Source organism: Cibotium barometz, chromosome 4 (genome assembly GCF_041138505.1).
Source record: "Cibotium barometz isolate CiBa-2024 chromosome 4, ASM4113850v1, whole genome shotgun sequence".
In the NCBI taxonomy this organism is placed as follows: domain Eukaryota; kingdom Viridiplantae; phylum Streptophyta; class Polypodiopsida; order Cyatheales; family Cibotiaceae; genus Cibotium; species Cibotium barometz.
In genome coordinates this window covers 54,594,516-54,666,604 of record NC_141049.1, presented here as the reverse complement: position 1 = coordinate 54,666,604, position 72,089 = coordinate 54,594,516, and the positions used below count along the sequence as shown (strand labels likewise).

General features: G+C 41.7%; 1 protein-coding gene and 1 long non-coding RNA gene across 3 annotated transcripts; one reads left to right on the top strand and one right to left on the bottom strand.

Moving 5' to 3' along the window:
• The first annotated feature begins 5,517 nt into the window (after positions 1 to 5,517).
• Positions 5,518 to 7,177, top strand: LOC147639410 (uncharacterized). Its single transcript, XR_015263508.1, has 3 exons — positions 5,518 to 5,837; positions 6,636 to 6,876; positions 6,982 to 7,177. It is a non-coding gene; the product is annotated as an uncharacterized LOC147639410 (long non-coding RNA).
• Positions 7,178 to 25,282: 18,105 nt separating this feature from the next.
• On the bottom strand, positions 25,283 to 48,162 carry LOC147639409 (uncharacterized). Of its 2 annotated transcripts, none has more exons than XM_086783334.1 (6): positions 47,844 to 48,162; positions 47,522 to 47,556; positions 47,299 to 47,398; positions 25,892 to 26,035; positions 25,595 to 25,803; positions 25,283 to 25,510 (listed from the first exon to the last, which is right to left on the bottom strand). In XM_086783334.1, the coding sequence occupies exons 3-6, from the start codon at positions 47,374 to 47,376 to the stop codon at positions 25,333 to 25,335; spliced, it is 609 nt and encodes a 202-aa protein (XP_086639460.1). In that variant the 5' UTR covers positions 47,377 to 47,398; positions 47,522 to 47,556; positions 47,844 to 48,162; the 3' UTR covers positions 25,283 to 25,332. The 2 variants fall into 2 exon arrangements, with proteins under 2 accessions (XP_086639460.1, XP_086639468.1); XM_086783342.1 differs by lacking the exon at positions 47,844 to 48,162 and adding an exon at positions 47,715 to 47,786.
• Positions 48,163 to 72,089: the final 23,927 nt, after the last annotated feature.

Below are 72,089 nucleotides of genomic sequence, written 5' to 3'. Positions count from 1 at the left end.
AAGGCTTCTTATAGATTTGTTATAGGCATCTAGAATCTCCTCTCTATATGAAGGGCTCATGAAGGGTTTTAACCATCAGAAGCTAGGATAACTATGGCTTCATCAAGGACTCAAGTGAGCTCAGTCATCTTGTTTAAACGAAGAAGACCAAATGTCCTTATTTAGTTCACTCTTGACCCAAATGGTTGGGAAACAAGACATGGGTACTCCAAGACCTAGATAGGTGATACTAGATAGAACAAAGAACACATCAAAGGTGCCTATGGTAATGGATGGATAACACAAAGACACCTGGGTTTTTTTGGTACCATCAAAGGTGCCTATGGATGGTAATGGATGGACAACACAAAGACACTTGGGTTTTTCTGGTACCATGCACCTATTGCTACTCTATCCTCCAAGAGCCAAGGGTTATGGAAATGTTAAGTGCCACACAGGCTTGGCCATGGAAAACATGGCTACATCCATAGACCTTGAATATGATTCTATCACCACCATCATCATCATGTACTTGAGCACTTATGACCTTAACATTGATACAAGAATAGTGGAGATAAGTAATCTAGTAGTGGAAGTGACCTTGACCAAGGAATTGGTGTGGCTGAAGCATTGGGACTTCCTATAGCTTCAACTTATAATAAGAAGATAGTGCTAGAAAAAATTAATTTGAGCCCGCATGTGAACAACTAGCAAAAATCTCATATGAGCACGGTATTTGAAGATATTATAGAAATGGTGTTACAAAAGGAAAGCAGGGCCCAATGTATGCTCACACAGATCAAGTACACAAACATGCATAATAGGGTTGTTCATAGGAAAATGTACATGATGGAAAAAGGCCTCAAGGAAGATTGGGCATTCCACATTGTCAAATATCCAAAGGCTTACTACTACAAGGATAACAAGAAAGCACTTGTTTGCAAATCCACTTCTTTTGCACAAAATTATTAAATTTGGGGCAAGCAAAACTAATGTAGGGAAAGGGATACCCCGCTCACTCTCTTCTAGATATCCCAAGGTAAAGTATCACCCTCCTAGTCTAGTGCAAATAAGGAACAACTAAAGCATAAGGAAACACAAAAGCAGCTAGCCATGGAATAATAGAGGGATATACAAACCCATTAGGTTTTGCCAAGCAGGAAACACAAGAGTAGCCAGCCGTAGAATCCACAAACCCATTAGAAAAGAAGTGTTACCTTACCAGAATCATCAAAAAGATCGGCTAAAAGATTTAGGCTTATAGAGTAAGATGACGACCCTAAGATCTCCACACTTTTTTGGTCTGGAAGAGAAGAAGGAGACTCATACCACCAGGAAGAGAAAAAGGAGTCTCGAACTAGCAAGAAGGTGGATTAATAAAACTCACAAGGTCTCTTGCAACAAAAACTACCAAAGAGCTTTACAAACAGAGGTCTACTATAGTCAAAAATAGAACCAACAAGATAAGCACATTAAAAATTTAGAAGCTCATGTAAAAGTTTTAGAGAATCAGGTAGCTACCATTGAGACAAGTTCGTGGCTCACTTAAATGAGGAGGAATCAAGTGAGTAGGAATCTAAGTCAACTAGATGGGTTGTAGAGACACATAAGTTGTAGGCAAAAATGGGTAGGCTAAAAAAGAAAATCATTGAATGGACATAGGAATTGAGAACTACTAAAGAAGAAAGAGACAAACTTAGGAAGCCACCAAGAACCACTCAAAAACCCACCAAGAACCACTCAAAAACCCAAAGAGAATTAGAGAAGAAGAAAGTAGAGTTAGAAAAGGAAACGAAGAAGACTGCAAAACTCATATAACAATGTGATGAAGTAGATAAGTAACTAAGGGAAGCTAGATAAAGCTTTCTTCAACAGCTCCAAATATATCAGGAGGAAGAGAAGAATACACCTTAAAGAACTCTAGAAAAGTAGAAATAGCTATCTCAGCAATTAAAAGAAGCCACAGAGGAGTGCTAGAAGGACAAGGTTGAAGCTGAAGATAAGTTTAAGGAGCTCACAACAACAACACTTCAATGATAACTAGAGCTAACATAAACGATTCCCAAAAGAGCTGATAGGTGCTTTCATGGATGCACTCTGCTCTTTAGATGTTGCTTCTAGAACCCCTGAGCACATGCAAGCATTACACACATGTACACTCTCTGATCATGCCTCTCACTTAGCCACTTTAGATGTTGCTTCTAGAACCCTTGAGCACACACACGCAAACATTCCACACATCTACACTTCTACTATCTATGTTTGAAAAGGGCATAGACTTTTTAAAACCAATTATTCACAAAGATGTAGTTGCATGGATGAGTAGGAAGCTATCTAGGCATATTGATAGAGGTACTTTCATAGATACACTCTCCATTCATGCCTCTCAGTTAGTCACTTTAGATGTTGCTCCTAGAACCCCTAAGCACACACAAGCATTACACATATCTACACTTCTACTATCCATAATTGAAAAGGCCATAGACTTTAAAAAAACTAATTATTCACAAAGGTGTAGTAGTGTGGATGACTAGGAAGCTATCTAGGCACATGGCACTTAGCTGCCTAAGGGTTGTCTTCCATGGAGACCTAGTGCTGCAGGAACCTAATGACATCTTTGAGTTTCCAATTCATCATGTAGTAATAAATTTTAGAGACTAAGATTAGAGTCAATCTTGCAATCTGTCCTTAAGCGAAGAAAAAGAAAAATCAGCATGTACATGATAACATACAAGGCCATCTCAAGGCTGAAACTAGCCTCATCCAAGTGTCTGCAATGAGCAAACCGCTCTGGAGGTAAACTCTTTGTCAACAGATCAGCCGGGTTGTCATCCGTATGAATCTTGACAAGCTGAATCAGCTTGTCCTCTAGTGATACTTCACATCCACATGCTTCGTCTTTGCATGAAAGACAGGGTTCTTTGCCAACTGGATGGCACTCTGACTGTCACAATGCAACAATGGAATATCCCCTGTATAACCTAAATCAACCACTAACCGAGATAGCCATAATGCCTCCTTGCAAGCCTCTGTGGGCTGCAATATACTCGGCCTCTGTAGTGGATAAGGCAATGCACTTCTGCATCCTGGATATCCATGACACAACACAAGATTTTTCCCAAAGATTTTTCCCAAGATGATGAACCCTTTCTCCCTACTATATATGCCTTATCTAAGACGGTGGTCATTTGCATAAAATAAGGAGAAGAAACCACACTACACTTTTAATTTCCAAACTTGGCTATCCAAGGCATTCCTTACATGTACATCTTGGCTTACCTCTCCTTCATGACCCTCTTTGAGCTTTGCCAATTCTGCCCTGTACTATTCTTCGTTAGCTGTGCAAGACACCTCGTGCATGCAAATCCTCTAGGCATGGACCTCTTTCTGAAGTTCAACTAGGCATGGACCTCATGCATGCAAATCCTCTAGGCATGGACCTCTTTCTGAAGTTTAACTAACTTAGTGCATAGAGTGTCACTATCCTCTTGTATCTCTTTACTAGTGGGGGGCCTTAGCTCTATGGCCTTAGCTTTGCCTTTACCTATGGTTCTTCTTGTGTATTCCTCTCTAGTGTTTCCATAAGGCTAGCAATAGCCTCTCGTTGCATTGTTTGGTTGTGGTCTAGGATCATGCTTGCCAACTTGTTAAGAATAGCTACCCGGGTCTAGATGATGTCAAAGGGCTACAAGCTCTTATAAACATGTTCTTTGATGCCCAAAACTTGGTACTGTCAATTCTAACTCTCTTCCAACAACATCTGGAATGTTTTCCAACATCTCCAAAAGGCCATCACAGTAAGGTTTATGCAAGGGAAACCAATCATTGTTCAGATTTCCACACCTACCATTTTGGACAACCTAATGGACTCTAGTCCTAACATGCTTCTGTATAGATCTTATACTCGCTCACTAGGAGCGCACAACTCTTATTGTTTGTCACTAAGGACCACACATGTGTTAGGTTTTGCAAATATCTATCTGATGAAAGTGGTGTTACCACAAGGTAGCCGAAGTTCCAGACTTATTCACAAATTTGAAGGTTAAGCCCAAAGATCCCAGTTTTCTATGATGTGGGATGCACATGCCATTACATATGTAGCTTTTAGCAAGTGAGGAGAACATGTACAATAAATTTTGCTAAATTCTAACAAAAGCTAATATGTTTTTGAAGCTACTTAGTTGGTTTTCTAGACACTTGCAGCTATTATTTGACCTTAATGTGGAATCTGATGCAGACCAAACCAAGTAACATTATATTTTCACCATCTCAGGTTCCTACTAGGCTATATGCTCTATGACTTTGAAACAGTGGTGGTGGATAGAGAGTTTTGGCTTCCTTACAAAGCTTTCAGCAAATGCACCAATACTCCCTTGAACTTCAACATCTTTACTGGTGGGTCTCTTGTCTCAGAAGTTCCTATAATTAAATGAAGTTTGAGTCATTGTGCCTGAAAAAAGTGGCTAGCATAAGAGTCGAGAGCTAGTGCCAATAATTGTTTTTTGGCCACCATCGGCATAGTTCTACTCAAGTGCATAACTCCTTTGCACATGCATACTGGAGAACCGCCAATCTACACATTGGCATAAGAGTCAAAAGTTTTCCTAGACTTTCTGGTTAAAGGCATAGCCTTGTAATCAAGTCATGCATCTCATTATCGGTATATCTTTGCATAGCCTTAGCATTGAAAGTCATCCAGCTAAGTTTGCGATGGGGGGATCTTGCCACACGATCACCCTGGCCCAAGGTATGACCCATCACCTAGAATACCTTGCAAATGCTTCTCTTGCAGAGCATTTTGTTCTTAACTATGAAGTATATAAGTGCTTGCATCCTTCCTTATTTTTACATGTGCACATGTATCACACTTAACAAGCTAACTTAGACATCGACAACCAATTTACCTTGCAGCACCTATAAGTTGTCTGTGTTGTAACACATCTCAAGGCTATAACATATTGCTCACTTTTTTTAGCTTCCTATAAGGACAAAATCTTTTTAGCTTTGGAAGTGTGGCTCCCCCATCTGGTGGAGTTTGACTGATTCTTCATTGTCAACTCACAAAACATCTCCAACACACCAAGCCTCTTCAGTGATACCCTTGGACATGTATTTCTTTATATAGGTCCGAGAATGAACCTACATCAAGTAGTTCCTATGGTTAAATGGGGAATAGCTTCGACGAGCCCACCAATAAATTTTTTTATACAATTCAAGCATTTACAAGTGTCCACACCAACATAAATCTTTTATTTTAGGCCACTTTGTAATTTTGTCCATTTCGAGTGGTTTTTTGCACTATATTTTATGGATTTTTTTGGCTCAGATGAGCTCAACACGATGTAAACAAGGATGGCCAAGCTAAGTGTAATGTCGACATTGAATTCAGATACACTAATGGTCTAGGAGACACAAATGTACAAAATTGAATAATGGCCCCCGGCACCGTGCCGGGGTGCTCGGCCACATATAATTTTTGTATAAAGGACAATTCAACGAATGAGAATGGACATTTTCTTGTGTGAGAGTTGAGAAGTCTTGTTCACATACTAGTCTCCTTCTCTTATCCTTGCTCTAGAGTGTGAGAGAGTGAGAGTTTGAGTGTGTGAGCTTGCAGGTTACCATAGCCACAAGTGAGCCCATGAAGACAACGCTACATTTGCCGATGTAACAATGGTGGTGAGAGCCACTTCAATGATTGCTAGCTGCAAGGTTGGAGAGCCTCCCTTGGGAAGCTCTAAACAAGTAGTAGCAAGCAAGGTTGGAGAGAGGCTCTAAACAGACTTAGTAGTAGGTTGGAGAGCCTCCCTTGGGAAGCTCTAAACAAGTAGTAGCAACCGAAATCCCTATGATAAAAGGTAAGCATTCTACTCTACTTTTGGTTTGATAGACTATTGAGAGTGCGAGCTTAATATTTATCAACAACAAGAGCATCTAGAGAGACTATAAATAGGCACCAGAAACTTCAATGAACTCACTTAGCAAACTTGGCATAAACACCCACAATAATTGTCTCTCTCATACAAGACTTAAACAACACAAAAATAACTCTCAAATATGCATGAAAAGACCTGCAAATTGATGATTAAGAGACTAAACAAGAGGCCAAGATGTACCATAACGCAACAGCACTAAGCTTCCATTAATCCCATGCTAATACAAGTTTGCCTGGCTGCATAAATAGAGAAGTCTTACAAAAACATCCTCCCCTCATGCCAAATAAGTGGCTACGAGTGAAGTCCTCCTAAATTTACTCCATGCACTTACATACATCTATAAATATCATTCTTGAGCTTATCATATAACCCACTAATAAGGTATCAAACTACACTAAGGCTTGATCACACTTCTTTTTCAAAAAAAATGGCAATGGGAGTGCTACTCCAAGTGAGCCCAAGTGGGCTTCTTCTATTAAGGGAAAAGGGAATGATGTTTCTCAGAAGAAAGTAGGCAAGACCAGGTCGGATTCCCACTCCTCTTATTATGAACCTTCAATCCAAAGAGGTCTTGGGACACTGATGGAACACTACTTTTAGGACACTAATGGCACACTAAATTTGGTGGTTGCAAAGCAAGACATGGAAGAAAAGTTGGATTTTGGTGATATCTATGATGAGGTAAAGACCAAGACTCAAGGATGGCAATATGTTTTGCAGATTTGTGCTACACATGAATTGCCTGGACAGATAGAATAAAGTGTGGGGTGAGTTTAAATACATAAGGGATTATTGTCCCTTAGGCATGGAAAAATATTGGCAAATGAATTTGTACCAACAAAGGCTTGCAAAGCACTTGCTAAAGAACTATGATGAGAGAGTCTATTTTCAATCATTTTTGGCAACAAACAGAGTATCAATTTGGGCAACATCAAAGTGGGCACATGAGCAGCAGCAAGGGGTACATCTTGTTTGGATTTTTGTGAATCTCTGTTCATCTTAAACATATTCAGATTGGTTTTATTCTTATATTTTTTCCATTCCTTGTGTTTGTCTACTGATGTAGGCAGACTCTAAGTGAAGGTGGAGCTGGTAGGGAGGATGATGCAAACCAGCCACTGCCCAATCCATTGCACACAACAGATCATTCCAATTTGCATGAGGGTGCAATATGGCACTTCTTTCTTGATGTTTCAAATTCTCTAGTGGGACTTTTGTTCGGTAGCCACGATGGTTATATGGTTTTCAGAATTCCTTATGTCCTCAATGTTATTCATATCTTGCTTCATCACTATTGTGCAACGCCTCTACAGGCTACAAGTACATGTATGTCATGTATTTCTTGTTTCTTTTAATCAATTAAGTATTCACTTTAGTCTATATACTCAATTTTGTAGTATTGACAATGCATACCATTGTGTTTGTTCTCTTTGACATAATGAAGAATGTTGTTTTTAATGATTAACTCTAGAAAACCTATTTGAGATAATGGGTTGTGTTCTCTTTTGTGGTACAGTGGGCTTAGTACAATGGGCTCACATATCCATATGTAAATGCTCCCTGTGAGCTGTGTAGGAATGCTCCTAGTGAGTTCATTCTAAAATAACTGTGGAAGTATCATGGGTTGCAAGTGCTCATCGCCCGTGAGTCCTTTTATGCTCTGCAGATCTAGGTGAAGTGGGATCTCGTCTGGAAACCCATCATCATACAACGCAAATGTCTGCAAATTTCTCATGTTTCCAAGATGAGGTGGGACCCCCCTCCCCCCCCAATAGGCTATATGCACCCTCATTCTTTCCAAATTTGAGAAGGACAAGCTTCTTCAGGTTAAGGGAACATGAGCAATTCTGTTCATCAGCAAAGAACATTGATGTGAGTTGGTTGGATCACATGTGAACATGTGCATGTATGTTGGAGTGTAGTCTGCAAGCTACAAGCACCTTATAGGGGCAGGCAAGCTGGCACATACAAGACTCTTAAGCCTTGGCCACTCCCTTTTAAGACACTCAACATTCACTACAGTTTGGAGGGGAGAGGTTGATATATAACGAGAGAGATACTACCCATTGACACATGTAAGACTCTCAAATTACCTCTTAAGTAAGCCTTGGCCACTTCATCTGAAGACACTTATCATTCACTAGAGTTTGGAGGGGAGAGGTTGATATATAAAGAGAGAGACACTACCCATGTTGGATGGCAGGTTGCATGCTACAAGCAGCTTCTGGGGGCTGTAAGCTCCAAGTACCTTATGGGGGCAGGCTGCAAACTGCAAAAAGCTTATATCAATCAAGCTCTTATCACATCAGCTTGGTTACACATAGTATGTTGCTATGAAGAGATTTAAACAATGAAAGTGTTACCTAGCATGATGTTTCACCTTAAATGTGGATAATTTGTTTAATGCATTAAACAACATTAATCAAATACTGGAAATTTTATATCTTCTTATGGCTGTAGTATTACAAATATAGCTACATCTATGTAGCTTTCAAAGATACAGTTGCCATCAACGAGCATTAGTCGAGTAGCCAAGTAACTAAATCATCCCCAAGCCATTTAGCCCTGCCTCTACGTAGCCCTTTGACCACGACGTGTAGCGATGTGATCTACATTTGGGCTTCCATCATCAACATCTACCACATCCTCTTCTACCATCAAGAGGAGATGTGCAGTATGCAGCATGCTACTATTGCTTTAGCCACATACACTTGAGAGATCTTGCCATTAAGATAATGCCATCTTTGCTGGAGTCTTCCAAAATCCCTTTCTACAATGACATGGGTGGATGATAATTTGTAATTGAATTGTCCCTGCATTCTTATACTTGCCACCTCAAATGGCACCATCAACCAAGTGTGTAAGGGATACCCTCCATCACCAACAATGTACTTTGGCATGACTAGTCTTCCATCATAAAAATCCTGGTTGTTCAAGTAGCTTTGTGACTACGCACACTTCTAGAACAGAGAATTCATGAGGATTCTAGCATCATGAGTCAAACCCGGCCACCCAGATAATACATCCAAAAATTTCATCTTGCTATCCACAACGGCTTGAAGGCATATGGAGTAGTTTGCATTGTGGTCACATCAATCTAAAGCCAATTCACCAATGAGGAAACTCCATGTTGATGTGGGTCACATCAATTACTCCACAGCAGTTTGGGAGCCCTCGGCAATCTGCAAAAACTCTTTTCACTTCGGCCATCATTGCATCATTTGAGGGCCAAGCTGGGTACTACATTTGGCAAGACATTCACAGTCTTTGATGCAGTTGCTTTTCCAAGACTATTATGCTCACTCATTTCAATGAATCTACTTCCACTTGCCAAGCCTAGCAAGGAGATGATAACCTGCTTCTCCACAAAGATGATTAAACCACTGGCACTTGCTAGTGAAGCTGGAATGTCACCTTGTTACAACTACTTTAAAAGAACCTCACATAGTTTTTGCGACTATGGTAAAAGCAAGCAAAACAGCTCATGGAAGCAAGCCTTGTCACCATAGGTTACTCTCACATAATGGTTCCACTGGTCAACTGCTCGCAGATTCATGCGAGATTTTGTTCTGGGTCGAGCAAGAAACCCCAGCAGTAAGCATTCCATGTAGGCATGCATGTAGTAGACTAGCTGATATACCTCAAGTGATATAGTGGATGTGAATGCATTTGCTTCCAGAAGTCTATAGCTCCAATGAGATTCAATGCCAGTTGCCCATTGGCATGAGTGGTGAACATGCAAGATGCATTGAAGCACCACAAAGATTGCAATGAGAATGGTACATACCACACATTGGCACATTTGGGGCAGCCATACGTGGTGGAGAAAGAAAAAATAAAAAGGTAAAGTGTTTAGAGGGCATGCTTGTGGGGGCTTTTTTGAGCTGAAAATTGCCTTGCAGATTCAGAATACCAAGGCAAGTTGTGCAAGAGCAATGTGTAAAAATCAAGTCTACATACTTGGGGTGGCATTTGTGAGGTTGACACAGAGCAGGAAAGATTCCACAGTAGGTTGAATTCATGGGAGATTTGATGACAGCAGCTTGCAATTTTCTTCCCACCACAAGTAATGGAAATTCTAGCATAGACCTTAGGTACACATTCATCATTCAATCATGTGTATGAGTTAGGATAAAGTTGTGTGGTGTGCACATTCCAAGATTCATGCATGAAAAAACCTTCAGTTCTGTTGGTACTTTAAAAAGATGACAATACTTATTAAAAGGATGCAGAATGCCTATGGTAGATTTAATCAAGCATGGCAGGTTAGAGCTATTGAAGAGCGCAAACGAGCATTGGTTCCACTGGTCAACAAGCAGCTTTAGGGTTTCATGGAAGTTTAAGCACTGGCAATCTGTTTAGGATTTCATGCAAGCATGTAGGCACAAACAAGAGTTTGGTTCTATTGGTGCTTTAAAAAGATGATAATGATAATTCCCAAAAGGATGTAGCTTGCCTATGGTGGAGTTGATCAAGCCATGGCTGGTTCCTCCTATTGAAGAGCAAATTCAAGAACAAAACTGAGCAGGTTTAGGGTTTCATGGAAGTTCAAGTGCTGGCAATTTGTTAAGGGTTTCATGGAAGTATGTAGGCACAAACAGGAGTTTGTTCTGTTGATGCTTTAAAAAGATGATAATGTGTGTGTGCATCAGGATATGTCTCACTCTCTCACCACAATTATGATGATAGTACTTTAAAGGATGCAACTTGCTTGTGGTGGAGTTGATAAAGCCACAGCTGGTTCCACCTATTGAAGAGCACAAAGGAGTAGAAGTTCTATCTACTGAAGAGGAACCAGCCATGGCTTGATCAACTCCACCACCATAGGCAAGCTACATCCTTTTGGGAATTATCATTATCATCTTTTTAAAGCACCAATAGAACCAAACTCTTGTTTGTGCCTACATGCTTGCATGAAATCCTAAACAGATTGCCAGTGCTTAAACTTCCATGAAATCCTAAAGCTGCTTGTTGACCAGTGGAACCAATGCTCGTTTGCGCTCTTCAATAGCTCTAACCCACCATGCTTGATTAAATCCACCATAGGCATTCTGCATCCTTTTAATAAGTATTGTCATCCTTTTAAAGTACCAATAGAACTGAAGGTTTTTTCATACATGAATCTTGGAATGTGCACAGTCATGACCATAGGAGACTCAAAATCTCCTCTTTACAAAGGATCCAAAATCAATGATTGGGGATCAAAACAACTTTGGAAATCACAATCTTTAAGATTCTTAAGCAATATGCGACAACTCTTTTTGCAATTCAGGTCCTAACAAGCAATTCAGGTCCTAACCTCAATAGTTTTACTCAAGTTTTGCAAGTTTAATCATGACCATAGGAGACTCAAAATCTCCTCTTTACAAAGGATCCAAAATCAATGATTGGGGATCAAAAAAACATTGGAAATCACAATCTTTAAGATTCTTAAGAAATATGCGACGACTCTTTTTGCAAGTTGATCATAGTCTATTTCAAGTCCCTGGCATGCAACCCTCAAACAATTTTTGGAGAAGAAGACCCAATAATAGAGAATGTGCCATGAAAATAGTTCACACACTAGCCTGGCATAAGAAGAATGTTCCACCCCTATTGCACATGCCAACAACATAGGTGTCCAAGTGAATCTTCTCATCCACAAACAATCTTTGGTTCTCGTCATTAGCTCCCCCATGCATACATATCATTTGGCTCTCTCACTAGCTTAGCTCAACCAATGAACCCAATCTTTAATAGCATTCAGACTTACAGCTTGCAACAACTGATGGTGCGCATTGTGCATTCCTTTCATTTGCACTACTTGTACTAAAGCACTTTGCATTATCTCATCCTTGATCCACAGATGCTTACCCAAAGTATCAAATTACTCGCCTTCATCCACTTGATCCTTGCCTAATCATCAAGCAACTAATTGGCAACTAATTGGGGTTTCCATAGATATCTTACACTTGAACCATACCGAGATTCCTCGATCCATCGGCTTCTTAAATCATTTAAAATTTGGAAACTTATAATTTTCCAAACACACTTTAGGTTCCAAACCATGACTTAGCCATGATCATCTTCATCATTTGTCAACATTTTGAGCTCAAAACTCATCGTATTCAAGGTTAGTGATACATAATTCCAAGAGCTACTAGCCATTAACTATACCCACCTTGCATATATTTGTATCAAAGTGTCGAGTTGACATAAGTCCATCTAGTAATGATTGTTGAGATATCAAGCTCAACTCACACCGACACTGGTCAGTTGCCTGCGTGACCCCATTCCGCACTTACATTACTGGTGTGTTTAGTGATGACACAGTTAGCATCTTTGCCACAGTGGGATGATAAACTATATTTTAGCTACTAGAGTTATGGCATACTTATCTAGCTAGCTCACTTAGTCAAGTTCGCACTATGGACCGACATTGTATGGTTTGGGTTTTGTACATTATGCTCTAATCTCTTCTATGTTATGTAGAGAGAGCTTGTGTTGAATAGAGAGCCCTAAAAGACCTAAGTCAGAAATAATTGATGCAATTGTTGGTGCATGCATTGTTGAAAGCATATTCAATGTCAGAGGAGATACCTATGTTGTAGTTGATGCATGCTAGTAAATCGTGAGGATGTATGATATAACATCAACTAGACAACCTCACATTTAAGCAACACAATAAGAATCATAAAAAACCCATATAAAAGACCTTGAAATAATGCCACTTTGATCAAGCTTCTACATAAGAAGCCTACATGAGAAGAGCTCTTGACCGAGCTGTGAGAGATTATGTTGATGGGCCTCTACATTTGGTCTCTTTACTGGGTGGACTATGACATTATGTTGGACAATGATGACACCATGGATGTCCACCTTAGTGAGGTTGGCCTCACATTCCACGTCCTTAAAGATATGCTTGCCATCATCACCAAGAACATTGGATTCATCCTCAAAAGCTCAAAGTGTTCACTATGTAAAATACCCCATATAGCATGTGCATTCAAGAGGTATTTAACAAATGCATTACCTATATATAGCTCTTCACTCTTATGATACCATGGATGTTCACCTTAGTGAGGCCTCACATTCCACCTCCTTAAAGATGTGCTCATCAGTATATCCAAGAACATTGGATTCATCCTCAAAGCCCAAAGCGTATGTAGAAACCTTATATAGCACGTGTATCGAAGCAATATTTAAAAAATTCCTTACCTACAGATTTTTAAAGCCTATATAAACCTCTTCTATAAATTTTAATATGATAAAAGTACCTCTTATGTATGGAAATTTGCACTTTTTGAATTAAAAAGCCTTTTATGTACATATGTTTTCTCTATAAGCCTCTTCTATAAATTTTAATGTGATAAAAGTACTCTTATGTACAGAAATTTTCCCATTTTTGAATTAAAAAGCCTTTTATGTAGGTAATGTCTTCTATAAACAAAATATGTGAGTATGTTTTCTATAACTCTACAAGAAAATATGCGAGTATGTTTTCTATAACTCCACAACAAAATATGTTGAAGGGAGGTGCTTTCATGAGACCCTAAACAGATTGCCAGTCCTTGAACCTCCATGAAACCCTGCAGACACTACAAGGGATCGGGCTCATACCCGCGCTCCTAGCCGCTAAAAATGACTTGTGAAAAAAAGTAGCGGGCCCGTGTATCAGCGCGTGTATCATCGCGGCCACAGACATGCGTGTAAAAGCGCGTGTATAGCACCTCTCAGACGCGCTTATACACGGGTGTGTAGCCGCGTTTCTTTTACAGACGCGTTGATACATGCGGCTATACACGCTTTTTCTTATTTTAGACGCGCTTATACACGGGTGTGTAGCCGCGTTTCTTTTACAGACGCGTTGATACATGCGGCTATACACGCTTTTTCTTATTTTAGACGCGCTTATAAAAGGGTGTATAGCCGCATTCTGTTCAGTTCAGATGTCTCAGACGCGTTTATACCTGCGTTTATACACGCGTTTCTTTAATTTACATGCACTTATACACGCGTAATTACCAGTTTTGACGCATTAATACACGCGTATTTTACAGGGTATCCGCATAGATACACGCGACTTTTAGCAGTTTTGACGCGTTTATACACGCGAACAGAGAGCAAAAAAAAAAATCCAGAGAGTGCTATTTGGTGCCTGAATACTGTTCCAGCATTCCAGCACCCAATAGCACTCTCTGGATTTTTTTTTTTGTGCATTAGACCATCCCATTAGACCATCCACGAAGAACATATGCACGAGGGAGATTAAGACAAGAACGACATGAATGCATACATTGTCAATACACGATTCAAGACAGACATGAATGTAATACTATCGATCAATCAATTCAATATAAATATCAAAATTTCATACATGTATACAAGGGAGTCCATATCTCGAAGTAGCCCATGGCTTGAGTTTACAAAAAAATATACACAATCACATCCTCAATATGGAATGTGATACTATAAGTCTGAGTACTACTCAGACCCAGTCGGTGCTCCCTCCATGCTCAAATGATCTCACATCGGTCGGAATGTCCGATGAGTAGTGCTCACGTCCACCCTCTGCAGCGGCGGCGGACCGGTGGATCATCAGCAGCTTGTGCCTGTTCAAGTAATATATAGTATATAAGTATATATATATGTAATTCAATAAACCAAAACCATTCGTTTAGAATTTTCAAGTACCTGTCGACCGTATTGTCTCATGGCCATCTCAAACTGCGCGTCCGTAATACGTCCCTCGGCTCTGAAGATGGCCACATGTCACGTCTGCTATGCCGGCGAGCATACGCAGTATCGTGGGTTGTGGGCTTCCTCCCCGTAACCCATCGCTGTATCATAATCAACACAATTTGTAAGATTAAAACAATCATAGAATCAATGAATTAAGTAAACAATCAAATAAAGAGGCAAGATACTTATGAACTCTGCCTCCCATGACTCGACGCCGCCAGATCCGAAATGCGAAGATCCAATGGTCTCCATCTGGATCCATCGTGCCTCCACATGCTGCCTGCTCTTCACGCCACCCTCTGCTCGTTTCTTTGCCTCCTTCCACTCGCGTTTGTGCGCAGTGGCAGGTTTCTCGGCAGGATAGCCACCCGCAGCTACATTTAGCCGGTCATCGTACGGGAGTTTTTTAAGGTGAGATCTTTTATTACTTAAGATCTCCCTTATTCGCGTCCTTCCCCATACATCCGAGAATGTAGCATGTGGGGGATTGGGGTACCGACTATGTACAGCCTCTATCACTTCCCCAACTAATCGGCTATTTTGATCTTTAAATTTAATAAAACAATTTCTATATGAGTTTGATACTACCCCACGCATGTACTCCATTACCTCCCTCCCCCTCGCATCCATCACTATCTCGCCCCTATCCGTCACATCATAGCAGACCACTCTCTCCATCTCTCTCATCTCCTCCTCTTCCGAACTGTCTCCTCTAACTCTTCTCCCTCTATCTCCTCTCTCACCGCGTGCCCTACTACCTCCCCCACCTCCCCCACCAAAGCACCCGCCGCATCCTCCACTCCCACTCTTCCTACTGCTGTGGGTGGAGTCACGACTGGGGGATTGTCTACGTGACAGTGGCTGTGAGCCCTGACGTGACGGTGGCTCTGAGCACGTGATGGTGGCTGTGAGGGTGTACGTGAGTGTGTCTGGGACGAGGTATGTCTCCTCGGTGGACGTGGAAGAGGAGAAGCTGCATGCCGTCTCGTCGGACTCGGAGGAATAGACGGCACTGGAGTGCCCTGGACACTCGCGGTAGGGGTATAGACACCAGGCAGGGAAGGAGGGGGATGGGCATACATATACTCTGTAAGCTCAACCAGACCAGGATGGCGCCCAAAATGATTCAGCATCTCCATACGCAAATGGATCAGATGAAGAACCTGGAATATCCATAAAGAACCTGCAACAAACATCTTCATGTACATCATGGGCTATCTCTTGACTCACACAAATATCATCATTCAAGTCAGTTGTGTTGCCTGCAAATCATGAATTCTGAAACGTAGTCTCTGCAAAAACGCGTGTATACACCCGTCCAGAAACGCGTGTATACACCCGTCCAGAAACGCGTGTATATCCGCGTGAACAGACTCTGCAGAGACAGATTACACACGCTTTTACACGAGTTTCTACACGCGACCTGTGAAATTTTTTTTTCAAAAAGATCGACCCCCGACAAAGACAAAGTGTCCTTATAAAAGGACTATTGTCGCCCCTGTCAGGATCATTCACCCAATCGTGTGCAAATAGCATAAACAAAAGGACGGAGACAAACCCAAAGAGCAAAGAGCAAATAGCATAAACAAATCTGAGGAAAGAGACAAGGCACAGGACAAAGTGACTCACCTCTGAAAAAGTGAGTCTTCTCTGCTCCTTCTCTGCTCCCTCCTTCTCCCGTGTGTGTGCTCCTTTCTCTGCTCCCTCCTTGCTGTTGGAAGAGGCGAAAACAGGCGAAAACGCAAGCAGTGTTGATTTGTTTGTTCAAAATCTATATTTGGGGAAGGCGGGCTATTTTTAGTTTAAACATACCGCCGCGTTTATATTCGCGTTTATAAACGCGTGTATATTCGCGTGTATGGATTTTAGCTGCGTTTATACACGCGTTTTGCAGAAATTACCCGCGTTAATACACGCGATTTTTAGGAAGTAGCCGCGTTAATACACGCAATTTTTAGGAAATAGCCGCGTCAATACACGCGATTTTTGTGCTTTCATTAGAAACATATTATGATTTTGTGTTTTCTGATTTGTACACAGGATGTCATCAACGTCTTCAAGCAGTTCTGGGGAAGATGAGACAATGCGTCATCGTAATCGGTTGGGACAACGGATCAAATGTATGTGTAATCGATGTCAAGGATGCATTGTACGAGCACGTCGAATTACCTTGAATCACATCTCCATGTATGGAGAATGGAATCAAACAGGTTTAGAGGTGAGTAGATGTAAATTGATGGTATTCAAATGACTCATGGTATCCAAATTAAATTAATAGAGTTGTAATATATAAACTCTAATTGAAGCAGGATGCAGTACCACACCCTAACATGGTACCCTACGCGCGACGAGAGCACGTAAAGCGTCGAGACGAGATGATGCTGGAGCTTCGGGATCTATTGTCAGAGATGAGTGGGAAAGGGATGACAATAGCCCTGCACCCCACGAAGTTGTGGAAGAGGAGGTGCTTGATGATATGGTGCGGAATCTTTTTAAGAATGATCCCAAAGGTATGGACGACGATGATATGGAACAAGAGCATCTTTATAAGGCTTCATCGACACCGGTGTTTGAAGGGTGCACATTCTCAGTTTTACGTGCTTCACTTGAACTACTTAATATACAAATAGTTTATGGATGGAGCAATGCAAGTCTTGACGCATTGTTGAAGTAAGCATTCTAACTTACAAATTTGAATTAGTGGTTTAAGGTTTAGGATTTAAGACTAATTATAATTGATGATATTGGATGCAGGCTATTATCAAACATGCTTCCAAAGGAAAATAGGCTACCCACCTCAAGAGACATAGCGAGGCGCTATGTGACATCTCTTGGAGGACTGGATTATGATAAAATACATGCATGCGTCAATGATTGCATTCTCTTTCGTGGGACGCATAAGGAGGCTCTACATTGTCCCACTTGTGGTGAAGCAAGGTACAGAACAGATATGAAGAGTTTTGATGTACCTCGTAAAGTCTTGCGACACTTTCCTATAATTCCTCGCATCAAACACATGTTCAAGTGCAAATCCATAGCAGTGCTCATGTCATGGCATTCCTCACATCGATCGGATGATGGCATGTGGAGAATTCCCGCAGACACTCCTGCTTGGAAGCATATTGAAGATGAGTGGCCCAGCTTTAAAACAGAGCCCAGAAACTTGAGACTTGGCCTGGGTATGGATGGAGTGAATCCATTTGGTTTCAAAAGCACCGCATACAGCGTGTGGCCAGTTGTGTTGGTGAATTACAACCTTCCACCATCAATGGCGATCAAGAAGGGACATCTTATGTTATCCCTTCTAATTCCAGGGAAACATAAAGTCAAGCATATGGATGTTTATCTTGAACCACTGATTGATGAGTTGGAGGAACTATGGAGAGGTGTTGCGGTGGTGGACATTAGTAGGCCTCCCTCCTCTCGACACTTCGACTTAAAAGCAGTGTTGATGTGGACAATGCATGACTTTCCAGGATACAGCGATTGTTCTGGTAAGAATTCTAATTACCTCCCTGCTCTATTACTATTGGCTATATATATTAATTAGACGGTTTGACTTTATTATTCTAACTTTTATTTATATTTTAACAGGTTTGAAAACATCGGGTAAACATGCATGTCCTGTTTGTGGCCCTTCGTTAGTACATGAGTATGCTGACGGTTTGTGTAAGACTATATTCGATAATCATCATCGATTTCTCCCCTCAGATCATCCTAAATATATTGCTAGTAAGAGTAACATTCCTCCACAAACACTTCGTGCAAAAGATTGGAAGCGTATTTGGGAGTCTACAACTATTCTTCCTCCAGATGGCATGAACAGGTATAGTGATGTTTTTTCAATCTTGTTTTGTGTAGTCTCTAATTGGATTAAAGGTCACATAGAGCAATCCCTTGTGTAGGTACTCCATTTTTTTTCGGCTGCCATATTGGATCCATCTTAAGATCAACCATCTTCTTGATCCCATGCACATCTTCAAGAATGTGGGATCTGGTATTTGGGAACATATTATTGGTAAACGAGACAATGTTAGCGTACGTGAGGACTTGCGGGTCGCAGGACGTATGCGTCAAGCTTGGCCACGAGAGGTGGGTGGGCACGTTCGTCTTCCGCCTGCACCATGGATTATATCAAAGAAAGAGGAGAAGCAAGTAAAGCAGGACATCACCACTTTGCGTACTCCCACTGGATGCATGAGATCATTGAAGGGAGCCTTTACAACCACTAAGAAAAGAGGCGTTGAGCAACTATATGGGTTGAAGTCCCACGATTGGCACAAGATGCTTCAAGTAAGTGTTTTCCAAGTCTTGTACGTACGTTGAAATTAAATTTTGTAATGCCATAAACCATAAATGTGCTCTTATGTGCGCAGTTCATACTACCTACTAGCATCGACCATTGTGCAAATAAGAGTTTGAAAAAATGTATTTATAAGATGGGCGAGCTTGTGAGGTATGTAAAACCCATGCTCAGATCACCCTTCATTATACCTTGCAAAATGAACGTGCATGAGGTATAACGTACTATTTATTTATTTTTCAGATATGTTAGTTCCAAAGCAATTGATCCAGCCACGTGGGATGATGCGCGTGTTATGGCAGTGGAGGTGGTTTGTTTGGTAGAGGAGACTTTTCCGCGAACCATTCTCACAAGTCAACTACATCTCATTGTGCATTTAGTGGACGAAATTGCTTTATGTGGTACTGTGCATGCACGCTGGATGTTCTTCCTAGAGCGCTTCATGAAGACCTTAAAAGACTTTGTGAGGCAAAGTGCAAGGCCTGAAGGAAGCATGGCCGAGGGTTGGTTGATACAAGAGTCTCTTGTATATATTTCAGAATTTCTTGGTCAGGTGGACAGCTCTTTGCCACGACTATGGAGCAATGAAGAGGACTTGAGGATGACCTCTATTGTGCCTCAAGGAAAAGGACAGAGTAAAGTAATTGACAGAACATTGATTGATGATCTCAATTTCACTTGTATCCTTAATAGTGACGTGATGAGCAGATGGGTTACAAGATATGAGGATGCAAAGACAAAAAGGCAAGCTGAAAGAGCTCTCTTTCGGAGGCAACATGGCTCTCGGAAGGCGTACCCTAACCATCTAGCAACACTTCCGAATGATATCCATGTTGATTGGTTGCATGAGGAAATGGAGAGAGCAGAGAGCGACGCATATCACGGCGGAAGAATGGGAGTATGCACGAGGATGCATGTCAAAGGTACATGAACTAATGTTTTGCATTAGTTGTAAGTGATTTGCTTTTAATATTTATTCACATTGCTTACACAAATATTGCTTCTATTTTGGTCCAGTGCACTATGTTCAATGCTATATGGTGTGAAGGCAAGCATTTTCGAACACAAAGAATTGATGAAAAGAGAAATACACAAGATTGCGGTGTCATTAGTAGCTTTGAGGGAGCTAATGGAAAAATGGATGATTATTGTGGCATAATCCAAGACATATTTAAGCTTGACTTTCGTCGCTTCTTTGTGTATGTTTTGGATGTCAAATGGCAAATGAACGTGGTGGAAAAAGGGCCTGATGCAACGATAAAACGCCATGCAAGTGGATATGTAACTATTGACTCTACAAAGTTCTGGCAAACAAAGAAAGATAGGCTCGTATTGCCACAACAATGTGATCAGGTATGCATTTTTTTACTAATGTGTTTCATGTACATATATATCTAAGCTCGCGTACCCCTTGACTTTTGATATGCTAATTAATTACTGTACTGTGTGTATTTGAGTAGGTTATCTATCTACCAATGGTGCATGACATCAAATGGTGGTACGTCATCCCTATTGCACCACGTTCCAAAGTGATGTATAATACATTCACTGATATGGAGCATATGGAGGATGTAACAAGCCGCAATGAAGATGACGTCGAACATGCCATTGAAGATGTTGTGATCGATAATCAAGAAATAAGAGATGATCATGATAATGAGGATGAGCATGCCATTTCTCATGATCATGAGAATGACCCTACCATTGAGGATGATGGTGATGTTGATGAGGATGATCAGGACATCGATACCATTATCAATGGAGTACAGAATATCGATAGTGGAATAAATTTAATTGTAGCCTTACCAATTGATCAAATGGATATCGATGTTGATCGTTTGGCAAGGATGGATCTTATTGAAGATGAGATCGAACCCTAACCAATCCGTCACTGTATGTTCTAAATTGATGACATTTCTATCATCTCATATGCATGATTTATTTTTGAATATATTTCATTGTTGTAAATGCATGTAGTGGGATTGTGTAATGATGTATACTGTAATGTACTATGAGATGGTTTAAGGAAAATAGTTTTTAATTTTGTAAAGGAATTCAGTTTTTCTTCAGTTTTTCTCTGCCATGCGTGTATTAATCCGTGTATAGTAGCGTGTATTTATCCGTGTATAATAGCGAGTATTAATCCGTGAATATTACCGTGTATAGATGCGTGTATTACTGCGTGTATATAAACGCGTTTATACACGTGTTGATAAATGCAAACATACACGCGAACTTAAATGCTAAAATACACGCGTTTATACACGTGTTGATAAATGCAAACATACACGCGTCCGATTCTATTCAAATACAGGCGTCCGATTCTATTCAAATACAGGCGTCCGATTCTATTCAAATACAGGCGCGACCATACACGCGTTCGTAATTTATCGCGTGTATGAAACGCGTGTATGGCAGCATTGTGTTGTAGTGAGAGCAAAATCAAGCAGAAGTTCCACCTGTTCAAGAACAAAACTGAGCAGGTTTAGGGTTTCATGGAAGTTCAAGTGCTGGCAATTTGTTAAGGGTTTCATGGAAGTATGTAGGCACAAACAGGAGTTTGTTCTGTTGGTGCTTTAAAAAGATGACAATGTGTGTGTGCATCAGGATATGTCTCACTCTCTCACCACAATTATGATGATAATACTTTTAAGGATGCAACTTGCTTGTGGTGGAGTTGATAAAGCCACAGCTGGTTCCACCTATTGAAGAGCACAAAGGAGTAAAAGTTCTATCTATTGAAGAGCATAAATAAGCAAGTTCAGGGTTTCATGGAGGTTCAAGGACTGGCAATCTGTTTAGGGTCTCATGAAAGCACCTCCCTTCAACATATTTTGTTGTGGAGTTATAGAAAACATACTCGCATATTTTCTTGTAGAGTTATAGAAAACATACTCACATATTTTGTTTATAGAAGACATTACCTACATAAAAGGCTTTTTAATTCAAAAATGGGAAAATTTCTGTACATAAGAGTACTTTTATCACATTAAAATTTATAGAAGAGGCTTATAGAGAAAACATATGTACATAAAAGGCTTTTTAATTCAAAAAGTGCAAATTTCCATACATAAGAGGTACTTTTATCATATTAAAATTTATAGAAGAGGTTTATATAGGCTTTAAAAATCTGTAGGTAAGGAATTTTTTAAATATTGCTTCGATACACGTGCTATATAAGGTTTCTACATACGCTTTGGGCTTTGAGGATGAATCCAATGTTCTTGGATATACTGAAGAGCACATCTTTAAGGAGGTGGAATGTGAGGCCTCACTAAGGTGAACATCCATGGTATCATCAGAGTGAAGAGCTATATATAGGTAATGCATTTGTTAAATATCTCTTGAATGCACATGCTATATGGGGTATTTAAAAGAATTGATGGAGTGGATAGCAAGATGCCTATCACTCACACTCATGCACATGCACATAAATACCTCTTGAATGCACATGCTATATGTGGTATTTAAAAGAATTGATGGAGTGGATAGCAAGATGCCTATCACTCACACTCTCTTGCCCATAAATAAAGAACTCTCTTATATTAGAAATGCAAGTACAATAAGGATCTAGCTTACACTTGAGAATAGTGTAGCTCACACACAACTAGAAAGTACAAGGTACTAGATGTAAAATACAAGATACAAGATACAATATGCAAGATACAAGATATCATATGAGGCATGGTGCATATTTATACACAAATGTGGAGAGGTGGACTAGTCTACACATGTGCAAAGTAGGTGCCACACCAAGTCAATATTATCCCATGTGTCACAATCAAGGAAAGTACACAAGAAGCTTCACAAATAAATAAAATATGATTGCCATGTAGGTGGGTGGTGTAAAACATGAGGACAAACCACATTAGACAAGTGTGCTAATATGAGTGTCTATTTTAATATGTGCTACTACTTTAATTTATTAAAGTCCTAAAGACTAAGGTTAAAATCCACAAACTCATCATAAATATTTCAATACTCTCCCTTGATGATAAGTGGATTTTCTTTTGTTCCAAGTAGGAATGTGAATTTCTCTTGCTTGATTCTACCAAGAGGTTTAGTCAGGATATCTGCTATTTGTTCATCAGTTGGACAGTACATAAGTTCTATTTCATTGCTCTCATGCTTTTCACAAATGAAATGATGTTGTATTTCTATGTGTTTTGTTTGAGCATGAAATACTGGGTCTTTAGCTAGTTTGATTGAACTTTGATTGTCAGTCCATAAGGGTGTCGGAATATCTTGCTCTAGTCCAATGTCCCTTAAAATTCTTCTAAGCCAAATAGCTTCACAGGCTGCATTGGTGGCAGACCTGTATTCAGCCTCAGTGGATGACAGAGCCACTGTGCTTTGCTTCTTACTACTCCAAGAGATCATTCTAGATCCGAGTGAGAAGCAATATCCTGATGTGGATCTTCTGTCAGCTTTGACACCTGCCCAGTCATCACTGTCTGTGTAGCGAGCTAACTTTAGATCTTTGCAATGTGTGTATTCAATGCCATGATTCAAAGTTCCTTTGATATACCGAAGTATTCGTTTAGCAGCTTTCCAGTGACTCTCCGTAGGTTGATCCATGAATTGGGATACAACACTTACCGAGTAAGATATATCAGGCCTTGTGGTTGTTAGATAAATCAAACTTCCAAACAAGCTGCCTATATAATGTTGCATCAACCTTTGGACTTGAATCTAGCTTATCAAGCTTGATACTAGATTCCATTGGAGTTGAAATGGGCTTTGATTCTTCCATTCTAAACCTTTTTAGAATATCTATGGCATATTTTGTTTGGGTAAGGAAAGTTTTGCCTTTTTTTCTCCAGACTTCTAAACCCAAACAATATTGCATCAAGCCAAGATCTTTCATGTCAAATGATTTTCTCAAGTCAGCCTTGACTTGATCAATAATCTCATCATTATTACCGGTGATGATAATATCATCAACATAGAGCACAAGGATGATTAGATTATTTTTCTTATCCTTTTTGACATAAAGGTTAAAATCTAACAGATTTTTCTCAAATCCTTGAGATTTTAAGTGCGTATCGATCTTGTTATACCAAGCTCGTGGAGCTTGTTTCAAGCCATAAAGGGCCTTTTTCAACTTACACACTTTATCTTCTTTTCCTTTGACCACATACCCCTCGGGTTGATCCATGTACACTTCTTCTTTGAGATCCCCATACAAGAAGGCTGTTTTCACATCCATTTGATATAGAGGCCAATCAAAGTGTGTTGCTAGAATGCCTATGACTACTTCCAGGGCCTCCTTCCCTCGCCCGCCTCACTGGTTCCAACCCGTAGCTCCTCTGTTTGGTTTTTTTAAAATTTTTAATAAGGTTTTGAAACCTTGAAAAGCTTTGTAATCTCTCCTTTCTCTCTCTCTCACTCTCTCTCTCTATTTCTCTCACTCTCTCTCTCTTCTCTTCTCTCCACTCTCTTTCTCTCTTTTCTTGCAAAGAAAAACTCTCTTTCTACTAGAAAAGATCTCTCTCTCCCTTTCTAGAGAAGAACTCTTGAAAAATAAGAAGAAAAGAAAATTCTCTCTCTCTTTCTTTTCTCTTGCTATTTCAAAGAAAAACTCTCCTCTCTCTATATGGGGGATTTTTTTTTGCAAGCTTTTTTTGTCGAGCTTTTTGGAGCAATGAACAAGGAGTCCGAGCTTTGCAAAGGACCACGAACTTACTCCGAGCTTTGCAAAGGACCAAGAACTTACTTACATATAAATAACAAGCTTTGAAAGATCAACAATATAAATTTCAATCTTTTGATCCACATCATACTTATTGATATAATTACATATATTCATATATGTAACTAAATTCATGCACCTTATACATATACACATACAAAATATACATATACATACATACAAAATATACATATACATACATGCAAGAGCTACCTACATACATACAAAATATACATATACATACATGCAAGAGCTACCTACATACATACTAACATATATACATACACACATACATACATACATACTTTCTTACTTACTTAAATATAAAAAACAATCCTTTAAAGATAAAAAATATATATATCGATCTGTAAAGTTCCAAACCATGAAAATCTCGATTAACAAAGTCTTTGATCCACATCATACTTATTGATATAATTATATATATACATATATCTACCTAAATTCATACAACTCATACATATACATATACATACAAGAGCCACCTACGCAGCACTAACATATATACATACATTGCATACATACATACATTGCATACATACTTTCTTACTTACTTAAATATAAAACACAATCTTTTAAAGATCAAAAATGTATATATCGATCTTTAAACTTCCAAACCATGACAATCTCGAATACAAAGTCTTTTAATCCACAAATTATAGCATTCTAATTATAGCATTCTTCTACATGTCATCCCGACCTAATGAGAAATCTCCCAGACATGCTTTGGCTACCTCCATGTCATTCTCTATCCCCATATAGTGCCTTTTTAACTCTTGGCATGCACGTCCCAAGCCTCCACATCCCGCAAAAACATCCAAGACACTATCTCCTTCACTTGAGAAGGTCTCCAATAGCCACCTACAATGAAATACAATCATAAACGTGCATCTAAGTATTTTGAAAAAGTAGCTATGAAAATGACCAGAATGAAAATTGTCTCACCTAAAGAACATAAGAGATCTTTCTGCACCACCTCGAATGTAGTGCTCCAAGACCATCGTGCGTTGGAATGGATGCTTCTTATTCTTCTCAAAAATGAAATTTTGTTGAGCGTTGAATAACTTCTTTGAAACATTTTGCCCAGCCTCATGATCAATAATAGGGACATGGCAATTTACTCGATAGAACATACTAAGCGCCAATGTATCCACCTACTATAACGAGAAAACATTATGTTTGGATATCCATACCACATAACATGTATACACAAAGGGAAATATTTCAGAGATTATGACTTACCCGTTCTCCATTGTCATACAAATAACTTGATTCCACATGAACAGACATTGTTCGATGCATGACCAATCCAACTTTCTTTCCCATGGAATATATTTTAGGAAGTTGATCCATTAGACTCAAACACACAAACTGTAAGGTTCCTCTCTAAGGGTTGAGGAAATCAAATGAATCAATAGAAAAAAAATGTCACCTTAGGGGACAAAAATTAGTGTAAGGTTCTTGGAGAAAAAAATTAAATAGACATTGTGTAAAAGGATTCCTATGGTTGGAGCAAAAATAAAAATTTTGCAAAGAAGGGGATAACATTGAAAAATTATGAGACTGTAAAAATTGAACATTGAAACTATTAAAAATCAGTAATGATTAAAGTAAATTGTGAGTAACTCTTGATGAAGGTAAATCACAACACTTGGCACCTCGAGCCCATAACCATGCGGTATTAAAAATTATGCTTAGCCCCCAAGTTGGACTTCGCAAATCATAAAATAAGTGGGCATAGCCCCCAGCCTTAACTTCCTAGAGCTTGAGCCCCCCATGCATTTATGCACCTCAACTAGACTGGTGGGGAACTAGGGGCCTAGCCCAAACATATTAGAGATAATTTTTATTTTTATTTTTTTTCCTCCTTGGAAATAAGGGGCCTAGCCATATTAAAAAAATTGAGAACTTGAAGGGGCCTAGCCCAAGAAATTAGAGAAAAAAAAAATTTCCCTGGAAAGTAAGGGGCCTAGCCCATCAAAAAAAATGAAATTTTACCCTTGTAAAAAGGGCCACCCTATCATAATTAACCAAGGGTACCCTATCATCTCATAGCTTAACCAAAAGAAATAAAATAATTGATTTTTATAAGGTCTTTTGAGACCTTTGTCAAGGGAGTCTTTACTCCCTTGACAAGCTCGTAGCAACCAACGCAGGGAGGGCGCCAGCTGTGCCGAATCGGCCCCCCCTTTGCTCCTATATAAGGACCCCAACGGGGCTACCAAGGGAGAGAAGCCCCCCTCCTGTTTTCTTCATGCTGCTGCTGGCCAGCCCCTCGTAAGAATTCCCCCCATCTTCCTTCACCTCGTGCTGCTGGGCAGCCACGTAGAGGCCTCCCCCTCCCCCCCATTTCCATCGTAACATGCTGGGGCAGCCACGTTGAAGTCTCCTCCCCCCCATGCTGCTGAAAACAAGTCTTACCCTCATTCTAATCCTCCCCACGCTGTTTGGGAAGCCACGTAAAGGCCTCCCCCTCCCCCCCATTTCCATCGTAGTTTGCTGGGCAGCTACGTAATGCTGCTGGATGCTGCTGGGCAGCCACGAGCCAACTCCCCCCTCCCCATTTTCATCATAACATGGTGTTGGGCACCCATGGACAAGCTTCTCCCTCCATTTCACCTTCCCACGCTGCTGGGCAGCCCCTAACGATCCTCCCCTCCCCATTTTCTTCATTTCAAGCTGTTGGACAGCCACGTAGGGGTTCTACGTTTTTTTTTTCTTCTCTGATTTGGCTGTAGCAAATTCATGTCTCCTCCCCTCTCTTCCTCACACCATTTTGAGGTTCCAAACTCATGCAAGTGGCTGTCTTCCTCTCCCCGATCTTCAAGCTGATGAAGCCTTGCAATTAGGAAGTGAATGAGCTCTCCCTCTTCCCCCATGCACTTGTTGCAGCTCTTGTTTCCTCCCCTCACCATGTAGAAATCCTGTTGTCTTTTCCATCTCTCCTGCCAACTCCCGAAGGTTCCTTCCCAACCCTATACCCGTCAATTGAACCTTCAATTGAGCCATGCAAGACAGAAGAGAGGGTAATATAGCCCTCAATTGACCCATGCAAGGAGGTAGAAGAAGAGGAGAGCCTCGGTCTAGCCCATGTTTTACTTCTTCTCCCCCTCCACTCTCCATGCAAGAATTCTCCATGTCTCATGTGAGAATACACCAAAAATCTCTCCCCCCACAGTTGGCAGCCATCATTTGAATTTACTCCTCCCTTGGTTTTCTTTTTAATATTGAACCCTTGTGCATGATTATGGGCTCCCCAACACTCATCTCCCTCATTTCTCGGTTCTCCCCTAATGCCATTATCCCATTATTTTGCCCCCTAAGCTCGTAAGTCCAAATACTTGGTTCAAAGCCTGGTAGTTCTCCTCAAATTTCTTCATTTGAAGTCCATCTTCACGGCAAAGAAGAGCTGCTAAAGAAGAACCGACCCGCATCTTGAAAAGGGAGGACAACACCAAGTCCTCATCACTAAGTAGACTCAAGCTATAAATCGGGACCGCCGTCGCCACTCAATCCTCGGTGGTGGAAAAAGCGGGACGGTGATCGGGAACCAAAGGGACGATCGCGTCGGGATTCTACGCGCGTAACCGCACCCAATTCATCGTGTGAGTTTACAAGTACTTGAAGTAAGTGGATCCCCATTTTATTCAAGTCATTTTGAATTCGCTAGAGTTGTTAAATCAAATAATTGAAGATTAGTCTTGCTTGTTTCATTAAAGTTGGAAAAATTCTGTTGTTATTGGGAAAAATGCTACTTGGCTATGGATTACCACTGGTTGAGGAAAAGACCGTTGTGCATCTTATATGTGTACATGAGCACGTGTTTGTGTTGCATACATGAGCATGTGCATTGAGAATTGGAAATCCATGGATCGGGATGTAGTATGCGCCATCCCGTGGATGTAGTATGCGCCATCCCCCGCAGGTGACGTAGTGTGCGCCGTCCCTGCTTATACTGCCGTGTGGGTGCCACCCGCCGTCGGGTGTCCCGCACGAAGACGTTCCGCGGTAGAGACCCCCCTCGGGTGGAACGTGGGTGTATATCCGTCACTCACGTGGTATGTGTGAGGGCCGTCGAAGCGGCCGTGGGATAGTGATGTAGTTGCGCCATCACTGATGTAGTTGCGTCGTCACCCACGGTGGACGAGCTCCCGGTAACCTGTGATTATGAGTGAGGGCCGACGAAGCGGCCGTGGGATAGTGATGTAGTTGCGCCATCACTGACGTAGTTGCGCCGTCACCCACGGTGGACGAGCTCCCGGTAACCTGTGATTATGAGTGAGGGCCGACGAAGCGACCGTGGGATAGTGATGTAGTTGCGCCATCACTGACGTAGTTGCGCCGTCACCCACGGTGGACGAGCTCCCGGTAACCTGTGATTATGAGCGAGGGCCGACGAAGCGGCCGTAGGATAGTGATGTAGTTGCGCCATCACTGGCGTAGTTGCGCCGTCACCCACGGTGGACGAGCTCTCGGTAACCTGTGATTATGAGTGAGGGCTGTCGAAGCGGCCGTGGGATAGTGATGTAGTTGCGCCATCACTGACGTAGTTGCACCGTCACCCACGGTGGACGGATTCCCGGTAACCTATGATCCCGATCGTGACTGGATTGTGCCTGAGCCAGACCAATTGCCGTCTAGGTGGGCTAGAGTATGTATATGTAACCTGAGCCGGGTATATGGCCGTAAATGTTTATGAATCTGGAGCCGGGTTTAGGGGCCAATGATACTTCTTTTGGGACCTGTAGCCGGGCAATAAGATCAACGAGGTTTGGTTACCTGAGCTAGCGAGAAGGTCAACGAACTCGGTATATGAGCCCGGAGTGTCAGGGTCATGTGATGGATTATGGGCCAGCCTCATCGGCCAGTGTGGATATTGGAATCATGGGCCAGCCTCACCGGCCAGTGTGGAATTGGAATGTTGGGCCAGCATCATCGGCCGTTGTTTTCTTGTGAACATTCATAGTGTTGCCTTGGAAAAGGATTGTTTTCCTTGGAAACGAGTGTGTGAGTAATGGAAAGTGTGCGTGAGCAGTGTGTCTGTATTTTGTATTTGCATGTGAATGTACCGGCTAGGGGGCCTCGGAACTCTTTTCCTTGGTACCCGGGTACAACCCCCTTTCCCCCAAAACCAAATTGAATTCTTGGACTCTAAGGAGTGGTCGGGAGGTTGGCTAACTCAAGGGATGGATGGGGTTAGGCTCCTGGATCCAAGATAAGAGACTGAAAAGTTAAGTAGTTCCCAATTTTTATAAGGACCAGTCCCGGTAGTTTAGATTCTCCCCTCCGAGGGAAGTAACCACGAGAGGTCTGGCCCTGGCACTTCCACTGGAAGTCTGCCTTGGGGAGCTGCTAATATTGATGTCTTACTTCTCTGAGTAAGTAGATGGGGAAGGATAGATAAAATAGATAAAAACCCTAGTGGACTTGTCCACATTTCCCTTGTAAGGTCTTCCCTCAACAGTTCAGGAGAAACTGCATTGAGGTTAGCTCGACGAGGGACAGTGTGGGCAAGCGCCCCGAGTGGAGTTTCCTCGTCCGTCCGCGTCCCGAAGACTACCGCTGTGCCCCTCCGATGACCGGACGGGACGGGCGGGGGACCTCACACAAACCAACCCTCATCAGCCACCACAAACAAACCAACAAAATTGAGTGTGGCATGTATCAATGATGAAGAAACTTGATTCCATGAGGGACACCCATCTGTATCTACATCAACAACCTGTAAACCTGTAGGAAAGTCAGCCCATACGAGGGGAGCCACTGTATCTGAGGGAGCACCTCTATGAGATAGAGCCTTGGGAATCTTCATCAAGAATTCTTCCACACTACATAAAAGATTTATGATGTTTGGTTTTGGCAAGTACAACTTGGAAAACTAATTATATGGTGAAATTATTCTTTTTACCTATCTGAGCCCTCCGAAAGAGTGTGGATGTCTACCAGCAATATGTGTGAAAAACATCTCTCACCTGCAAGTAAACAAGATAAAAAATGAGATGCATTTCGAAAAGCACACACTTCTCAAAATAAATTTGCAATGAAAAGTACTCTTACTAGTCATGTCCATGATGTCACATTGTCCTGACACCTCCCCCTCTTGAAGATGCTCTGGAGGGTCTCTCTCTTGATCTTCATTTGTGGGGTCTCCCTCTTGAACATCATGCATAATGGCAAGATGTCTCTTTGTTCGCCTCTCACGTTGCACTTTGAGACGATGTAGATGTATGCTCTTGGTGTGATTGTGGCACTCGTGAGTGATAGTGGTGTGGATGGATTTGGGGTCACGCACGAGGATCCAACTACTGGAGACTGGGTCAAGATTGTTGGCTACGGGAAAGGTATTCTAGAGTCTTCTTGAGTTGGGGGCTCTCTTTCAAGCTCAGATTGGCAATTCTTAAATTCTTCAAGAAATAGATCAAGATAATTAGTAAAAAGGTAAAAATCCCCATACCTTTTTGTATATGTATATGTATGTAGATGTATGTGTATCTATGTATATGTATATGTACATGTATGTGTATGTGTATATGCATATGTATATGTATATGTATGTAGGTATGTATCTATGTATATGTATAGGTATGTATATATATGTAGGCATGTATCTATGTATATGTATGTGTATGTATATGTATCTATTTATATGTATATGTATGTATATGTATGTAGGTATATGTATCTATGTATATGTATGTGTATGTATATGTATCTATTTATATGTATATGTATGTATATGTATGTAGGTATATGTATCTATTTATATGTATATGTATGTAGGTATGTATATATCAAAACTTAACAATGTTTCTTTAAAATCTAACATGCCAAATCTTAAATGTAACATGAACTTTGTATGTATGTAGGAATTTAGTGTATGTATGTAGGTATGTATTTATGTATGCATATGTATATATACATATGCATATACGTATGTAGTTGTATATGTATATATCTGTATGTATATGTATCTAATATGTATATGCATATGGATAGTTTACATATGTATAGGTAGGAAGGTTTACATAAACATATACATTTACATTTGCATGCATATAATTCAGTAGAAAGCAAAAAAGTACCTTTTTATAGGAGCTCCTCACTTGGAGGCACATGATTTAGAGGATAGTCCAACCACCAAGGACATCTCTTAAATTCCCAATCAGAAACCCCTCTCTCAACCCATTCCTTCGGGTACATTGTTTCCAAGGAATTTGGATCTACCCATTCTTTGATTGCTTCCGTCTCTTCGTCCATTAGACCTTGGCCAATGAGTAGTTTCACCCACCTACATGTCCAAAATAAAACAAACAGCACTAAAATATTTTTTTAAAAGCATATATGTATTTTCTACAAAAATGTAATGGCATTAGAAGATATATACCTATAGACAACCCTCTTTGCAGGATTCTCCACCTCAAGTTGCTTTTGGCCTTCCTTTACTTTTCCAATCTTTGCCCACACCTCATGGAAGGCCCATGGTATGTGTTTCGATCGCTCCTCTTGCACCCATTGCATAAATGGTGGGATGTAGATAACATCATCATATACCAATAAACCCTCCAAAATAGAGTCTGCCTCCCCTATTAGCTCTTCCCAATACAACTCTTTCTTCATATGCAACAACGTCTTTGTTATCCCAACAAGAAACTTCTTACCACTGAGATCCTCCCACTCAGTTCCTCTAATCTAATTTCATCCTCAAATCTGTCATGTTGTACGACCCAGTTTGGTCCCCATTCTTGCAAGTCTATTTGTGTGACCGCGAAATACATAGAGCTTCCTGGACGTGTAAGTCAAACTAAAAAAGGAGGAGATGCTTCGACATAACCATGGCAGTCAAAATAATCACGAAACACCTCAAGTTGGGTAGAAACTATACGGATGGATTCATTTGGAATCAGCCTGTATAAAGGGATCAATGGGGTAGAGGAATTGCGTTGCACAAAAAACTTAGTGAATACATCACCAAGCAATCCCAATTCAATAGATTTTCCAAGAAGCCTTCTATGGGTCTCCCCTTGACCAGTACTAGATTCACGAATCTCCGTGTGAGTTGGAGGAGGTGAGCTCATTTCGTTCTCCAACACAAGCGCTTCTTCCTCATGACCAAGAGAATTATGCGCTTCTATTTCCTCTCTAACAGGAGATACATGTGACGACACAGGTGTTCGTGATTGAGCTTCCTCGCTACTAAGAGTCTCCCTTGTTGTCTGTAAGACACACACACCAAGCCCAAGTAAGCATATCTAAAACAATAAAACACAATCTCAATAGAATCTTGGCTATTCACATCATATACCTTTCTTAGTCTTTGCATGTTGTTTTCCTGTTTTTCTTGGAGCCATCTTCCTTTCTTTCACCCTGAATATGAGTAGCAAAAAGTTTGAGCTAAATGACCGAGAGATGATCAACCTCACACATAAACCCTACTTCATGTATATAGGAAAACATCAACCTCACACACAAACATCTCCTACTAGTGTGTGTGTGTGGTACTTACTCTACAAGGGTAGAATATGTGTACCAACTATTGGTGACTTTCGGGCCCAAACATCGCCTGGCTGGCCGCCCATGGCTGGTCGCCGGCTGGGGGCTGGCCTGGCCTGGCTGGCCGGCCGCCTGGCTGACCGCCACCTGGCTGGCTAGCCTGGAGGCCCGGCCGCCTGGCTGGCTGGCCTGGAGGCCCGACCGCCTGGCTGGCCTGGTTGGCTGGCCTGGCTGGCTGGCCTGGCTGGCCGGATCGCACAGGCAAAGGTGTGGTTGGCTGGCTGGCCTGGCTGGTCGGGTCGCACAGGCAAAGGTGTGGCTGGCCTGGTTGGCCGCTGGCCTACATGGCTGGCTGGCCGTCGCCCGCCCCTGGCTGGGGCTGGCTGGCTGGCCTGGCTGGCTGACCGCCCGCCTGGCTGGCCTGGCTGGCTGACCGCCGCCTGCTGGCTGGCTTGGCTGGCTGGCCGCCCCCTGGCCTGCGGCCTGGCCTGGCTGGCTGGCTTGGCTGGCTGGCCGCCCCCTGGCCTGGCTGGCTGGCTTGGCTGGCTTGGCTGGCCGGGTCGCACAGGCCACTACAAGCAATCGTAATGGGTCCAATAACAACATGAGTTTGGATGGTGCCCATGACCCAAGGCCAAAGCAACTTGACCATATTTGAGTGAGAGATGCAAGGTCTCAAAGATAAAGAAGTTTATGAATGCATCCCAAAAGAGGTGTTGGAATTTCAAGTATACATCAAGATGGGTGGTAAGGATTCACCCAAGATTTGCATATTGAGGAGATGCAAGGATTCTCCCAAAGTGTAGTATTGTGGATGGTTCATTAGCCCAAAGGCTAGCGCTGAATGTAATTTGGTAAAGGTGAAGGTATAAGCATCATTATGTGACACATGGATGGTGCTAGGCACATGGATGGTTCATTAGCCCAAAGGCTAGCGCTGAATGTAATTTGGTAAAGGTGAAGGTATAAGCATCATTATGTGACACATGGATGGTGCTAGGCACATGGTTTGAGTGGACTCACCTGCTTTGTATGGTGTTCACCTGAATAGTGTGTATACCACATTTATGGTGGACACATGTAATTGATGCACAGATCTTGTTAGGATCTAGAGGCTTCTCATTGGAGCTATAAATATGTACCTCATGTACTTGGATTATGCAATGGAATGAGATTGTTCATTTTGTGATTGGCTACTTTATTTGGCGTAAGTCTTGCTTATCTCTTAATCTTTACTTAGCTATCTTAATCCTAAAATTAATCACTTGTTGCAAGCCACTCTAGCCATGAAAATTAACCACCACCTCACTACTCTATGTATTCAAACATCCATACGAAAATGCAAGGTCATAGCTATCAAAGCATTACCTAGAGTGCGTCAGGAGAAAAAGGAGAGGAATGGTAGTCATTTGAGAATATGACCATGACACAAAGAAGAGAGGCAAAGATGGATGAGATAATGATGACAATACTTGATGTGAAATCAAGGCCTCATGTGGTTGGTAATGAACAAGCATTTCCTAGAAGGGAGGCATCTCCTCCATTTTGCATACTAAGGGTCAACAACCTCTAGAATCTCTCAATGTCATACTTGGAATCTAACCTATGGATGGAGTGATAACAATGTGGATTCTCTCTTTACACAAGTAATCAAAGACTAATATGTTCACATAGATTCATGAATAGCTTACTGATTTTATGCTAAATTACTCTAGAATTTTCTTCCCCTAAACGAGTGCATGCCAGGATCACAAAATGACGTATATAACATTTCTAGTAAAAAGTGTAGTACAGCATTGAATACAAATTTTACTAATCATTGTGAATCTGACGGCGGTCGGGCAAAGCGGCTTGATATACCTTATGAACCTAGAAGACAGTTTCATGACATACCAGTGACTAAAAGTATCAGCTTACAGGCAGTTCGTGTGAAGTGCAGCTCATAGCTTCATGGGATTCCTAATCATTAAGGTACAAAAATACTCCAGCATTAAGATGTGAACTAAAACTGCCACCTGCATTAAGGATTCACCCATTCTTTGGAGACAGCAATCTTTAAGGTTCTAATTAAGCTGCAATGATGGAAATGGCAAGGCTAGTTACTTTAAAATTAATAAGGCAGGGTGAAGTTGCCTTAGAACCAAAGACATGCCTATATTACTTACCCAGAGCCTATCAATAGCCCTATGCTCGTGCATATACACGAGCATAGGCGGGTCTCCTCCAGCATGTCCACTCCCCCGGCAGAGAACCAAAGACATGCCTATATTACTTACCCAGAGCAAATCAATAGCCCTATGCTCGTGCATTTCCACTCCCCCGGCGGCTCTGCCGGCGGGGGGTGGAAATGCACGAGCATAGGCGGGTCTCCTCCAGCATGTCCACTCCCCCGGCTCTGCCGGGGGAGTGGACATGCTAGAGGAGAAGCGATGGAGGCGTGGCGGCCAGCGCTGCCTCCGTCTCCTCACACTTGACCTCCTCAACATCGTCTCCACCTACGCCACAAATTGGACGTCCTCAACACCGTCACCGCCTACGAAAGCTACAACGTCCACCTCCAACAAAGCCGCCGCCGGCGCACAGAAAAGAAGAACAGAGAAAAATCGAGAAATGAAAAAAAAAACTCACCTCTTCTCTTGCGTCTGCTTGCTTGCTGAGTTGAGAGTATCCTTCATGTACCCTAAATACCTCTTTTCCTTCATGTACCCTTTTAACTATGCACCACATATGTGTGTGTGGCCTAAAACATACTTAGCCTAAAAATAGATACATATATACACACACATATATATGTCTAAAAATGTATTAAGCCATATGTTTTTTATTGTACACACGTACATTTTATAGTTTAGGCTATTTAAATATGTATATATATATTAATGTTAATAAATGTGTGTGGTGTGTGTGTGTAGCCTAATAGATATATAATCTAATATATTTGTATATCCTAAAATAAGTAAAAGACTAGTCTCTTTGTAAATACACACACACACTAAAATACATATATCCCCGTCGGGGGATTCTTAGCCTAGAATATATACAATATAATAATATAAATATAAACATGTGTGTGTGTGTATTTACATATATCCCTGTCGGGGGATTCTTAGCCTAGAATATATACAATATAATAATATAAATATAAACATGTGTGTGTGTGTATTTACAAAGAGACAAGCCTTTTATAAAAATAATACTTAGAATCAATAAATGTATATATTTGTGTATTTTTTATATATTTGTAGATACATATATATTTGTATATTTTTTATTAAAAAAATTTATTGTGGTCATTCTCAATCGTGATTGCTCCACCTTGTTTTATCATTTTAACCGCCTACATTCTCAATCATGATTGCTCCACCTTGTTTTATCATTTCAACCTCCTTCATTCTTAATCATGATTACTCCACATGTTCCTTCATTTTTATATTTTCATTTCACATTTTCGTCTCTCCTGTCCTTTCTGTTTCACATTTTCGTCTCTCTTGTCCTTTCTGCATCTTCATATTGCCTTCCCTATGGAGCATACTGTTACCTTTGAGAGTGGGAGCTTGATGGCTGTAGCAAAAAATCTCAAACTTTAATACTTCTCCACCAGACCACGCTTGTCACGGATATCTACAAGGGTTTTTGCCTTCTTCACACGCCCTTTCTGGAGTGAAAGCTACTAGGACCGATGGAAGCCTTCAGGAAATCATCGCTCATTATGATATGGAGGGCAATAAAAACTACCTCATAGATATTTCTCGAAGTAAAACATATATGCTACAATGTAGTCCTCTTTGTGCTGCTGATAGTCTTGATTCTAGTGCTGATGACATTGCCCAAGATGTCCGACATTTGGAGAGTTCAGTGGATAAAGAATTAGGGACACAAAACACCCATGTTCATATCTCGAGCTCCTCCTCTGAGAGTGACTTGAATGGCTCAGAAACTATTTTGCAACCAGGTGAAGGCATAAGCAATCCAAAAGGTTCAAAGCACAAGATCTCTAAAGATGAATGTATTGCTTCAGAGAGTATACTTTCGGTTCTTCGTAAGAAGGAGCAACCTTCTCTTCTACGTTCATTGTTGGAAAAAGTTACTCGAGTCATCCAAGTCCAGGAGGTGCCAAGACATTATGATGGTGATTCCATCCTAGAGTTTCCACCAACATATGGCAAAATAGGAAATATAGATGGAATGGAGTAAAAATATGATGGTCACCTATGGACACGTCCAGTAACATCAAACATGTCTGTAAGTTGTACAATGCGTATTAGCTATTGTGTTGGTACTTTGGAGTGCCATAGGCTCAGCTGTCCTTTTTACTTGAACAATAAAAGGTATAACAACACCTTCTTTCATGGACATCTGACAAAAAAGATTGCAATTGGACTTTTGATAGAGGATGAGAAATCTAAAATAGTTTGTCACTTTTGTCGCAAAACTGCACATTGTGTGCAAGTGTGTAGATGTATTGTGTATTACGTAATGCCTCATGACACAACTATTACAAGAATGATGCTCCACACTGGGCTGCATGAATATCTAGTTCAGCCAGGAACTTCAAGGTCAATGTTGGAGCACGTGAAAATGTTTGTTTCTCAAGTGCTGAAAACCCAAAGAAGTGCAGGTCCTCGAAAAATACAGATGGATATTGTGAAGGATATGCTATTTTCTTCCATGATGAATCAAAATGATGAGCTACCTACAAGTATTGGGGATCATGAGCTCTGCAATTTTTTAGAGGATTTGAGTCCTCTTGTGGAAAACCAGAGGTGAGTATTCACTCTATAACTTAATTATATTTGGAAGTATTTTTCTACATTCGGTCCTCTCTTTATTGTGAAATTATGTTTTTTAGGTTTAGACGCATTGTATCCCAGGAGAAAAGAAAATTGATGCCAGCAGGAGAGGGCTTTGATAGCATCCTTCTTATACAGAGAAGATCTCGGTATTCATTTATACAAGGTTTCCGTTTCCCAGGACAAGGTGGCCCTGATGACAAATGTTATGTCTTTAAGATGTCTTTGCGAGGACCAGCATCAGCGTGGACTTGGTGAATCGCATGCGGTGTGACAGTGGAGGTGACTTGTCAAAGTCCTGGGTTTTGTTTGATCACACTCATCGAGTTTTTGGTTGGTCAACAATGGCTTGTCATGTTTACGACCCAAGGTGAGACTACGAACTCCAATTTTTTCATTTCTTTCATTTACCTTGAATGATAGCTGGCTGAAAAAATTATCTCCAAAATCTTATAGTGTTCAAGAGCTGTTGACAATTGCCACATGTGAAATGAAGGAGGAGGACACAAAAAGCCAAGTTCTATTTTGGGAAATGCTGAATAGCACAATGGAGCAATGCGGTTATGCACCCGCACACTTCTATGGGTTTATGGGTGATGAAGCAGGGTCCAATTGGTGTGCAGTTAGGACCGTTTTCAATGGGGGTCTGCACAACATTATGGAGGACAGGGAGCGAACGTGCTTATTCCATTGGAAACAAAGTTTGATGAAGCATGCTAAATAATGCGTGAAGGCAGAAAGTCGACAACACCATATTGACTTGTGTGAAGAATGGAGATTGGCAACCAATAAGGAGTCAGCTTTCTTAAAAAGTAAAGAGATTCGTGAGTGGTGGAGAAATGGACATGTTCATGAGGGAAAACTATCAGTGATGGATACGTGGATGAGTTGGTGGGAAGTACGAATAGCACATTGGGGCAACCTCATGTCAAGGGTGAGAAATTTTATGGAGAACTGATATGTTGTATGGATGTATTTGCATTGGAGTCAATTTTGTGAATTCTTGTATGAAACCTCTTGTGTGCAGGTGGTCTTAAGCTCGGTGGATTTAGCACAAACCCCTCGAACAAACTTATCTGAAAGTGTACATGGGAGTTGGCTTGCTGGTGAAGGATACAAGGAAAAGGTTAGTATGTATGATGCGTGCATTTCAGATATGGCAAACGCTTTACTACAAAGTGCAAAGCAATATGCATATCAGATGGGGAAGCACAAAGGTGAGGGACCAAGCTTGAGCAAGTTGCTTGACAGGGTAGCAGCAAGGTCAAGACTGACACCACCACAAGTGGCTTGCATGGTCCATGAAACAGTAGCTAATACTCCTATGTATGAGGAATCAAGGCCTCTACATGGAGATAAGGAGACTATTCAACGGAAGAGGGTGAGGACAACGGAAGTAGACCAATGCTCACATCGTCCAGGTTATGTCATGCAGAGTAGACATCGTCAAAACCGGGGAACAACAAGAAGAGTAAGTTTTGGAGATAGATCTAGAACAAACAGTGCAGCAAGTCCTGCTTCAAGGGGAGGACCAAAAAGTCCAATGACTGGAGGAAACAAAGATATCAGACATGAAGAGCCTAAACAACATTATGGCACAATGAGCGGAGGACAAATGCATGTAAAGGAAGAGGCCATTGGACGCACAATGTGGGCCATTAGACGAACCCCATTGAACTCAAAAGTCAAATGTTTGGGAGGTATTGATGGAAGACTTAAGTGCAACTCATACATACAGGGAAGCTCTATTGGAGTTGTTGCCCCTAGCTTCTACTCAAAGCGACGACATCCTGGTCCGGGAGGGCCAAAGGCTCAAATGATGTGGTTTTGTCCTTTAGATGTTTTACACACATGGCATGTAGATCCAAACATAATATACAAGCCATCATACCCAGATATGTGGAAAGTGGATGTTAAGACCAACATAACCAGCCAAGAGGTAGATAAATTAGTAGAGGCAAGGTTCAAGTTAGATGTTACTCATGAAGAACCTTTTGTGTCGGGGGTGGGAGAAACGTCCACACAAGCAGCGGGCAACAAAGAAAGTGACAAGAGGCCACATGATGCTACACAGAGTACAAAGAGATCAACCAAGTGGAGACATTGGATTTCCAAAGAAGTAGAAAAGAGGATTGGTAGTGCCGAGGCCATGACAACGACAGTCCTTAATGAGAGTGCAATGCAGCCGTCCCCCTACTCTATTTTTCATTTGGCATGTGAGAGTGGAGAGAACTATTTTATAGACATCAAGGTACAACCTTGGTGTACATGTCCTGATTTCATGCAAAGAGAATCTAGAGGAAAGTCTTACGTTGCATGTAAGCATATCTATTTTGTCTTCTTGCGAGTTTTGGGATTACATAAGAATGAGGATATGGTAATGCATCCATCGACACTATCACCAGAGGAAGTGGACAATATACTATCACGTCCTCGAAGCAAGCATGTTTGTGCCTATACTTAAGCTTTAATCAAGCCTCTCATGTTTGTGTCTACTTAAGCTTTAATCAAGCCTTCCATGTTTGTGCTTACTTAAGCTTGTAAGGAAATGTGAAGTCAATCTTTTTGTAAGAAAATTTGAACCAATATTATTTTTTTCTTGCTTTGGGATGGAGTATACTGTCACGTACTCTAAAGTCTTATTGTAGGTAGCTTGCGACGCTATGGTAAAGGAGTTGTACCAACCAGATATCTTCTTGTAAGGAAATGTGAACTCAATCTTTTTGTAAGAAAACATGAGCCGGAAATACTTGTTTTTACTTGTGTTGAAATAAACATTGGAAGAAAGGTACATAGATAGGTATTTTTGTGCCTATATTTAAGTTTCTTGGACATAAAATGTGTGTTTATATGTAGGAAGGTAGGTATGTAGGTATGTATGCAAGCATGTATATATGTATGTATTGTACAAATGTGTGTATATATGTATGTATATATGTAAGAAGGTAGGTAGGTAGGCAGGCAGGTAGGTAGGTGTGTTTGAGAATATACATGTATATATGTATGTATGTATGTGAATGTATTTATTTCTCTTTCATAAATACTTACTATATAAAAGCTCACAAAAATGTATCATTTTTCTTACAAGCTCACATAAAACTATCTTATCTCCAAAAAGCTCGCCAAATAAAGCTCGCAAAAAAATCAAACCCTCTCTATATCTCTCTCTCCCTCTCTTTCTCTTATCAATCTTGCTTAATGAAATGAAGGAAAAATCTCTCTCTAGATGAAGAACTCTCACAAAGATACCTTACAATCTCTCTAAGAATATGATCCAATAAAGTGAAGAACCTTAAATGATGATTTTTGCAAGATGATGATCTTGTTAGTGTTGAAGAAGAGCCCACCAAGTATGGATTCACTCCTTGATGAAGATCTTCACAAATTCAATGATGATCTTTGATGTTGTTGTTGCTGATGAGACCACCAATTTGTTGAGAAACTTGTGAACTTCACTTTGTTGATGATGATCTTGCAAAATTGATTGTCCTTGTTGTGTGTCTTCTCTCCTAGGAGACTGCCTTGAGCAAGGAGTTCACAGGCCTAGAGAGGAACCTCTGATACCATAAAAGAATTGATGGAGTGGATAGCAAGATGCCTATCACTCACACTTATACACTTACACATAAATAAAGAACTCCCTTATATTAGAAATGCAAGTACAATAAGGATCTAGCTTACACTTGAGAATAGTGTAGCTCACACACAACTAGAAAGTACAAGGTACTAGATGTAAAATACAAGATACAAGATACAATATGCAAGATACAAGATATCATAGCCATGAGGCATGGTGCATATTTATACACAAATGTGGAGAGGTGGACTAGTCTACACATGTGCAAAGTAGGTGCCACACCAAGCCAATATTATCCCATGTGTCACAATCAAGGAAAGTACACAAGAAGCTTCACAAATAAATAAAATATGATTGCCATGTAGGTGGGTGGTGTAAAGTCAACATGAGGACAAACCACATTAGACAAGTGTGCTAATATGAGTGTCTATTTTAATATGTGCTACTACTCTAAGGTTTCCAACCTTTAATTTATTGAAGTCCTAAAGACTAAGGTTAAAATCCACAAACTCATCATAAATATTTCAATATTTTACATAGTGAACACTTTGAGCTTTTGAGGATGAATCCAATGTTCTTGGTGATGATGGCAAGCATATCTTTAAGGATGTGGAATGTGAGGCCAACCTCACTAAGGTGGACATCCATGGTGTCATCATTGTCCAACATAATGTCATAGTCCACCCAGTAAAGAGACCAAATGTAGAGGCCCATCAACATAATCTCTCACAGCTCGATCAAGAGCTCTTCTTTTGTAGGCTTCTTATGTAGAAGCTTCATCAAAGTGGCACTATTTCAAGGTCTTTTATATGGGTACGATGGCCCCAAGGCCATCCTACCATGGCACTAGATGCGTTTTAGCATCTAAAATGGCCCTAGGTCCATGCTAGGATGGCCTCAATGGCCTCAAGGCCATCCTAAGATGGTTCTAGGTTCATTCTACATTCTCTTTAGCATCTAAAATGATCGGGGCCATTAAAGGATAGCCCCAAGGCCATCCTACCCTAAGGCCTTGCTACCATGGCCCAAGGGCCATTCTAGATTGGGCATCTAAAATGGCCCTGGGGCCATCCCATCGTTTCCTTAGTCTGAATCTCACGAAATAATGGGGTTAAGCAAGATAGATTCAAAAAGACACAAAATGTGTGTGTGTATATATATGTGTATGTGTGTGTGTATTTGTGTACATAGATATATATATATGCCCATTCTAGGATGGCCCTAGACTAGGGGGCCATCCTACCATGGCCCTTGGCCCATTCTAGATGCTTTTTAGCATTTAAAATGGACCTAGGGCCATGATGGGATGGGCCCAAGGCCTGGGCCCAAGGCCATCCTACCATGGCATCTAAAATGGCCCTAGGGCCATGCTACCGTGGCCTCAAGGCCATCCTACCATGGCATTAGGGCCATTCTAGATACTTTTTAGTATCTAAAATGGCCCTAGGGCCAAGCTAGGATGGCCTCAAGGCCATCCTAGGATGGCTCTAGGGCCATTCTAGATTCTCTTTAGCATCTAAAATGGCTGGGGCCATTAAAGGATGGCCCCAAGGCCATCCTACCATGGCATCTAAAATGGCCGTAGGGCCATGCTAGGATGGCCTCAAGGCCATCCTACCATGGCACTGGGGCCTTTCTAGGTGCTTTTTAGCATCTAAAATGGCCCTAGGGCCAAGCTAGGATGACCTCAAGGCCATACTAGGATGGCTCTAGGGTCATTCTATATTCTCTTTAGCATATAAAATGACTGAGGCCATTAAAGGATGGCCCCCCGAGGCCATTAAAGGATGGCCCTAGGGCCAAGGATGACCTCAAGGCCATACTAGGATGGCTCTAGGGTCATTCTATATTCTCTTTAGCATATAAAATGACTAAGGCCATTATAGGATGGCCCCGAGGCCATCCTACCCTAGGGGCTTGCTACCATAGCCCTAGGGCCATTCTAGATTGGGCATCTAAAATGGCCCTGGGGCCATCCCATCGTTTCCTTAGTCTGAATCTCACGAAATAATGGCGTTAAGCAAGATAGATTCAAAAAGACACAGAGTGTGTGTGCGTATGTATATATATGTGTGTATTTGTGTGTATAGATATATATATGCCCATTCTAGGATGGCCCTAGGACCAAGCTAGGATGGCGTCAAGGCATCCTACCATGGCACTAGGGCCATTCTAGATGCTTTTTAGCATCTAGATAGCCCTGGGGCCATGCTAGGATGGCCTCAAGGCCATCCTACCCTAGGGCCTTGCTACCATCGCCCGAGGGCCATTCTAGATTGGGCATCTAAAATGGCCTTGGGGCCATGCCATCGTTTCCTTAGTCCAAATCTTAGGAAACAATGGGGTCAAGAAAGAAAGATTCAAAGAGACACAAAATGTGTGTGTGTATATATGTGTGTGTGTGTTTGTGTGTAGATATATATATGCCCATTCTAAGATGGCCCTAGGGGGCCATCCTACCATGGCCCTTGGCCCATTCTAGATGCTTTTTAGCATCTACTAAAATGGAGTTGGGGCCATGCTAGGATGTCCTCAAGGCCATTCTAACATCCCAAAGAGAATCTAGAATGGTAGGATGGCAGGATGGCATTAGGGTCATCCTACCCTCATCCTAGGGCCATTCTAGATGCCATGGGGCCATGCTAGGATGGCCTCAAAGCCATCCTGGCATGGCTCTAGGGCCATTCTAGATTCTCTTTAGCATCTAAAATGGTCGGGGCCATTAAACGATGGCCCCAAGGCCATCCTACCATGGCACTAGGGCCATGCTAGGATGGCCTCAAGGCCATCCTAGGATGGCTCTAGGTTCATTCTACATTCTCTTTAACATCTAAAATGATCGGGGCCATTAAAGGATGGCCCCAAGGCCATCCTACCCTGGGGCCTTGCTCTACCATGGCCCGAGGGCCATTCTAGATTGAGCATCTAAAATGGCCGTGGGGCCATCCCATCGTTTCCTTAGTTTGAATCTCACGAAATAATGGGGTTAATCAAGATAGATACAAAAATACACAAAATGTGTGTGCGTATATATATATATGTGTATGTGTGTGTGTAGATATATATATGCCCATTCTAGGATGGCCCTAGGGGGGCATCCTTAGGGGGGCATCCTACCATGGCCCTTGGCCCATTCTGGTGGATGCTTTTTAGCATTTAGGGCCATGCTAGGATGGCCTCAAGGCCATCCTAGCATGGCTCTAGGGCCATTCTAGATTCTCATTAGCATCTAAAATGGCAAGGGCCATTAAAGGATGGCCCCAAGGCCATCCTACCATGGCATCTAGGGCCATGCTAGGATGGCCTCAAGGCCATCCTACCATGGCACTAGGGCCATTCTAGATTCTTTTTAGCATTTAAAATGGCCCTATGGCCAAGCTAGGATGGCCTCAAGGCCATCCTAGGATGGCTCTAGGGCCATTCTAGATTCTCTTTAGCATCTAAAATGGCCGGGGCCATTAAAGGATGGCCCCAAGGCCATCCTACCATGGCATCTAAAATGGCCCTAGGGCCATGCTAGGATGGCCTTAAGGCCATCCTACCATGGCATTAGGGCCATTCTAGATGCTTTTTAGCATCTAAAAGGGCCCTAGGGGCCAAGCTACAATGGCTCTAGGGCCATTCTAGATTCTCTTTAGCATCTAAAATGGTCGGGGCCATTTAAGGATGTCCCCAAGGCCATCCTACCATGGCATCTAAAATGGTCGGGGCCATGGTAGGATGTCCCCAAGGCCATCCTACCATGGCATCTAGGGCCATGCTAAGATGGCCTCAAGGCCATCCTACCATGGCATTGGATGCTTTTTAGCATCTAAAATGGCCCTAGGGCCAAGCTAGGATGGCCATCCTACCATGGCACTAGGGCCATTCTAGATTGGGCATCTAAAATGGCCCTGGGGCCATGTCATTGTTTCCTTAGTCGGAATCTCACGAAACAATGGGGTCAAGAAAGATAGATTAAAAAAGACACACAATGTGTGTGTGTGAATGTGTGTAGATATATATATGCCCATTCTAGGATAGCCCTAGGGGGCCATCCTACCATGGCCCTTGTTGGCCCATTCTAGATGCTTTTTAACATCTAAAATGGACCTGGGGCCATGCTAGGATGGCCTCAAGGCCATCCTAGCATGGCTCTAGGGCCATTATATATTATATTTAGCATCTAAAATGGTCGGGGCCATTAAAGGATGGCCCCAAGGCCATCCTACCATGGCATTGGGGCCATTCTAGATGCTTTAAATTGGCCTTAGGGCCGTGTTAGGATGGCCCCAAGGCCATCCTACCATGGTACTGGGGCCATTCTAGATGCTTTAAATTGGCCATGGGGCCGTGTTAGGATAGCCTCAAGGCCATCTTAGGATGGCTCTAGGTCCATTCTAGATTCTCTTTAGCATCTAAAATGGCTGGGGCCATTTAAGGATGGCCCCAAGGCCATCCTACCTTGGGGCCTTGCCACCATCAACATACATGTAACGCAATATTGGAAGAAGCTAAGATGGCCCTAAGCAATTCTAAGATGGCCCTGAGGCCATTCTAAAATGCCCCAATGCCATTCTAACATTCCCAAGAGCATCTAGAATGGCCCTGGGGCCATGTTAGGATGGCATCAGGGTCATCCTACCATGGTCCTCGGGCTATTCTAGATGCTTTTTAGCATCTAGAATCCCTTGGGGCCATCCTACCATGGCCCTTGGCCCATTCTAGATGCATTTTAGCATTTAAAATAGCCCTGGGGCCATGCTAGGATGGCCTCAAGGCCATCCTAGCATGGCTCTAAGGCCATTTTAGATTCTCTTTAGCATCAAAAATGGCCGGGGCCATTAAAGGATGGCCCCAAGGCCATCCTACCCTGGCACTGGGGCCTTGCTACCATGGTAGGATGGCCCTAGGGTCATCCTAGCATTCCACAGGGCCATTCTACCATGTTAGCATGGCCCTGAGGCCATCCTAGCATGGTAGGATGTCCATATGCCATCATAGAATGCTATCCTAGGAAGGCCTTGGGGAATTGCTAGCATGGTAGGATGGCCCTAGGGCCATCCTAGCATGCCCCAGGGCCATTCTTGCAAGACCCCAAGGCTATGAAACCATGTTGGAATGGCCTTGGGCATCCAAGAATGGCCCTAGGGCCATCCTACCATGCCGGCCCAAACTTGAAATTCAAAATATAACTTTTCCCCCCCTTCTCCCAAATCAATTTTTAAATTTGAATTTGAATATCCCACCCACTTCAAGATTTCAAAATTTGAATTTGAATATCCTACCCCCTTTAAGATTTCAAAATTTCCTCCCCCCAAAACTTGAAACTTATATTTGAATTTCAAATTACACTCAAACTTCTCTCTCTCTTCAATCTCTCTAATATTTCCCAACTAATACAGTGATTTACAACACGTGGCTGGTAATTGACATCAAAAGCATGTGGATCGACGCGACGGTCCAACATAAAGGTACACCCCAAACTTAATCTATTTTCTTTTTTTTGAATTAAGATAATGATTAAGCACACTTAAAATGATGATTAATACAATGATTAAAACTAATCAAGAGAGAGACAATGTGTGTGTGTGTGTGTGTATGTGAGAGAGAGAGAGAGAGAGAGAGAGAGAGAGAATGTGTGTTTGTTAGTGTGTGTGTGTGTGTGTGTGTGTGTGAGAGAGAGAGAGAGAGAGAGAAGACCTCAATGCTCTCTGTGAGGCGATGGCCATTCAAAAGAAACAAAAAAATTCAGCTCATTTCATCAAAGCCTATGTGTGTGTATGAGAGAGAGAGAGAGAGAGGAGACTAACCAAAAGGGTATAGAGACCTCCCCACTGACTGTCTGGCTGCCTCCCCCCCACAACCTCGTTGGTTGCTTGCCTCCCCATGAAATTGCTGGCTGTCCATGACCTAAAAAGCACAGAGAAGGTTTGAAATTTGTTTTGTGTATTGTGGGCTTTTGTGTGTATTGCTGGTTGTGACCTAGAAAGCATAGAGAAGCGAATGTTATTTTGTGTATTGTGGGCTGCTCACCGCCACTATACAACCGTCCATGCGATCGATATGACCTAAAAAGCACAGAGAAGGTTTGAAATTTGTTTTGTGTATTGTGGGCTTTTGTGTGTATTGCTGGTTGTGACCTAGAAAGCATAGAGAAGCGAATGTTATTTTGTGTATTGTGGGCTGCTCACCGCCACTATACAACCGTCCATGCGATTGATATGACCTAAAAGCTACAACCACCGCCTGCTATGACCGGCTCCCCACCGCCTGCTCTACGACCGGCTCCTCACCGCCTGCTCTACGACCGGCTCCTCACCGCCTGCTCTACGACCGTCCATGCGATCGATATGACCTAAAAGCTACAACCACCGCCTGCCTATGACCGGCTCCCCACCGCCTGCTCTACGACCGGCTCCTCACCGCCTCTGTATTATGGGCTCCTCACCGCCTCTGCTACGAGACCACCGCCTGCTAACGATCGACTCTCCTCACCATCTCTACCTATGACCGACTGCTCACGGCCTATGCACATGGCTACTCACCAACCGCCGCTGCTCACCATCGCTCTACAATCACCGCCACACACTGCTCACCCGCCGTTGCTCTACGACTGCCGCCACACACTCGCTTGTTGATAATTAGGTTATTTTTTAAAAACTCAGCTGCCTTAATTAAGCGCGAGATGATAGGACAGCATGATTGCTTTCATTGCATATACTCACATTCTGTTCTAAATAACTACATTTTGTTTTATTGAAAATAGTAATTTTCTTGTATAGAGTAGCTTCTCCTTTCCTACAAGTTCAAAATCATGTGAAATGTCCTAAGGTGAAATTATTATTTTATGAAAAATATACCAATTAAATATGATTAAAGATAATTAATGATCTTGATCCATATACCTAGACATTTTTTATGCATAACTTATATTACCAATAGATGAAATTAATTCATTAATAATATATTTTTTACACGTGCCTTATTATTATGTGGTTTACTAATTGATAGGGTATGTAAGGAGCTTGAATAGGATATGTAGAATGATCCTAAGTATCAATATAGAAAACAAATAGCTAATATGAAAGAAAATATGGTATCATGAAACCCTCACTAAATGAATTAAATTTAAAAAAACTTTTCTTTTTCATATGTGTGTGTGTGTGTGCATATGTGTGTGTGTGTGTGTGTGTGTGCATGTGTGTGCATATGTGTGTGTGTGTGCATGTGTGTGCATATGTGTGTGAATGTGTGTGTGTACATATGTGTGTGTGTGTGTGTGTGTGTGTGTGTGTGTGTGTGTGTATGTGGAAAGAGAGGGAGAGACTTGAATAAAAACATATGCATGTGTGTGCATATATGTATGCGTATGTATGTGGAGACAAAGAGATAGAAAGAGAGAGAGAGACTACTTGATAAGACTTACTTAGGGTAATTGTTTTCTTCATTTCACACTAATGACTAATTTATAAGGTTATACTCAAGATAATTGTTTTCTTCATTTCACACTAATGACTATTGGCTAAGGTTATACTCAAGATAATTATTTTCTTCATTTCACACTAATGACTATTGGCTAAAGTTATACTCAAGATAATTGTTTTCTTCATTTCACACTAATGACTACTTACTTGATAAGGTTATACTCAAGATAATTGTTTTCACACTAATGACTACTTGATAAGGTTATACTCAAGATAATTGTTTTCTTCATAATTTTCACACTAACATGACTACTTGATGAGGTTATACTCAAGATAATTGTCTTCTTCATTTCACACTAACAAAGTCTACTTGATATATGAAAGGAATCATTTTTTTAAAAAAAAAATCAAAGAGCTCTATTTCGCTGGTGATCTCATGCTGGCCAAAGTGAAAGGCCATCCATGGTGGTCTGCATCACCTCACTGTTTGTTCTAGAATCAGATCCCATATCAGGTTGTTTGTAGATCTACCATTTGATGTTGCCCTACGCTCTTGGTCATTGCCTTATGTTGGGGCTAAGTTAAGGCTAAGTTTAGGCCTAAGTTAAGGCTTAAACAAGTAAACAAAAGCAATGAAAGCATGCATTATTCTTTTTCTCTAATTATTGTCATTCTTTTTTTTATTTGTCAAAATATAACAATAATTAGAGTAATCATACATTGGGAGCTCCATACAATAATTAGAGTAATTAGAGTAATCATACATTGGGAGCTCCATACAATATCTTTAATTGAATCAAGGACTATTTGTGACATATGTTGAGGGTTGAATGATGTATCTAAATATATACATTGATTTCACCATTTGAGAACATGCCTAGATTTGTATCAACTATAGTCACCTAACCACATTTAAATTGAGGTTTTAACTCTTCATAGGCTCTTGAATATATAGTACTAAGGTAGGGTGAAATTGGCCATTCTAGCATTCCACAGGGCCATCCTAGCATGGTAGGATGGCCCTATGCATTCCATCCTACTAGGATGGCCCTAGGGCCATCCTACCATGCTATGATAGCCCTATGCCATCATAGTATGCCATCAAAATAGGATGGCCTACCGTGCTAGGAAGGCCCTCATGAATTGTTAGCATGGTAGGATGGCCCTGGTGAATTGCTAGCATGGTAGGAAGGATATCCTAGCATGGTAGGATGGCCCTGTGCCATCATAGCATGTCATCCTACTAGGATGGCCCTAGAGCCATCCTACATGCTAGGATGGGGGCCTTGGGACATGCTAGCATGGCCCTATGACCATCCTAGCATGGAAGGATGGCCTTGGGCCATGTTAGGATGGCCTCAGGGTCATCCTACCATGCTAGGAAGGCCCTAGGGTCTTGCTACCATGGTAGGATGGCCTTAGGGCCATTCTAGCATTCCACAGGGCCATCCTACCATGCTATGATGGCCCTATACCATCATAGCATGTCATCCTTTGCCATCATAGCATGGTAGGATGGCCGGCCCTAGGGCCATCATAGCATGTCATCCTACTAGGATGGCCCTCGGGCCATCCTACATGCTAGGATGGCCTTGGGGCATGCTAGTATGGCCCTAGGACCATCCTAGCATGGAAGGATGGCCCTGAGCCATGTTAGGATGGCCTCAAGACCATCCTACCATGCTAGGAAGGCCTTGGGATAGGGCCATCCTACCATGCTATGATGGCCCTGAGCCATGTTAGGATGGCCTTAGGACCATCCTACCATGCTATGATGGCCCTGAGCCATGTTAGGATGGCCTTAGGACCATCCTACCATGCTAGGAAGGCCCTCGGATAGGGCCATCCTACCATGCTATGATGGCCCTGATGAATTTCTAGCATGGTAGGATGGCCCAGGTGAATTGCTAGCATGGTAGGAGGGATGGCCTTGATGCCATCCTATCATGGTAGGATGGCCTTGATGCCATCCTATCATGGTAGGATGGCCCTATGCCATCATAGCGACTAGGCCGACCTCCTTTTCTATCCTCTGGGACAAAGAAATACCACTCTTCTTCTGAACTCATGGCCATGCCTGCATATAGCATGGTAGGATGGCCCTATGCCATCATAGCATGTCATCCTACTAGGATGGCCCTAGGGCCATCCTACATGCTAGGATGGCCTTGGGGCATGCTAGCATGGCCCTAGGACCATCCTAGCATGGAAGGATGGCCCTGATCCATGTTAGGATGGGCCTCGAGGCCATCCTACCATGCGCTAGGAAGGCCCTGGGGTCTTGCTACCATGGTAGGATGGCCCTTGGGCCATTCTAGCATTCCACATGGCCATCCTAGCATGGTAGGATGGCCCTATGCTATCATAGGATGCCATCCTACCATGCTATGATGGCCCTGATGAATTGTTAGCATGGTAGGATGGCCCTGGTAAATTGCTTGCATGGTAGGAGGGATGGCCTCAAGGCCATCCTAGCATGGTAGGATGGCCCTATGCCATCATAGCGACTAGGCCGACCTCCTTTTCTATCCCTTGGGACAAAGAAATACCACTCTTCTTCTGAACTCATAGCCATGCTTGCATATAGCATGGTAGGATGGCCCTATGCCATCATAGCATGTCATCCTACTAGGATGGCCCTAGGGCCATACTACATGCTAGGATGGCCTTGGGGCATGCTAGCATGGCCCTAGGACCATCCTAGCATGGAAGGATGGCTGTCATCCTACCATGGCCCTAGGACCATCCTAGCATGGAAGGATGGCTGTCATCCTACCATGGCCCTAGGACCATCCTAGCATGGAAGGATGGTTGTCATCCTACCATGCTAGGAAGACCCTGGGATCTTGCTACCATGGTAGGATGGCCCTAGGGCCATTCTAGCATTCCACAGGGCCATCCTAGCATGGTAGGATGTCCCTATGCCATCATAGCATGCCATCCTACCATGCTATGATGGCCCTGATGAATTGCTAGTATGGTAGGATGGCCCTGGTGAATTGCTAGCATGGTAGGAGAGATGGCCTTGAGGCCATCCTAGCATGGTAGGATGGCCCTATGCCATCATAGCAACTAGGCCGACCTCCTTTTCTATCCCTTTGGGACAAAGAAATACCACTCTTCTTCTGAACTCATATCCATGCCTGTATATAGCATGGTAGGATGGCCCTATGCCATCATAACATGTCATCCTACTAGGATGGCCCTAGGGCCATCCTACATGCTAGGATGGCCTTGGGGCATGCTAGCATGGCCCTAGGACCATCTTAGCATGGAAGGATGGCCATGAGCCATGTTAGCATGGTTTCAGGGCCATCCTACCATGCTAGGAAGGCCCTGGGGTCTTGCTAGGAAGGTAGGATGGCCCTAGGGCCGTTCTAGCATTTCATAGGGCCATCCTAGCATGGTAGGATGGCCCTATGCCATCATAGCATGCCATCCTCCTAGGATGGCCCTAGGACCATCCTACCATGCTAGGAAGGCCCAGGTGAGTTTCTAGCATGGTAGGATGGCCTTGGTGAATTGCTAGCATGGTAGGAGGGATGGCCTTGAGGCCATCCTAGCATGGTAGGATGGCCGTAGGACCATCCTAGCATGGAAAGATGGCCTTGGGCCATGTTAGGATGACCACAGGGCCATCCTACTATGCTAGGAAGGCCCTAGGGTCTTGCTACCTTGGTAGGATGGCCCTAGGGCCATTCTAGGATAGGCCATTCTAGCATACTCAACAACATGTAGAGCCTTGAGCAATGGCGTTAGGGCCATTTTAGCATAGAATGGAGCTATGTTTTAATAATACATGATCACGTTTTTTAACAATAATAGTTTTGTACCATTTGAATGACACAGATGTATGTTCAAACCAGAGACATTGAGGTTTTTATGATGCTTGCAAACACATGTGTGGGCATCGATTGTGTGTCATCAATAGATCCTAATGCTAGCTGTATTAGTTTTTTAATAATAATAATTTTGTACCATTTGAATGACACAAATGAATGTTTAATCCTGAGACAAGGTTTTTATGATGCTTGCAAACACATGTGTGGGCACTGGTTGTGTATCATCAATAGATCCTAATGCTAGCTATAGTAGTACAAAGATTGGGGAAGGGAATGTATCTTTGATAGTGAAGGAGTGTTTGAAGGATGTGGAGCTTCCCTTCCATACTATGGATACAAAAGAACTTAGATGTACAATTTGGAGTGCCATTTGTTGGCCTAAGTTGCTTTTAAGGCACGTTAATGAGTTTGCAGATTATAATGGATGTACTGAAAATGAAGCAGAATAGACGCAACCTGAGGAAACTCCAATTATGGATGCATTGCCAATTACATCTCTAGATATTGATGTTTGCATTCGAGAATCTTGGAAGGACAAACAGGTTTTCTTGTGGGATGAGAACATGATGCAGCTGATATACAAGGGGGTGATCATGTACGTGTTTCCACATGACTCTATCAACTTTGAGCATCTTGGTGATGATTGTGTGGGTGTGGTGGTTGAAAGGATGCGTGGCAATAATGTATGCCATATGGATAGCATATGCTTAGTTAAGTGGCCTATTAAACAGGTTACAATGCCAGATAAGAGCCCATTACAACGCTATGTGCCATTGGAGGACATGCATGTTAATGCTGAGCACCCCATTGCACTTAATAATGCCTCAACTTCCAAAAAAAGGAGGTACACTTTCATAACCAGGATTCCAAAGGAGAGAGCACCTTCAACTTCTAGTTTGTATGTTTCACTTGAATCATACTATTGATTGTTGCGCCAATAAATGTTGTCAGCTTGCTGATCATGATTCGGTAATGAGGATACGCCAAGAGTTTTGGGGACAATCCCAAGAGACCCGTACAAATTTTGTATATGATGTGCTTTCTGCATATCTTGCCATTGTGACTCCAGTCAAAAGGTTTGTTATGTATTTAAGTTAGATGGGATGATTGTCTGCTGTAAAGCATGGTACAAAATTCATGGCATCCCAAAGATATCCTTTTATCGTTATAGGAAACATTTTGAGGCAGGTGTGCAATAGTATGTGCATGGGAACACAGGGGTAATGAAGAGAAGTCTTGTGCACACTGGCATGGCTAGGGCATTTCTTACTAATTATGTAAATGATAACTCAGAGCAGATGCCACACAAGAGTAGAACTATGTTGGATGGTTCAAGGGAGACTCAATTGTTGATTCCAGAAATATGTAAGCAAGTGGACATACTAAATGAGATCAATGCAACACTTGGTCAGTTGGGATAGAGCTATCAAAATCCTCTTTTGGGAGGATTTGGAATACAGAGTACCCGCATGTGGCCTTGACAAGTGAGTTCTCTAAGTGCAGCTTGTGCAGTTCACTCAAGGCTAGATCCGCAGCCAAGCCAAGTATACAGGAAAGAGCATGGATCAATGAGGAAAAAAGAATTCACATGACACAACAACAAAGTTGTAGAAATTTGTACTATGCATGGCACAAGTATTCAGAATTACAACCAAAAAAATATGTATGCATCATCCACGACAAGATGGATCAAAAGAAGACGGCCATTCCTAGACTCCGAACCTAATCAAAGGATACAAATGTAGCATGGCAACTACAAGTGGCTTTGATTGGTATGATCACTCATGGACATGGGGAGGGTCAATATGGTCACTTTTTGCTAAATGGTTTATGGCCATCAGATCCCAATCTCACAATTGGTTCTCTTGCATTTTGTTTACGTCATCTCTAGAGATGTTGGATGCACACCCTCTTGGTGATGTAGCAACCAGTGGGCTTCCACCAAGGAGCAATGTTTCACTACTTGATGCTTTAAACTCAAGGGAAGCTTTGGACTGCCATAACATAAGTGATGGAAAAGAGCCAACTATTAAACATGTGTCATGTGATGGTGAACACATTGCGTCCCACAACTGTTAAACATGTGTCATGTGATGGTGAACACATTGCGTCCCACAACCAGGGATGACACACTACCTTTTCAAGCACCTACTGTTTTTCATGGTGATCAAATGAGTTCATGTAATTCATGGCCCGTAGTATCAAATGGAGATTAGTATTGCAAGGAGAACTAAGTGTACAAGTAGAAGGATCGTGTGTAATAAGTCATTGAAATAACATGGGGTTCTTGTAATAACCAATTTCAATATAATAGAAGTTTTATGCATGCATAAAATATCTTCTTGCTATTTCCTATGTGCAATTAAGTGAGGATTTTTTCCACTTATGTGAATTTAAGATTTTTGTTTCCATGTAATCTTTTCATCGTCTATTTTATGTGTGGTGTCATTGAAATTTAAGTTTCAATGGTTTACAAGTTCTTGTGTGCAATTAAGTGAGGATTTTCTCCACTTATGTGAATTTATTAAGATTGTTGTTTCCATGTAATGTTTTCATCATCTATTTGACGTGTGGTGTCATTGAAATTTAATTTTCAATGGTTTGCAAAATGAAGAGAAAAAGAGAGAGAGAGAGAGAGAAGGTTTCAGAAGAAAGAAAATGAGAGAGGGAGAGAAAATTTTAGAAGAAAGAGAATATTTGAAGAACCTATTTGCATAATACCCAAAAAGTTCTTGCCAGATTTAGCTCGCCAAAAAATATCATCTTGGCCACTCGTAGGACAAGATCCATAACAAAATAAAATTGTTGTATCAATTGTGCAAAAGGGTGTGCTTTTCGATGTCACCTGATGTCAGCTTTGTTTTTCTATAATTCAAGCTTGTTTTTTTTTGGACTCTATGAATCTGTTTAGTTTCCTATGATTCAATATTAGTTTGACTATGAGTGTATTGAAGGGTGTATATGTGTTTATATACCTGCGGGGCGGCGGCGGCGGGTGCTACTGGCTTGGATACTTTAGCTAGAAAAAGGTTGATCATTCTAGACTTGAATGGTATAATGTTGAAAAGATGGTGGAAGAGTGCTCCAAAAGGGCATGCTACCAAATTACATAGAGTAGGCAACCATGGTGTCTCCTTGAGGCTAGGGCTTATATAGTTTTTTATGCTTTGAAGACCCGAGTTGAAATCGCTACATGGAGCAATGTGATAGAAAAGAACATCAGGCCAGGGTGATTGAAGGCAAGCTGGCATGGGAAAGCAGCAAACCACTAGTCTTAAAGTTCCATTTTAATTAGACATATTGCTATACAATTCAATAATCCCACCCCACTAGTCTTAAATTCCCATTTTAATCAGTCACATTAATGTACAATGTAGGAATATTGCCACCCCACTCGACCAAAAGACCATTGCCAATTGTTGTTGAAGCCATTTTGACACATTGGTGTCAGAAGGGGTCGACTTTGATCCTATGCAAATCGTGTTGTTGAAGCCATTTTGACACATTGGTGTCAGAAGGGGTCGACTTTGGTGTCAGAAGGGGTCAACTTTGATCCTATGCAAATCGTATTGATTGGATGACACTCCATTAAAGGTATCTTTCAATCCACCAAATACTTTCATATCTCCTTCCTCTTATGAAGGACATATAGAAGATAAGGATCTATTGCATTATATTGCCGCCTTAATTAATGAAGGTATCTTTCAATCCACCAAATACTTTCATGTCTCCTTCCTCTTATGAAGGACATATAGAAGATAAGGATCTATTGCATTATATTGCCGCCTTAATTGATGAAGCTTGCAGACTATGATGGTGGTACAATCCTTGACTTCATTTCATTGTATCAATACAAGGAGCATATCTTTGATGTTAAAGGCAAGGAAATAGGATTCAATCCCATCGGGACTTTTATGTGATGTTTTGTCAGCACAACCATAGTATGAAGGTTTAAGGGATTATATTAAACAAATTTTTGCAAATCCTATGCCAAAAAACTGGGTGGAACTCCAACAATGCACTGCCCTAAGAGATGACCCACCATCGTATTGACCTTGAAGGCAGTCTTCTTATTAGTTCTATGAACTTTCCAAATATCAATCGTCGACATTCCCTTGTATTTTACATAAACTTAATGATATCTATTCACTCTAATAACTCTTGGGACTTGTCTTTTGTGTTTTTTCAATTGGTATGATAGTAGGCTAAAAGCTAAGACACAATGTGTCGACTGAGTTTCTTTGATAGTCTAACAATCCCATGCTTTTGCCTGATCAACAACATCTATCTTTACCTCCATGTAGAGCCTTGGTTTCACATCATCATCTCCCATTTTCCAATTTAACTACTCCATGACATCATGTGCATTTTGAAGCCTTGCACCATTTACATCTATTTGTTCTATGGCAGTGAGTGCACATTTAATGACTGCACCTGTACCATCATTCTTGCACCATCACGCTCTCCCATGCCATGACCACTACCAAAGAAATTATGCATAATCCGGATGCCGATCAAGGAGCAATACCTAGCAATGCCAAATGAGGACAAGTATTGATAAAAAATAGGAGAAGGAGGGAGCACACACACAAGAGAAGCAAACCCTAATCCATAATCATTAACCATAAAGCAAGAGAGAAGCCATAGCCATCATCTCTCTCGCACACCAAAAGGGAACACACTATAAGTGTTATGTTTACACTCCAAAGTAAACCTAATGTACTATTCACACACACATGACCAGTTAGATGCGATCATTAACTCACCACACGCTAACCTCCTAACATACTATCAGCACCCATGTGCTATCCACTAGATGTACACGATCTTGACATTTCAACACTCCCCCTCAAGCTTAACATGTCCATCTCTAGTACTCCCAATCTGGTACGGAAGTGCTCAAACTTATCTTTACCAAGTGCTTTGGTAAAGATATCTACAATTTGCTCATCTGTCTACACATATGTCAAGTCAACATGCCCATCTAACACCTTCTCCCTAATGACATGGTAATGGACCTCAATGTGTTTGGTCTTGGCATGATAGACTGGGTTACTAGCAAGCTGTATGCCCCTCATGTTGTCACAATGAATGACAACTCTCATATCACTTTGATGTTTCACATCATCAAGTAATTTCTTCAACCACATAGCCTCACATGCAGCTATGGTGGGTGCTCCACGATACTCGACCTCTATGGTAGATAAAGCAACTGTAGGTTGCTTCTTGCTGCTCCAACTCATAGCACCACTACCAAGCCTGAAAGCATAGCCACTGGTGGACCTCCTGTCATCATAAGCACTACCGGCCCAATCTGCATCTGTATAACCATATAAACATGAATGTCTTTTCCTACCTCATAGAAAAGACCATAATGTGCGGTAGTCTTGACATATCTCATGATACGTCTCACTACATCCAAATGAGGCTTGCGGGGACTTTGCATAAATTGACTGACTAGTCCCATCGCATAATTGAGATCTAGCCTCGTAATGGTCATATAGATAAGACTTCTGACCATTTTCCTGTACATGGTGATATCATCTACCTCATCACCCAAATCAGCCCTAAGCTTCATGTTTTGCTCTAAGGGCGTAAACATCGGCTTGCATGTCATCATCCCATACTTTACCAGCATATCAAGTGCATACTGTCTCTGCACACTAGGCATATACCCTGGCTTGTTCTAATCACTTCAATGCCAAGAAAGAACCTCAAATCACCAAGGTATTTCATATCAAACTCTTTGCATAAAGAGGCTTTGGCCTCATCAATGCCTTTCCCACAATCACCAGTGATGATCAAATCATCTACATAAATGACTATCACCCCACAATGCCATCATTTGTTTTTTTCACATAGAGTGAAGAATCTGCATTTCCAACCACAAACCAATGCTAACAAGATATATGTTGATCTTGTCACTCCATGCATGTGGTGCTTGCTTCAAGCCATATAATGCTTCTTTAACCTGCATACGAGAGTGGGATACTCAGGGTGTACATACCCTTCTGGTTATTCCATGTACACCTCTTCTTGCAATTTGCCATACAGGAAGGCATTCTTGACATCCATTTGATGCAAATTCCAACCTTTCTCTGTAGCCAATGCAATGATAGACCTCATGGTGGACATCTTAGCCATTGGGCTGAAAGTTTCATCATAATCAAGCCCATAGGTCTGTGCCATAACCTTTGGCGACCAGCCTTGCCTTGTGTCTCTCTAGGTTGCCATCTGATTTTTGCACTTCACTTTGTACACCCACTTGCAACCAATCACATTCTTGCCTTGTGGTAGCTCAACCAATTCCCATGTGTCATTTTTGTCCAAGGTATTCATTTATTCATTCATTGCCTTGTCCCAATCACTCTTTCCAACTGCTTCTTTAAAACCTGTTGGCTCCACATGTTTTATGAATGAAGTCATGTATGCATAGTGCATCGCATAACCCTTGTATGTCAATCTCTGTACAGGGTATCTCACCCTTTGCAACCTCCTCACCTGTATCCTGGGCTGGAGTGGGGTTGGGAACCTGTATCCTGAGCTCTGTTTCTTCACCTGTCACCAAACTCCATAAGCCTTTTCCTTTCAAAAAACTTTGCATTTTGTATTTCCATGATTGGAAATTTGTGCGATCCAATTTCTCCCCACAATCTGTATGAGTCCGTCACCCATTGTTGCAGTACATATTGGACTTCAAAAAACCTGTAAGTGAGCTCCAAATCCTTGTAACGGTGTTCAATAAAGGCTTCCACACATGCATTCACTTCCCATTGTGTTCCATATCATTCATAAGCATCATCCAAGTCATTACATTCAAGAAACTTTGAGTTGAAAATCTCTGGTTCTCGGAAAAGACCAGTAAAAATCAATCCAGATGTTGGCTTTAATATATCCAAATGTTGTCTGAATGTGGGTTTCAGGCATTCAATATCTTCTTAATGCATTGATCCAAGTAACCTTAAGAGGGTTTGATGAGATTACTCAAGAGGAGTGAGCTCCACCACTTTTAGTAGCTCTTTATTTTGCTTGTTTTTGCAAATGTCAGGTACCAACAGTCACTCAATTGACTCTAATTGATGCAAATCTTGTCCAAACTTGATGGGATCACTTTTTTGGCTTCTCAACACATGTATTAAATATCGTACTAAAGGGTTTTGTCTAAATTTGAGTGAGGTGGTAGTAATTAGAACTTTCCCAACACTCTGTTCCCAAATAACAGTTCTGGAATTCTGCTAATTGTCCACTAATTAGCTCATTGTGATTTTAATCCACCAAATGATGCTCCCAAATGATTTTCCCATCACCATTCATACATTTTCTAAGCCTTATATGCATTCAACAACTTGGCATTGCTCCCCATTTATGTAAGCACTTCTTAATATGACAAAACTGTCCAAAAATTAGCAAAAATTAGCGCCACCTGTTTGTGAGGGCTGTAGGAGAAGGGCAAACCACATTTGATGCTACTTGCACCTTAGCGCCACTTGTTTGTGAGGGCTGTAGGAGAAGGGCAAACCACATTTGATGCTACTTGCACCTTAGCAATGATCTCATGCACATTTATTATAAAGGGTTTAGCTCAATTTTGCATACCGAGTGAGCTATCGATCCACAATGGAACATATGTACCTCTGTTTTGAGGAAAACCAAAAAATTTGTCATAATACTCAATTTCAATTGAGTCTACACACTTCTGTGTGCATCAAACTACTTCAAGATCTAGTATGTAGCTTGTCCCCAAGTTGTTAATACATTTTCAAGCTCAAATACATGTGCCTTTGAGTATACATTTGCCAAATACATTCCACTTCAAGCTTTCCATGAAAGCTTAGAAAAAACTAGAAAATTGCACTTGCTTTGTGTACCTTTAATCTCATTGAATCTGATCTCTGGCACCTACAATCCACTCAAGGGTGTTTTGCTAATCTTACCTGCCATTAGGTCAAGCTCCAACACCCCCCTTGGTTCTAACATGGCCATCTTTGGGCTTAGTAAGCTACAAGAGAGAAACCATACCATGATCCATAATCCATAATCCATAATCCATAATCCATAGTTACCATAATTAGCTTAACCTACATCATTTGGTGGTCAGAGGCTACCATACATGATTTACCATGAATCTCCATAGAGACATAAACCTACCACATTGACATCCCTCCATAGGCTACATCTACACCATGGGTTGCCTAAGCCCAAGGTTGCATGAAACATTGATGACATGACATCACCAAACATTGTGACACCATCATACATGGCACCACCATTAAAGACATGACATAAAGATAGCTTACAACATGACCATACCATGAGGGCATAACCCCCCCTCCATATATCCAAAGGCATACATCATAGCCTTCCCATCTATCTTGGAAGCATCACATGATTGGGGTTTTGACATTGACCTTTTTGTACTTTGCATCCCCCCTTATGATATATGTACCTAAAAATAAATCTTGATGAAGCCCAAAAAACGTGATGTTGGATATGCCAACAATGATCGTGAGATGAAGCCCACTTGTAAAATCATTTGAAAAATAGCACAACCATGTGAACAACATCTTATGGAGTTCTTTTTACACCAAGACATATCAAAGCCTTATTATCAAAGTGTGTAATATTTCAAAAAAAAAATCACCACCACGACTGGCAGCAGTGTACCGTTCGGAACTTCTAGTCAATGCCTTCTTCGTCTCGCCGTCACCACCTGCTCTGCACACTGTGTGTCGAGGAAAATGAGGCTGCCACACAAAGAGGTGAACTCGATCTGCTCGCTCTCCTGCTGAAGCTTCTCCTTCTCTTTTGTGTTTTCCACTCTATTTGCTCATGCACACTCGTTGACTACTTCTACTCGTAGGCGCTGATGCGCCCTCTCTCTCTCTTCGCCAAGCTGAGCTGCTATTACCTCAACCAATGGACTGTTGCTCCTCTTGTTCTCGGTGAAGCTTTGCTTCTCTTGTGCGGTGTCGTGCTGGTGCTACATACCACTATTTCATACTTTCTGCAAGATAGAAGTGCTACACACTAAGCGTCTCTTTGCAGTGGATGAGGGTCACTATCTTTCTGATCTTCTGCCACCTCAAAGATCTCCACTATACGTGGCTGCCATTTTGAGCTGCTCTGAAATTCTCTCTCTATCTCTCGTTCCTATCCGTTTCTTGTGCAGAGGATATTGTGCTATAGCTGAGAGTTTTGATGTAGCTCAAGGGTATGCACTTTGTAGAATTCGTTGATAGGCTGCTCACAAGGTGGAGAAGCCACCAAATGTTTCCTATGCTGAGCTTTTGTTACTAATCCTGCTTCTTGGCTGCTCAGCCCACCTTCACTTTTCAATGTTGTGTGTTTCCCTCCTTATCTCACAAATGATGGATTGTTGATAGAATTGAATCTCTTCCTAGTCTAATTGCTATCCTAAACCCACCATTAGCTAAGCAATAAACCTAGCTCTGATACCATGTAAGAAATCTAAGGAGGATCAAAGATTAAGAATGACATTATAACAAGATTAAGAAAATGCTAATACAATATTAAGAAAAATGGACAAGATTAATCAAAGCATAAATGCCAATAACATTGCATAATGCTCAATTGATCTCTTGTGAATGATTGTTACAAGTGTTACCGAATGAGGCCCCAAGTCCATTCTTTTATAGCTTGAGAAAGTTACCCATGACATCATTGATTATGTCACTACACCATTGACTAGGTTCAATGTATGAGCATCTACCTAGGCTCTTTTACATGAGTGAATGACTCCATTTCTACCAATGCTTCTAACCTTTGAATACCAGCTAATGTCCATACCATATTTCTATTCAACCATACCATGCCATACCATGTCCAATGTCAAATCAACTAGATTGAAGATGGCCATTGGGAGCCAATCTCCAACAAGCTTCAGATCTACAACCAAGGTGATCTCCATAGCTTTCTTTTGCTCCATAGCTTCAATGGAAGTCTTCATCATAGCTTCAATGGAAGTCTTCATCATAGCTTCCCTTCACAGCTTCTTCCTTCCCTCTTCTCACACTCACTCACAAACACTAATGTTGATCTCTTGGCTTTGATACCATGATAAAAAATAGGAGAAGGAGGGAGCACACACACAAGAGAAGCAAACCCTAATCCATAATCATTAACCACCATAAAGCAGGAGAGAAGCCATAGCCATCATCTCTCTCACACACCAAAAGGGAACACACAATAAGTGTTATGTTCACACACCAAAAGGGAACACACAATAAGTGTTATGTTCACACTCCAAAGTAAACCTAATGTACTGTTCACACACACATGACCAGCTCACCACACGCTAACCTCCTAACATACTGTCAACACCCATGTGCTATCCACCAATTGTACCAGCTGTACACAAGCTTGACATTTCAATAAGTATGTTAATATAACTTTACAAATGTTTTGATATCAGTTCATCCCAAGAATTATGGAAAATAAAATTTGAATAATAGGGTATTGATGAGTGCCTTACCTGGCAACGAAGTAAAAGGGTGTGTTGCCTTAAACTGAGATGCTGCTCCATCTGACCATACCCAGTGCCATTTAAACTTTAGGACTTTGAACTTTAGCCATTGGTAGTGGAGTAAAAATAAATGTTGCACAAACAATGTGTCATGCTTCTTATCATCTGAGATATACAAGATGACCTTATTTTTCATCTCTCTCTTATGCTTCTAATATCATATGTGTACCATGATCGCAATTTGATCATTATGCCAATGCATTGATTGCACTTTATTTTGCACTTTGAATGTGTAGTTTTTAGCAAAGTCTACTACTAATACCACCACATCATCTAGAAAATTAGCCATGCACTCTTTGAATTGAGAGTGCTGCCCCAATAACGAAAGAAGTTATGGGTGATAAAAACATTTAGGTGTTGTAAAAAAAGTGAGATAACGATGGATAGAGGCGTCTCTTTGTATACAAGTTTTATTCTCTTTTTTGTCACATACTTCTTAAATTCCTCATTAACATACTCATATGCCTTCCACCTTATTAAAGCACTATTTGCATCATTTATTTTGCATGGGCAAAAATATGGCCTTAGATATTTACCACATTTGCCAAGCAAGCAGTTGAGCCAAGCAGTTGAGCTTGTGCCATTCAACATTCTCATTCTTTAGACATGTTGTTGAGTTCCATAACCATTAGGGGAATTTTGGACTCATTTTTGTGCCCTCTAAGAAATGCCATGTCAGTAGTCCCTTTGAAAAAAGAAGGCTCTTGGAGAAATCTACCCACCATATCTTAAAACCATATCATGTAACATATTATTAAAAAGATCGTAATGAGTAGATTCTATTGGCCATGTTATGGTAGTGATGTGTGTGAACACACTTAGGACCGCCGGGGCACTTTTTCCCTCACTAGGAGGTTTTTCCCCCCGTGCATTGTATATACGCCTAACACTCTAGGGCTACCTTATCTTTGTTCTTGCACACTTAGTAATACTACTTTTTTGTTGTGTGCTCTTGAGCTTCTTTTTCTCCAAGCTGTGTGTGCATTCCTGCAACCCTAGTTCCAACATTTAGTATCAGAGCAGGCAAGAGCTTCGAGGCAGCATCGCCAAGACTCTCCACTTCATCTTCTTTGTTTGAGACGATGTTTCACAGGCATTAGAAGGATTTTGATCTGAGGTCGTTTCGCCCTCCGTTTCTGCATTTCAAGCACTGTGCAGGCAATTTCGTCATTTTGTGTAGATTTTCTGTTAGGGTTCAAATCTGCAGGAGGACAGGTGCCTCTTAGTCTATTTTGGGTTGTGCTAGATAGCACAGGTTGGTTTTGTGCAGATTACTCTCTATACAGGCAACAATTACATCAGGTACAATCAGTGGCCATGGCTGATAACACTGATATATTTCGTATGTTACATGTTGCTCTGCTGAAGTTGGATGGGACCAACTAGCCACTATGGTCTTATATGATAGATGGGACCAACTAGCCACTATGGTCTTATATGATGCGCCATGTATTGGTTACAAAGGGCTTATGGAATATTGTGCAGGGCCATTATAATCGTCCTGCAACAAGGACCATTATTGCTGGTGTTGAAGAAGGTGCAGTGGATGATGCTGCAGGTTCTGTTGCTACAGATTCTGATGATGCATGATCTACTCCTCATGAGCAGGCTGAATGGGATGGTAAAGATGCGCAGGCTCATGCCCTGATTGCGCTATCTGTTAAACGTACCATCATTCTCCACATTTGTGGATGTAAGACTGCAAAGGATGCATGGGATATGCTTGCACGATTGTATCGGGTTCGGAATGAAACTCGTGTAGCTTATCTGCGTAAGCATTTAGAAAGTGAGCATACGAATGAAGGTGATTCAATGGACAATTTCCTGATAAAGATCAAGGATCTTAAGGAGCAGTTGCTGCTGCTCTGCTCTGCAGATGAGATTTTACCAGATAGTACACTTGTGGAGACCGTTCTTAATGGTCTTCCAGATTCTTACCAGAGCTTTGCATCCACTCTTAGGTTGATGATGAAGGGTAATCCAAATGCCCTTCTATTTGAGGAGCTGGTTTTTGTTTTGCTACAGGAAGAACAGTCCAGGCAGATAAGGAATATTATGCGTGTTGCAGATCAGGCTTTTGCTATGCTAGCCATAAAGGCAAAGGCAAATTTAAATCAAAATCTGTGATAGGTTCAGATGGTGCAAAGAATCATGATAAGGGTGAGCAAAAGAAAGAGAAGAAGGTCAGGTGTAATTACAGCAAGGAGCCTGGTCATGTGATTAAGGAATGTCCTAAGGTGGCTGCGAAGGAGGCAAAGAAGAAAGAGGCTGCTATGGCTGTTGTTGCAGATACCTCCACCTGTAAAGTTGAATCTGCTAATGTTGTGCAAGAGTCAGAATGGGCATTTGCTGTGCAATGCAGTTATGACCCATCTTTGCACGATGTATGTATGTCTGTTTGCAGACTCACATGTATGGTATTTTGACAGTGGTGCTACTAAGCACATCACTTCGTAGCATGACATGTTTACTTGCCTTGAGTCTGCACCTATTGGTAATTCTGTTACATGCGCAGACAACTCCGAATATCCAGTAAGAGGAGTTGGAAAGATTATGCTGACCGCTGCTAATGGCAGCTCTTTCACACTTTTTGATGTATTGTATGTGCCTGGGATCAGAAAGAACTTATTGTCTGTTTCTGCACTAACTAGGATTGGACTAGTCTCGTGAAGTTCATTGATGACAAATGCACAGTTCATGATCTTAGTACAGGTGAAACAATTGTGGCATCAGGTTCGCTATGTCGTGGATTGTATAAGCTTAATGCTTATGACATACGTGTGGAAGATGTAGCATGTGCAGTTGTGGATACGCAGGCTATATCAAATGCAAAACTATGGCATGCACGTTTTGGGCATCTGAATTTTTCTAGTTTGATGCGTTTGCAGAAAATCTGAGATGGTTTCATCATTACCTACTTTGCAAGCGCCATCAAAGCATGTTTGTGAAGGCTGTATTCTTGGCAAGATGCAGCATGCTTCATTTCCAAAGGATGGTTCTGTGCGAGCTGTTGGCAAATTGCAGCTTATACATAGTGATGTATGTGGTCCAATGCAGTCACCATCATTTGGAAATCATTTGTACTTCATGACTTTCATTGATGACTTTTCCAGGCATGCATGGGTGTATCCTATGAAAGCTAAGTCCGAAGTGTTTATGTGCTTCAAACAGTTTGTCTCTTTGGTGGCTGAAAATGTTTCATGCTGTAAAGTGGGCACCCTTTGTTCTGATTGAGGGGGGGAGTATATGTCTAAAGAGTTCAATGCATTCTTGGTGGATCGTGGGATAAAACATCAATGTACGGTGCCTTATACACCACAGCAAAATGGCGTTGCTGAGAGAAAGAATCATTCTCTCATGGAGATGGCAAGGTGTATGGTTAAGAGCCAAGCCCTACCACATGCGTTTTGGCTAGAAGCTGTAATGTGTGCTGCATATGTACTTAACAGGTGTCCCACTAAAGCGTTGAAGTAGTTTGTCACTCCATATGAGTCTTGGCATGGTTGCAAGCCATCTATGCCTCATTTGCGTGTATTTGGTTGCCTGGCTTGCTCTAGTGCCAGAGCAACATCGCAGGAAATTGGATGACAAGGCTGTTAAATGCATTTTTGTTGGGTAGAGTGTAGAAAGTAAAGGCTATCATTTATATCATCCGCAGTCTAAACATATCTTAGTCAATCGAGATGTTGTTTTTGTTGAAGATGCAGTTCAGCCTTTGCTTTCATGTACCAGAGACGTCAATGTACGCTCACAAGATGTGTATGAAACATTGTTGCCTTTGTTTGGTAGTGCTGGTCAGTCATATGTTCATGATGCACTTGATGGGGAGAGAACAGAAATTGAGGAGTCTAGGTCAATGCCTAAATGGTTGGTACAAACTTTGCGTGTGACAGCAGCAAATTGGATGCAATTTTGCCTAGTCGTACTCATTTTGGTTCTCGGCATGTATCATATGCAGCAGATTGTTTTGCATTGGTTGTTGCAAGTATGTATGATGAAGAAGAGCCTGTTTTGTTTGAAGAGGCACAAAATTCAGAAAATTGGATGGCTGCTATGCGTGTTGAATATGATGCTATTATCAAGAATGGCACATGGTCTTTATGTGATTTGCCTCCTGGTAAAAAGGCAATTGGCACTAAGTGGGTATATAAGCTAAAGCGTAAGGCCAAGCTTGTAAGGGTTATGCTCAGAAAAAGAGCATTGATTTTGATGAGACCTTTGCTCCCACTTGCCGTATGACGACCATTCGTAGCATTTGTGCATTGGCAGCTCATCATGGTTGGAATGTACATCAGTTGGACATCAAAACTGCGTTTCTGAATGGTGATTTACATGAGGAGGTGTATGTATCACAACCTCGTGGTTTTGTTCAGAAAGGGCAGGAAACCAAGGTATGCAAATTAAGGAAAGCCTTGTATGGCTTAAAGCAAGCGCCTCATGCTTGGTATGAGAAGATACATGCATATTTGATTGCACATGGTTTCTGTAACAGTCCATCTGAGAGCACCTTGTATGTTAAGCATGAAGGTGATGTACTTCTGATCATTGTGCTATATGTGGATGACATGCTGCTCACTGGTCCTAATGAGAGGCATATTGTTGATTTCAAAGTTGAATTAAATTCAACTTTTGAGATGTTAGATTTGGGCCTATTGCATCATTACTTGGGCATTCAGTTTAAGCAATGTGATGGAGGTATTGCTTTGTGTCAGACAAAGTACATTGAGGCATTGCTATGTAGATTCAATATTGAGGATTGTAAGCCTATTGCTACACCTATGGAGACAAGCCTACACCTTAGCATTCATGATGCCAAAGACTACTTTGATGCCACTCTCTATCAGCAGGCTGTTGGTTGCCTCATTTATCTATGCATTTCGAGGCCTGATATTCAGTTTGCAGTCTCACAAATGAGCAAGTTTATGCATAGCCCAGGCACTAAGCATTGGCACAGCAGGCAGTTAAGCGACTCTTTCGCTACTTGAGTGGTACCAGGCACCTTGGGTTGTTTTATCCCAAGGGGGGATCATTGCCGCCAAATTTACATGCTTTTTTGGATTTTGACTGGGCTGGTTGCTATGACACGCGTGTCCACAAGTGGTTTTTGCTTCATGCTTGGCAACTCATGCATATCATGGTTGAGCAAGAAGCAGCCTACTGTGGCCACTTCCAGTTGTGAAGCTGAGTACAGGGCAACTTTCACAACTATGGTTGAGTGTGTTTGGCTCAGACGCCTTGTGGGCTGATTTGGGTGTTGGACAACCATCTACCACCACCATCTCACTGACCAATCAGAGTGCATTGGTAGTTGCGAGAGGAACCCAGTGTTCCATGCTCGCACTAAGCACATTGAGGTGCACTATCATTATGTCAGGGAGAGGCTCTCTGCGGGGCGGCGGGCGAGATCAGTTTGGCATATGTGCCAACACAAGACAACCTTGCTGATCTTTTCACAAAGGCATTGCCTCGTGAGAAGTTTGAAGCTTTTCGCAAAGCTTTTGTAATGAAGGGAAGATGAATGCAAGAGAAAAGAAGAAATCATCATGTTTCCATGATGCCTAAGTGATTTTTACCTCTCACCAAAAGAGGATGGAAATAGCCTTCCACAAGCCTATGGGTGAAGCCATGAGCTCCAAGAATCATGAGATTCAATTTCCAAAAATGATGTCAAAAGTTACAACCATGGTCCAAGCTCCATCTTTTATACATGGACTTGTCCCCTTATTAATCCTATTTAATAAAGTTCCTACTTCATTACAAACCATCCCTTCCCAAAGATTTTGTCCTCAAAATCTATAATGTGTACAATCTCAAAATATGAGACTCTAATGTAATCAATGGAGAGTTCTCAAGTACATCCAAAACACATATACAATGGAAGTCCGGATGTACACAAGTCCACAAAGCTCCAAGTCCAAGAAGTATGAGTGAGACTGTTATGACAGCCCTTCTAGTCGATGAAGTCCCTTGAAAATCCTTCATGTAAACTCCATAAAATGGGCTGGAAATGATATGTACACTTAGCCATATATGTCCCACATCATAGTCTTCCATTTTGATGCCGAATGAAGCTTGTTGGAGTAGAATGGTAGGCCCAATAGTAGACCTTCCCAAGCTGTCCAGAAATTACAGCATGTACAATCCTCCTCATATTACCCAATTTGCTCAAGTAAACCATACCACTTGGCCAAAAAAAAACATCCACAAGTAAGCCATGTTGTTGGGCATAGTCCAATGATTGCCAAGTAGCCATATTCATGGGTAATTGCCTCCATTTGGCAAGGTAGTTTCAGCACCCTAGGCCCCATCAACCTTAGTGTGCTTGGGTCCTTGCAACCCGTCAATAACTCTTGTGAGATAGAGCATATGCAAGCTGAAATTTCTGCATTGGTAGGCATGTCTCCATCCACAAGATTTTCCTTAACTCAACCTCCCGAGTCAAAAGAAAACTCACCATTCCCATGCACTTCATCATTGCAACACTCCAACTCTTCTTTGGCATGAGAGTCATTCTTGTTCTCTTCCTCATCCATGAGGATCATAGTGATCACCATCTTCTTTGATTTGCAAACATGCCCGGGTGACCACCTCTCTTTGCACTTGAAGCATAGCCCTTTGCTTCTCAACTCCTCAATATTTAGATCATCCAATCTTTGAATCTCCTTGAAGGGTTGAAAGGGCTTCTTCATAGAATCACTACCCTTTTTGGCATCAATATGCACTCCACCCTTTGGCTGTCCACTCCCAAATGACGTAGGAAACCTTGGAGTAGAGGATGGTAATGTAGAGGTAGGATCCTTCCCAAAATTACAAATAGTAGTGGTTGGTTTGGATGTATCTATGGTGAATGACATGGGCTGAGATCGTTTGTACTTCGGCTCATAGAGTTCGGCCAACCTCATAGCTTCTTTGAGAGAACTAGGCCTTTGAGCCGACACATCTGCCTTGATGGAGTATTCAAGCCCATGCACAAACTTCTTCATCTTCATGTTCTCATTCAAACCTTCCACATACATTGAAAGCTTCAAAAACCTTTTGATGTAATCTCTCACCAACATTCCCTTTTGAGAAAGCGCATACCATTCTTCATGGTATCGATCAAGCACCAAGGGTGAGATAAAAGCCAAGTTCATCTCCCGCTTCAATCCTTCCCAAGACATTGGCGTATTTCCTTGTTTGACCATATGCCTCCACCATTGATGAGCATAGTCTTCAAGATGTAAGGAAGCAAATTGCACCATGTCACGCTCACTTTTTGGGTAGAGTTGGAAATACGTGTCAAGCTTGGTAGCCCACTCCTCCAACTCTTGCGGAGATGATCCTTCACCTTTGAACTTTGATAGAGAGATTTTGTCTTTGACATCCTTAGAAGTTGTGTAGGATGGGTTATCATGTTGGGTAGAGGGTTTGATCTTCATATACGATTCCATGAATTGCGCAAAGTCTTTGTAGTCCCTCTTGATGTCATTTGGTAACTCCATCCACCTCTCATGAGCATCCCTTTGTCTATGGGCAAAGGACAATTGGTTCCAATCGAGTACCACCTCTTCATCATTCATGTGCATATTGGAATTAGATGGACCCGAGTGAAAAGAAGAGTGAAACATGTCCTTGACAAGGGGCCTCCGTGCATCCGCCATGAATCCAAAACTGACATTCTTGGTGGCATGCTCATGCATTACTTTGGGAGAAACCTCTTGTGCCATAGGTAACTTGTCTTCCCTACGGCCTTCAAAAGCTGTCCCATATTGCTTGCCTGCATGTGAAGTACCATGACCACTATCAAAGGAAGGTTGGCTCATTGGCCGTGCCACCCTCTCTTCCAAAACTTCCATCCTTGTGGCCATAGTGTCAAGCCTATCATTGACCTCCACCCTTGTAGCCATCGTGTCCATCTTAGCATTCATTTGCATCAGCATTTGCATGATCGAATCGATGGGGATGGTATGCGACACTTGTGGGGTGGGCTTGTGGGCACTTCCAACGTTCACTTCCTCATTCACTTTCCTTGAAGTATGCCCACAAGTATCTTCCAGAGCATCTAAGATTCCTTGCTCCATAATTGCTTCTTCTCCCTCTACCTCATCGGGAGTCAAAGTGTTATGCTTTGGTCGCCCTCTTGGCCTCGTTCCCATGGAAAGCTTTGGTTTCAAAGATTTGGCTCTAAATTGAGGTAGGGGTGTCCGATTGAAGTGATCTAGAGCTTGTTGGAAAGCTAATGGAGTGTACTAGACCACTATGCAAAGACCCTTAAGAGATGAGAAGTGCTGCTATTCTTTGTTTTAGGGTTTACAGGGTTATAGGCTGAAATAGTATTTTGGGTATAACTTGAGCTAGAAATATCCAAATGCAAAACTTCTTAGCTCAAATCGAATCCCTCGATGAGTACTACGAGCCTATGTGATTAGATCTTGAAGACCTTCAAACCCCTGTGATTGAATTAGGGTTTACTGTTTTTGCAAAAACCCTAATTTTTACCCCAAAGAGATATCAAAACGGAAAGGTTAAGGGCTCGTTGGGTAGCTCTAAGGAAGCACTAAGAGCTCGTATGATCACTTTTAATTCAGTCCAAAAGGTTTGGGACTGAATTAGGGTTTTGTAAATCTGTAAATTCTTGCCCAAGTGACCCTTTTTGTGCCCCCCAATGATCCTTGTTTGTTCCCGCACCTTTGTCAACACCTTTTGCACTTCCTTTGCATCCCAAGGTCTGCAATTTATGTTTCACCAACCTCAATTGCCCATGCATAACCAGAATTTTGAGAAAATTTTGACATAGTCTCCTTTGTCTTTGG

Bases quoted from the DNA above. Each gene is read 5' to 3' on its own strand.
- LOC147639409 (XM_086783334.1), bottom strand. From the start codon at position 47,376: ATGGGGAGGCAAGCAACCAACGAGGTTGTGGGGGGGAGGCAGCCAGAC. The intron at 26,036-47,298 runs GTTAGTCTCCTC...CTCAACCCTTAG, and splicing joins GAGGTCTCTATACCCTTTTG to AGAGGAACCTTACAGTTTGT. The intron at 25,511-25,594 runs GTGAGACAATTT...ATTTCATTGTAG, and splicing joins AGATCTCTTATGTTCTTTAG to GTGGCTATTGGAGACCTTCT.